This window comes from Lycium barbarum, chromosome 5 (assembly GCF_019175385.1).
Source record: "Lycium barbarum isolate Lr01 chromosome 5, ASM1917538v2, whole genome shotgun sequence".
Lineage (NCBI taxonomy): Eukaryota > Viridiplantae > Streptophyta > Magnoliopsida > Solanales > Solanaceae > Lycium > Lycium barbarum.
The window spans coordinates 143,269,875-143,327,819 of NC_083341.1; the positions used below are offsets into that span (position 1 = coordinate 143,269,875).

Genomic DNA, 57,945 nt, shown 5'->3' on the forward strand with positions numbered 1-57,945 from the left:
CAAATATCAGACTATTTAATCGGTTTGGTTTTCGGTTTGGATAGTTATATGCATGTTTTTACATGTTTTCGAGTATGTAATTGTCTTTAAATTAAAGTATTGTCTGTTTTTTGGCTGAAAAAAGTACTCCTACAATGTCGCTAAAGTAACATTATAATTGCAAAATTTTCAAACTTCAGATTATGAGTTATTAATTTTTTCTAAGGAAAGTTTGGAATTATGTGCAGTGTTTAAAAATTTTCATATGCGATGCAAACTTTGTAATATGTATTTCGGAATAAACGTGTCACACAAGTTTCTAGAGACTAGTATTTTATACAATAAACCAAAGCAATATAAAGAAAAAGTTGGTCTACCTTGTTTAACGAGAAAAAAAGAAAAAAGAAAAATTTCCAAATATTAAGAGAAAGTGACTCTTGAATTGGGTTTATCTGAATAGGAGAAATCTAAAAATATAAAGACTAAAAAGAAAAGCAAAAAGGAACAGATTTGGCACAAGAAACCAAGACTAGTATTTTAGTTTTGCATAGGGAAGAGAGATTGGAATTCTAAAGTGAGATTTCCTAATGGCATAAAGTTAAGTGTTTGGTTGTTCTTAGGAAGTGATGTTCCATTCCCCACATATACTATCTTTTCTTATCACATTTTGCTTTATGACTACTTACCCTTTTACCAGTCTTATTGTTTGGCTGCTCAGTCTCTCCCCAAAAGGATTTTCTTCCTTAATACCCAAGTAAGGTTTGATTAACAAACAATAGCCATTTTAAGCAAGTATTAAGTTTCAGAAATTTTCTGGATAATTGTGGTGTCCGGATAAAGCTCGCATGCAATTAATTCTACAAGATACGTACTACCTCTCACCAACATAGATATAAGCTAATTCTTCCAAGCGGGAATAAATCACTTAGGGTTTTTGCCTCCCTCGAAATTTAAACTTAAGATCTCATCATACTCAACTCACTTTATTGACCACTAAGTCAATACCTTGGGTGTGTATTAAGTCTCAACTGAGTGTATTTTCTGGGATTTTAAAAATGTCGAGATTAGTAGTTTTTAAAAGTGAAAAATGAAAAAAGCGATGTGATCTGTGAGATTTGAAGCGAAAAGCAAGAAGTAACGCACACAACTAACATAAAATTTGAAAATACAAAGCATATACAAATTAGTACGATAATAATCAAATTGCAATTAATAACCAATCCAAACATCCAATGTACAATGATGTCGATACTAATCTAACTCTACAAAATTGAGATCCATTTTTTGCTTGGATCACTTTGCGTCTCATTGTTTGAAGCGCACACTTCTCTGATGCGTATAGCTTCATCCATGAAGCAACAATCACTTAAAGCGACAAAGCGATGCGTTTTAATAACACTTTCTGAGAGATGATGTGGCAAGCTGACTGCAAGTCCAGGTGGCAAACATTAGTCCTTGATTAGAAGATCAATGCACAAGTAACGATACAAATAATAAGGGAAACAAGTGAAAAAAAGATGCTTAGCTTCTCAAGGATGTTGTTCCAAGAACCCTTTATTCATCCTAGTTGGCTTCTTTTTTAACAGCCTTAATTTTTACTTTACCTGCGATATTCATGATTGGGGTGAATCTAAAAACTCATCTCCAGATTCTGGGGCCCTCCAAAATCCTATTAAAAAAATAAATGAGTCAGTATATATATACACACACAAGAATGGATCACATAAACAGGACTCCAAATATTTGAACTGCTTAGTGTCTTATTTACCTAAAGACAACTGATTTTTTCCCTGTTTCTCAAAAGAAGAACAATGGTTTTCATTAGTAATAAGCCATTTGTGCTTCTCATTTGCATAGGGCTCTTAGTAGTTCATCCAGAGAAAGCTTCTTCACTTACAAGTTCAGATTTTTCTTTGAGATGGAGCACACAACAATTTGAGCTGATGACGTCGAAGAGTCGGCGTATGCTTAAGGGATTAGTTAAAAATGAATTGAATACTGGCACCAAATCAGCACCAGTAAGCAAAAGTTTTGATCCGAATGGCTCGAGCAAACGAACAGTTCGAAAAGGATCAGATCCAATCCACAATAGGTCTTGAAGGATCAGCTCATAATATTACATATGTGTTTTATGAGCTTAAGGTTTTGACAGGGATATCTGTATATAATCAAAGAGTTATGAGAGACTATCTTTCAAAATAGCATTCAAGGCCTACTAGCACTGTTGTGTTAACATGAATACAGGATGAAGTACAATACTAATGATGTCTGTTGCGTCCAAACGCATAAATACACCTAACATCAATGTCTCTTTAAAATCTCTTCAATTTCCTGTAATATTTCTTCTCTCTTTTTTTCCTTTAAAACTTTGGTATTTTCATCAGTTTGAATTCATTATTGCTTAGTTTGCACAAGATGTATGATATTTGTTGCTCCAGTTCCTTCTTAAAGATGTTATTCTTGTTTTCTCCTAATAAGGAATTAGAATAGGATTTGTACTTTCACATTGATTAAATAGCGCGACCAAAATTCAGTTTTAGCAATCTGAATGATATAGTCAGTTCAAAAAGAATGTTACTATTCTTATAGTTGATAATTAGAATGCTCAAAAGTATGGATGTTGGTTCAGCAAGTTCCTATTGCCATTGTTCGTAATTAGAAGCTGGTGGCTGACTCTCAAGTGATACACTTACATTGCCAGGTTTAATGAAAGTTTACCAACATGACTAAGCCTTAATCCCAACTAGTTGTATTACCAGCATGGATCTTTTATACTTTCATTGTTGTGTTATGTTCTTCACTAACTCTGCATAAATATCAAGACACCATATGCCTTTTCAGGCAACTTCCTTCCACGTGAATTTTTGTTTACTGCATGTCCTTCTACACCATCAAGCATCCTGGTTATCACCTATAGACCAGTACATTTGTAGGTCTGTATTTCACGATCAAACTAATATCATACGGCATGTTCTCATTTTATTCTCAATATGTTCAGTTTGTGCCTTCTGTCGATTTTTATCTTGCTAATCTTGTATGCCTGCCAACACACCATCTTTAACATCCACAACTTTTACGACACTTACTTTGTTGATATGTTAAGTGTTGGAGGTCGGATGCTCTGTCTCATTTAATGTTGCTAATCTCTATATAAAATTTGATTTTCAGTCTAGTAGGTATCTATATTCGTATAGAAGAGGACTCCTCCATTTCAACCATTTACTTGAATAATATAAGGCCAACATTCTCTCATCTCAAGGGAAGTTAAATGTACTTTTGAGAGAGAGACAGAGCAGGGGCGGAGCCACATTGGCTCCAGGAGGTTCATCCGAATCCCCTCGGCAAAAAATTACAGTGTATTTTCAAAGTTAAAATTATTTTGTTATGTATATATAGTAGATGTTGAACCCCCTGACTTCTTCGTGTATTTACCTTTTACAATTTTTGAACCCCCTGAATGAAAATCCTGGCTCCGCCACTGAGACAGAGAGGGAAGCTAAATGCTGATGCACATAGTTTACTAGCTTGTCTGATTCAGTTATTTCAGTGTAATTCACTGAAGGCTCAACTTAATCAGGTTACACATAACAATTCTGAAAGATGCACAAGACTATATGAATTCCTGATTTCTATGATTTAACACAATTCAGTTTCTGAGACAATAAGAGAGGATTACTTGGAATCCTGGACATGCCGAGGGTCTACCGGAAACAGCCTCTCTACCTCCCAAGGACGGGGTAAGGTCTGTGTACACTCTACCTTCTCTAGACCCCACTTTGTGGGATCGCACTGGGTATGTTGTTTGTGGGATCGCACTGGGTATGTTGTTGTTGTTGTTACTTGGAATCCTGGACAAATTTGTAAAGAGAATCAGATTTTGGGATTTGTGATAAAGAAAAGTAAGCTGATCAAAGATAAAACACAGGAAGTGGTATCATCAAAAGGTCTCTGTTGAGTGGGGACCAAACAAGATCAATAAATAAGTAAGATCTCTGATGAATTACCCTGCTGTCAGAAAGCTATTGAAATTGGTAATCAACACAAAGATGTCAGTTTAGTGGAATTAACTAGAAGATTTTCACAAGGAAAGTATACAATTTGACAATTTTTTTATTAGAACATTATGAAAAAGGTGATAAATCAAGAAGCTTTCAACCTACTTAATATTCAGAAAACTGATGTTCAACTTAATATTGGCCAAAGCTAGAAGATTGAGGAGGTAATTCTATTTGTAAAACTGGTATGATTTTACTTTTACATGCCCCTTAAACCTACTACTCCCATCATTTATGCTAAATTCCAATAAGATGTATCAAAACTCTAAAAACATGTGTAAAAGCTGCAAAAAAAAAAAAAAAAAAAACTTTGTTTCATTAGACCAGTCAATAAAGGTACAATAGAGTAGTTGATCCCCACCCTTTTCAGCAAAAAAGCACTGAGTTGCATCAGAAATGATGAACAGAGCAAACTAAAGCTTCTACATTGGATGCACCTATACCTTCTACCTTAGGCTTGTATTTTAAGTTTGCACTTGTACTTACAGAAAAACTGTGAAAGCTGTTGTACTTTGTGCTCGCTGACTTTAAACATAAAAGTCGTTCAACATTTCAACGCAGATAGTCTTTGTATGGTTGGTTACTACCCAGTGTAATCCCACAATAGTGGGGTCTGGGGAGGGTAAGATGTACGCAGCCTTACCCCTACCTGGGTAGGGAGACTGTTTCCGATTGACCCTCGGCAACCCTCCTCCTTTATCCGGGCTTGGGACCGGCAATGTGAGCGAGCTCACACAGGCGGAGTTGCAGATAGTCTTTGTATGTTTGGCAAATACCAGAATCAAATGCATATAGGTTATACAAGGCGAAATTGAAGGAATGCTGCGGTTATTCCCGATATATAATGATCAAATAGTACTTTTGTTAAATTGTATTAAGGTGACTAGCCTAGATAATCCTAGTCAGATTCTTTTATAACATCCTTAATTTGCTTTAGCTGCAGGTTTATGATTGGGGTGAATCCAAGCTCCTCTACAGATTCTGAGCTGATGTTGAAGAGTCAGCGTATGTGCTAAAGGGGTTTGTTACAAGGGAATTGAACACTTTTCATCCAAATCTCTCAAGCAAGCGAAGAGTTCGTAAAAAATGAGATCCTTCAACACATACATTTGACCTTCTCATCGGTTTAAACACATTATTGCTTAGTTTGTTCAATATGTATGAAGTAGTTGTTTTACTTCTTCCTCAAAGATTAACTCTTGTTTTATCCCTACAAGAATTTAGAGTCACTCGAGCATTTGTACTCTCAGATTCTAAATGGAATGAACTTTCATAAGATAATTTCAATTTTCTGCTCCTACTTCTCTTTCTCCATTGATATTGATTGAAGAAACATAACGAAGTCAAATTCTCATTACTTTCTCACTTATATTTGGCAGAGCTTTATCAAAATTTCAACTAATAAATAAGCTCTCTAGCTACTCACTACCTGTTATTGAAAACAGAGTTCAGCTTTCTATTGGCTATAGCCCAAAGCATGGTGGGATACATTTATTTATGACGTAGGTGTGTTTGTGTCTTTCTGATATGCTTCTTATCAGAAATGGATGGCACGGTGTGGACAAAAGCCATCAATTCAGACTCGGTCAAGAGATCATTACATTTAGAAGTTATTTTCTTATTTACTTGTAATTTCATTTTGTTTGTAAGCTTATGCTCGACCTGATTTCCTTCATCGCGGGATAAGACTGGCACTAAATAAAAAGTCACTTCAGGATAGATGCTTTACTGCTATATGTTCTTTGGAATTTTACAATTATAGCACATGATTATTGTTTAAGATGAACGAGAGGAAGGGTTTTCCAAGTTGAGAATATAAACTAGCAATTGGTAGGAAAAAGAAAAAGGTATACAGCAAAACCTAATCAGTAGTACTTAGGTTACTTGATTGCATCAGTGTTTTGGTTCATCTCTAAAATTAAAACTACATGAGGGCTGAGGCCAATTACACAGATAGCCGCTCAAACTTGGCACGAAATGTCAATTAGACACTCTTAAACTTTCTTAGTGATCATTCAGATACCTCTGCTAAGAAAAAGTTCAAAGTTAAAAATAGCACCCTTACATGTGATACCCAAACTCTCTCAACAGCTAGCACGTAAGGCGCATGCTACGAACCATGCATCCCCACCAGACAACGACTGATCGACGCGTCTGGTTAACCAAAATTAATTGTTGTGTGCAATCTAATCAGATAGAAACTTCTGTCCCAGCTTACAGCAACCAGCTCCTCCACCTTCTTTTAAAATCATCTGCAAAACCAACAATTTGTGGACGTAGTTATTACAACCAATCATCTTGCTTTGCCTTAACCAGAGAATATTACCATTGCTAGAGGCTCAAGTGTACCCTGCCCTGAGGCGTTATAAGGTGGTGATGACAGACGAAATGATGGGATATAAACTGATAGAACACACTAATACATGGTGTCTACAGAAAAAACCTGATGGAGAAAAGAAAAATGGCATATTTGGAATAGCATCTGAAGGTGATATTAAACGAGTTTACTTTTCCTTGCCATTCAAAACAAACTTTGCAAAAGGGCTCAATAGTGTGACATGATCTCCTTGTTTAACCTGTCAACAAGAGTGGTTCGTCACATAATGATGTGAAAATCTAATGGGAGCTGGGTAAGTATTGATTAAAGCAACTAAATGTCAGCAACTCACTCTATGATGAAAGAATTGATTAAAGCAGTGTTTGCATTTTGAGTTGACAAATAGGAACACTTGAGAATCTGAACGAATAAATCTGATCCCTCTCCCAGGGTAGAAACGACAAAGTTCGGTCTTGAGCACCATGGCTGATGCTGTTGCAAGCCCTCCCTTACAGTACCTCAATGGATTACACAGCACATAGTATCTGTAGAACAAGAGTATACATTGACAAATAAGTATTTAAGCATAATGTATAGGGCTGCTCAGCCAAGTAATTTTCACTTTTAAAGGAAATGCTGAAAATGATCAACTCATGTGGGTCCCTCCTAGATGAAGTAACTTACGCTGGAGCTTTGGTCTCAAACTTTAAGCACCGGACTGTTCCTATAACTGTAATCCCTTCGTTAAGGCCTTCAGTTAAGAGATCCATGGTTGCTTTGTTAAATGAAGAATTCACTGCGAGAAAGCACATTACCTCAACTAATAGATAAATAGGTTAATCATATACCTCAATGTTTACAGTTAAACATCTAAGATGAATGTAAAGTCTTACAGTCAATAGTAGCAAGTGACTGAACCAGGGAAGACAGCAAGCTTGTTTCTTAATCTTTCCCTTACTCTTCTCATCATTACTCTTACCCTGGAAAGCAGGATCTCATAATTCAAATGCATCTTTCACAATCGAATTCTAATGTCTTAACAGCTTCAAAAGAAGTATTGCAGGTGGGGGTGTGACTTCAAACAGGATCACACAAGAAGTCGATGGAAACTGTGAAAAGTAAATTTAGAAAAACCACAGAGTTGCAAACTGATATCCCTTCCTTACTGCACGGTGCAGCGTACAACTTGATACATAGTCTCTTGTCTATGCTTTTTAGTTATTCCAACTCTGATTCTTTAATAACATAATCATAAAAATATGAAGCACTAATTAGCAACAACTGAGAAGCTTGTGTTTTGAAAGATCCTATATGATAGAGCAGTTCATAAGTGAATCAGTTTTTTAAAGAAACTTACAATGGCACTGTTGTATTATAGGTGGGGGTGTGACTTCATTGCATCAATATTCTCCTGAAATTGGGTAGAAAATCATAAGGCACTTTCAAATATCTAAAAGACGAGTCTTACAAGGCTCGTGGGGAGCTAATACTGTACGTCTAAATATCGTCTAAATATCACATTAAAATAACTATACAGGGACATGATCGTAAGAACTACTTACTGTTTTCACGTATGCTTCTAATGACAGTAGAACATTATCGAGATTCCATCCTCTAGTCAGCAGAAAGGAAGTGAGATATCCACTTCCTAAGGCATCTACCAACCAGATGAAAAAGCTCAAAATTAAGACATACAATAATAGTACAGATAACATATCAAATATATGTCATTGTTTAAACTCTTATTGTCAGAAATCTGAAATCCAGTTATAATTATTACTATCAAACAGTTAAAATCAACCTATAGCACATGAATTTCACTGGTAATCCCACACTTTTAGACTGGTCATTGCAACTTATTACAAGACGTCATTTAATTGCTGAAGACTCAAATTCAAATTCTAGATGCTTAAAGTTACGTTTCATAATAAGACAAGACACATATCTTTTGATGTCTGGACCGCAGGTCTAATAAGCTTTACTCTTACCAAGATGCATCATTTCACTTGGTAGTCATTTCTATGTCGACATGCTTTAACAAACGTAGAATTCAGTCCTCACAATCTTTTACAATATTGTGCGCTATATTATATCGAAGATATCGTCGATGATATATTATTTGTCGACGCTTAATAAGTGTCTAACAATGTTTAACTCAGACTTATACCTTAACTGGAATGCACTCATGGCATGATCACACTTCAGTTAGGTTCATGAGAAAATAGCAGCAGCTTTCTTGAGCTCAAGAGATAAACAACTACTACAATTTTGCTCCAAAATCAGGATAAGGTAAAAAATTACCACGCTACTACCAATTATCAGTTTCATATAAACACAGAACTAATACAAGTGTACTTGCACAACATATACAACAATTTACCAGTAATAAGCAAATGCACAAATTTTACCGTATTTCTCCAACATCCTGATAAACAAATTACGGTGCTACTATCAATTATCAGTTTCATATACACACACAACTAATACAAGTGTACTTGCACAACCAGTAATAAGCAAAATGCACAAATTTTACCGTATTTCTTCAACATCCTGATAAACAAATTGCCATGCTACTACCAGTTATCAGTTTCACGTACAAACACAACTACTCCCTCCGTCCCAATTTATGTGACACTTTTCGCTTTTCGAGAGTCAATTTGACTAAACTTTGAAGCTAAACTGAATTAGATTAACTTAATAATTTAAAATTAAAATTTATATATTTGAAAACTAAATGAAATATACTATAAATTGGGACTTTTCTCATATCAATTTGTTGAACAAAGTAGTATATTCACCAAAATTCACCTGTTTCCTGTTTAAGCTCTAGCTCTGAGAGTTGTTTGATTTGTAATTGAAGTTGAAAAGCAAACAAACTAAACGCTACAACACAGAACAGAGCAGGAAACACCGAACAAACGCTAATGCTAAACTAATAACAAAAACAGTACTCTAAGCTAAATGAGAAACTAAAATACACAATTCAAAGAAAACGAAAAACGAGGTAGAGCACCAAAATGATAAAAATCAAAGCAAAAATTAAACGAACTACAAATCTAATGAGCGATTCGTCAACACGATGTATGCTAATGCGAGCTACTCCCCTTCGTCTTCTATCCTTAACGAAAGCCTTCGTTATTTTTTTTGTACACCGTGATCAATTTTTATTTTTTATTTTTTATTTTTTATTTTTGAAATGAAGTGTTATCTCTCCATATATATATATATATATAGCTAGAGGAGTTGATTGGCTACAATTTGCATGTTTATAAAATGCAGGCGGGTATGAGAGCTCGAGGCGAATTTACGTACCCCCTTCCTTCACTTTTATTTTTATTTGAAATAATAAATGAAGTGTGTATTTTACTCATATTAATGGATATATAATTGTATTAGATTTGAAAAATGATTTTGAATGAATAATTAATGTTAAGGGTAAAACAGAAAAAAAATTGTCTTATCTTTGATATGTGAAAAATGACAAGTAAAATGAAAATCTATTTTATGAATATTGGATAAGTAAAAGTGAACGGAGGGAGTATAAAACTAACCCATGGTCACTCGATATATTATGAGTATAATTTTAAAAATATATCTAATATTATTTAAAGGAACACATGATCAAACCAGGTCGAGCGGAGCATTTTTTTTTTATTTTTTTTTTGCATATTGTATCAACGCTAATACCTCAATTTCGTAAAAATTATAGCTACATTTTAGAAATATTATTTGCATGTTTACCACGTCGCGTAATTCTCCCTATTTATAATAGGGCGCTCTTTATAATAATATAAATAGTAATATAATATTAATAATAATATAAGTTTGTTCGTAGCTACAGTTGTTATATTGGGAGGGCATCAGATATTGTATCAGGCGGGTATTATAATTGTATTAGCGTATACTGTATCAGCTGAAAATCGTGTGATGGTCCTCAAAGAATGATGAAGTAATCGTTCTTGATCCTTGGGAGAAGGCCGTTAAAACCAGACTGCACTTCAGAGACCCGTGCCTGGTGAACCTTTTGATGGCAATTTGTTTCTTGAACCAAAATAATACAAGTAATATCTTCGAGTTTTGCCAAACCAAACGGTTTGGCATAAACTCGAAGATGCTACTTGAATTATTTTTGAATTTTCTGCATGGTGCAAGAGTGCTTGATGGGATTCTCTAAGCTTTGAGTCTTGCTTAATATATATCATTAATTTAGAGAGCTTCGCGTATAAGATTATTGACATAAACTTTAATATTTAATGTTAGATCCATTTCTATACAACGTTATATATTAATAAGCTTAGTTGTCATATATTTTATGAGGAAACAAATCAAGGCTATTAATTAGTTGGAAGACTTCGTTTGATGAATGACATTGTTTTGAATTTGGTAATTCCTCTATTACTATCTTCGAGTTAATTTTTCTTGTGATTTTTTATTTTTAATGCTATAAAATAGTAATTAGTTAAATCCATCGATTAAGGTGAATGCATGATCAGTTTTAGAAGCTATAATAGTTGTGAGTTGTGACTAAAACATGTCTCTTTTACCGGCAATTATTGCATTTTTGCCGGCAATAATAAAAGCGGTAAGTTATGTTGGATATCACATTTCGAAGGTAGTTTTATTGGCAATAGTAATTGCCACTGAATAAAGACCGCTAAAAATAATTATTTTTAGCTGCAATAATATGGGTGTTTACCAGCATAAATGTCACTAAAGGATCTGGCGATCCTGAATCCAATGGCATTTAATCAATTGTTGGTTATTGTTTTTATCGACAATAAATATTGCCGCTAAAAGAAAAATGTATTGCCACTGAAAGCTTCTTTTGATGTCGTGTGAACAAGACAATGAACATGATGAGCACGTTGAACACGGTCTCGATATCTATCATACTAGTAAATTAGTGATCAAGCGATATGAAGGTATCTATAAAACATTTAAAGACTTTGAATGTATCACTAGTTTGTGTGACAAGCACTATTTGTGACACCAAATAGCAATTCCTTCTCAATTCCTGCGAGAAGTGGCAACTGATCCCAAGCAAATTGCATCTATTTTACCGTGCATGATCTTGATACTCTCTATAAGAAATCTCTAACCTTTTATCGCCAATCAGGTATTAACTGTATGCAAGAAGGAAGGATCAAACGAGCTTTCCCTAATCCACCGTTGTGGTTTCAACCATGGCTTCCAATATATTGAACTTTAGTATTGATTCCATGTTATATATGTTATTCAAGTTTTGGATGTTCAAATTATACTCATGAACTATTAAGTTAGGTCCAAGTTAATACTCATGTTATACAATGGTTCCGTCTGCTTTGTGGTCTTACATAGCTTTGTAACCTAATGTGATGGCTGAAACTTACTTTGCCCTTACTAATATTGGTGTGTTTCCTTGAGTGTTTATAATTGACACTACTTCTTAATGAATAATTGACACTATTTCTTGCTCGATGAATATTAACAAAAAAGTGTTGTTAAGTTGTTTACAATTGACACTACTTATTACTCCATGAATAATCCAGTTTGATATTTCGATGAGTACAAATTGATGTTGAAACTAAAGATTATCGATCTTGGCCAGACTAAATATAAATATAGGGGTCCAAACAAATGTATATGAAAATATCTTGTCCGTGAAGTGGTGTTTTCAAAACGGTTTGGGAAGATTATTGTAGAAACAAACTCAAGGTAAACCTTAATCAATATGATGCTTATACTAAACTGCTTCCATTAAAACTATACAGTATCTTCATTTAGCCCACCCTTCCACTAGAGATGACTTCAGTTTCTCCCGGACATAGCGACCCTATACTAAAATGCTTTTTCTATCGAGTATTTTAAAAACAAAAAATATTGTCTTGTGTTGTATAGACGAATGCAATGACCCTTTTGCAAATCAAAGAAATCTATTTGTTTGTCATTAAGGTGAAATCCCTTTCCTCAGGCCAAATGGCTTAGCCTTTGATAACCTCCTCAAATCTCTTGCAACTAGACCTTAAGTAGAGTTATTTGCATAGATGCTACTCACAAAGGTCATATTATCAGTGCATGAATTGGTTGAATTATTCTTTTTGCCACAAATAACTAGCTTTCAATTTATGATTTTTTTATAGAGTTTGGTGACCAAAATCTTCAACAGTAAGCAGGGATCAATTCAATTTTGTCTTCATCAAGTGTTTTGTCAAAAGAACTAGGATTCTTATCTCATCATTGGAGAACTCAAAGTCTCTACTATTAAGTTTTAAATATTGCATTATTTAAATTATAGGTAAAATACTAGCTGCAAGAATTAATTATCGATAAAACAAATAGGAAATTGTACACAGAACACTACTATAACAACATGAATTAGTGAGGGACAAATGCTTTAGCTAACCAACAAAATCCGTGTCTAGTCCTATTTAACGACTTATCAAGATGTCCTGTTAGCAATGCTATAATACAAAACATTATTGGATGATATAATAAAGAAAGATACGAAACAAAAAGATTACTTGATGACTATATGTATGAGTTTCCTTTAATTTAACAGAGATGATTATTGAGTGTATTGAGAAGTAAGATGATAGTTAAAATTTATTGAAGCAATACGATCTAATACGTCCAAAAAAGCCCGATTACAATTCACTACAAAAAGAGCTCAAATTCCGGGGGTTAAATTTGCAATTAACGGCTGTTAAAACCCCTGCAATTTGTTGTTGCAGCGGTCTTTAAAACCCCCTACAATAACTTGCGCCGCAATCAAATTGCAGGGCTTCTAAAAGAATCGTTGTAACCATTTTGCGGCGGTTGAAATAGCGACGGTTTTACCCCCGCAATCTGGTTCTTACATATTTATTTTGTTTCATTTTGCGAGGGTTCTAACCTCCGTAATGTTTATTTTATTTTTATTTTTTACGTTTCTTTTTGTAGGACCTGTAACTTTCAAAATAATTAATTTTTTATCATTAAGTTATAACTAATTGTACATATATAGCATTATTTCATAATTGGACTTTGGACCTATCAAATCATCATTGAAATATAACAAACATCACTATTTATTTGAATCATAAACATGTTAAGCAATATCACAATTCAAACTTTCGGTACACCTTTATGTCCAAATAAGATAAGAAATGAAAAATTTCTACTACATCTTCTCTATGTACAAAATGTTCAATTCAAATCGCTATTTTTCTATATATGTAACCTCTCCTTCTGGCACTTTACTTGTTTCAACAAGTAGACGTTGCGCAATAACAAGGTAAATGCATTGCATCTTCAAATGATCACTGCTTCAGATAACGACGACAACATCTTTCATAGAATCCAAAAGCAAGTAGACTTTTTAGTCCGCCTCAACTAACAAAAACGAATAATCATAGTAACATAGGACATGAACTTGACCTGAGTACTAAGTCTATATGTCATCAGATTAGATGATCCATCAGGAGGTGTAAAAGATACGAGTCTATATGTCATCAGATCAAACGATCCCGAAACCCTTGTTGCAAAGAATAACCTTATCCAATCAGATTATCCACATCGAAACCCTAGAAACTCAAGATTTAGGGAAAATCGCAGAAAAGTATGACAATAAAAAACCTTGATGAGAATTATATCTCCATGGTGGCAGGACAAAGTGCAAAGAGCACGATTGGAGCCTTCTTTTGTAGTGTAGTTTCCGGGGGTTAGTGCGACCTCCAAAATTAAACCGCCGCAAAACTAACCTTTTTTGTAGGCTTTTGCTATATGCTGGTATAGCTACTTGCATTTCCCTATTTCCAATTTTCAAATTCCCATGATCAAGTACATACCAGGATATCTAACTCTGAAGCTTCCATAGACACCTGAAATGGAGTCATTCACTGCAAGCTGAACCAAAAAAGCAAGTTCATCAGGAAAAGAAATATATCCAGGACACCCTCGGTAAAAAGTTACAGTGTATATATAGGGTAGATTTTCTGGGTTTATGTACATATATTAATTTTTGAATACCCTGAACAAATCCAAAAGGTTAGCCCAAGCAATCCAGGGTGTTCAAAATGTCTCTAGCATCCTAGGCTCGGTTCCCATTGACACCATTATTTTTTATATTTAGCTTTTGTTATTTTTTCGAACCCCCTGAATGAAAATTTTGGATCCGCCACTGATGTTGTGGCTGCATCCAAGAACAAGAATCTCATATAAACAGTGAGATACAACATATCTCAAAGCTCACTAAATTATTAAGCATTCCATACAATATGAACTATTGATGCTCCTAAAACCAATCTTGCAGAAAGAACATTGAAATGAGGGCTTACCACAACAACAACAATCTCCAACATATCGAACAAGATCCTCTACAAATAGAATTTCAGTACCTTGAGAGTTGATATGGATAAATGCTCTATACAGAGTTTACTTGAGAATTGATATGGAAGAGTATCTATTTCAAATTCTTGAGAAATATGTAAAATCATACAGTAAATGAGAAACTTAAACAACATCTCTTTCTGTCTGTTCCTCTTTAAAACTCCTTCATTGACCTGAAGCTGATTTAATACAGTTCTCATACTATGATCTGGGCATTTGCCAAATCGCTTCAATTCTGCACAAGCAGCCTTGATTGGTCTTCAGAATCATGTCTCTAAAAGACTCTCCAGTGTCATATTGAAAGTTAACATGGTTGGAGTCACTCTTAATACCATGGAAATTATATGATGATATCCTATGAATTAGACAGATCATTCAGGAGAATGCCAATCCTAGCAGGACACAATTCAATCCTAAATATAACATGTTACCAAAAGATATCTTCCAACACCATAATCAGATCCGCCTCTAACTAACGCTCTATCATTTGATCTAACTAACGCTCTATCATTTGATTAATTTATGCATGATTAAGTTACAAAACTAATAGATAGAAAAATGAAATATTACTTACAACAGAGGTTTGGAAGGCATCAACGGACAGCAAGAATTTGTTAGCTTTACTTCCCAATAGAAGGTCCGGCGACAATCAATAACTGAAATGAAAGCATCCCAGACCCGAAACGAATAGTGAATACAAATCAATAACTGAAAAGGAATCTCATACTACATCTCTGAAATCTATGGCTCTCTCATAAAATCAAATCCTATCAATAAAACTGAGGAAAATCCACATCGAGCATTGAATAACAAATCAAAGAAGTACAACACAACAAAGGGATTGAATTTACAGTGAAATCAAATGAATAAAGTAGAACGAACATACCAGACAGCCAGATCGTACCATTTGTAGTTCCATTATCAAACACCACATTGACCCTCAGAACATAGAAACTAATATCATATATCTCAAATAACAAAACAACTAACAAGTTAATCTAATCAACCAAAAAATCAATTACTAGAAAAGTTCTCCATGTAAAAACTCGAGATTTAGGGAAAATACCAAAATAGTTAAAAACCTTACCGATCAGAGCCTTCTTTTGCTCCAAAATCACCGATCAAAACTTTCTAGACAAAAAATAAAAATAAAATTAAATCTCCAAACTTTATAGAAACAATTCAAAATTAAGAACAACTCAGTTGATTGACCAATTGAAAAGGTGACTCATCTTTAAATTGAGAGGGATAAGGGTTTGGAGAAAATAATGAAGAGGTTTTGTCACGGAGCGTTGGCGAAAAATAAAAGGGTCTACTATTGAAACATTAGACATTTGCTAAGCATCCCCGTTTGTCTAGGTTTAACTGCTCCTACCTAATTACTTATTTGTATCAAATTAGGATTCTGGGATTTCTTGCTTATAATAGATCATACCTAATTGGTCTTGATCGTCCAAGTACGTACGCCTAGGGTTTGAGAGTGTCGGGTTCAGCCATAAGGAGTATTAATTAGCCCGCTAACCTATTAGCTTTTACTCCTCTTAAAACCCTGGTACTAGCCTAACCGCAAGGGTTTTTACATACCAAGAGATCTATCTCTTTACGGAAGGGATTTTTTGATTGTGAAAACAAGGGAATTTATCCACTTTTATTACTACACAATTTAATGGCCCTTAGCAGCAAATGGCAAGAAGACATCCTGAAAGAAATCATGGGGATGATAGTGAAAAAAGTAAGCATCGGTGACTACGTACGCATGACTGCCGTTTGCAAGTCATGGAGATCAATGCTTGCTCATCATAAGCCATCACATGATCTCGAAGCTCCTTGGCTTTTGCAGCTCAAAGATTGTGCGTATAACGATCATACAGGATTCAACTTCTATAGCTTGTCGGATAGCCGTTTTTATTCTTTTAAACTGCCTAATCATATCTTGAATAAATACCCTAAAGTAGCTCACGGTGCTACATTCTGTTGTGCCACTTCTAATGGTTGGTTGGTTCTTGTTGCTGGACCTAGCCATAACCCTGACATGTTCCTTTTCGACCCGATTTCCGAAATCGATGTCAAACTTCCACCATTGACCACATTAACATCCTTCCCATATTTTGAGCACAATAGAATCCCAACCGTATTAATGGTCAATATGGTACACGTATTTTCAATCTTGGATGATTCGACCAGAAATCTCATAGTCGTCGCAACTTTTATGGACGTGTCGAATCATGGAGAAATCTTGGCATTCTGTAATTGTGACATTGGAGTTACAGAAGAAGAGAGATCTTGGGAAATATTTGATGCTTACATAGGAATCTGCTATGAAACCATATCATTTCACAATGGTGTGTTATACACTTTTGTTTCATGTGACGTCGATAACGTTTTTAACACTTTAAAGGACATGTGGATTACTGACGACATCAATCATTTCGTCGTTCTCAAGACTCGTTGTTGCGAGGTGAAGATTAAATTAATCAATATAGAAAAATACAAAAGCGGTCATCATTTTGCGCCTAGTGGTAGTGGTGTCTATTTGGCTAAATCAATCACGGGAGAGCTGCTTATCATTTGGGAGAAGACATATCCACTTTTTGAACATGACGATGAACATGATGACAATGAGAATGGCGATGAGCGTGATCTCAAAATCTATCATACTAGTAAATTAATGATCGAGCGATATGAAGGTTTCTACAAAACAGGTAAAGACTTTGAATCTATCAGTAGTTTGGGCAATCAAACACTATTTGTGTCACCAAATGGAAATTCCTTCTCAGTTCCTGCAAGAAGTGGCAATGGATTGCAAGCAAATTGCATCTATTTTACTGTGGATGCACTTGATACTCTCTCCGAGAAATCGCTAGCCCTTTATCGCCAATCAGGTATTTACTGTATGCAAGAAGGAAGGATCAAACGACCTTTCCCTAACCCACCATTGTGGTTTCAACCACGGCTTCCGGTTGAACTTTAGTATTGATTCCATGTTATATATGTCATTCAAGTTTTGGATGTTCAAATTAGACTCTTGAACTGTTAAGTTCGGTCCAAGTTAATACTCATGTTATATATGTGTTTTAATTTGCTCCATCTGCCTTATGGTCTTACATAGCTTTGTAACCTAATTTGATGGCTGAAACTTACTTTGCCTTATTTATATTGGTGTGTTTCCTTGAGTGTTTATAATTGACACTACTTCTTACTTAATGAATATTAACAAAAAAGTCAAGTGTTGTTAAGTTGTTTATAATTGACACTCTTCTTAATTACTCCATGAATAATCCAGTTTGATGTTGCGATGAGTACAAATTGATGTTGAAACTAAAGATTATCGTTATCGATCTTGGCAAGACTAAATACATATGCCGTGAAGTGGTGTTTTCAAAACAGTTTGGGAAGATTATTGTAGAAACAGTGTCAAGGTAAGTACTAAATAAAGCGAAAGAAAAACTATGAACATACAGTTTCACAAATTCACTGTATCTGTTTCACTAAGACATGAAAAGAGACATGTTTTGAAATAAAAGTATTAAACTGTTCATATTTTGGCAAAATATCTAATATTCATTTAATACTTTGACATAGCCAGCCAAACATTTAAGAATGGACCTTTGCTATTAAGGGATGTGGTGAGAGATCCTGTCCACCCTTGACAAGTCTCGGGTCGAGCCCTGAGAATAGGAGAACCCTTGATAGGGAGCGCATAACCCTTTAATAAGCCCTATGCGAACCCAAATTAGTTTGACCAATGAATTCTGAATACCGAATAGTTAAACCAAGTTTTGAAGTGTTAGTATCCTGAGCTGCTTTAAGATACTTGTGAAGGAGCAAAATTGAGATATTTGTTCTTGCAAAGGGAAGATAGATTTAAGCAATCATTGTCAATCTCGAAAAAGAGAAGCAAAAAAACCTTGCTTTAGACCAAATCCTCGTGTACAGTATTTGACAAGTAAAATCTCGACTTAGAGAATAAGATTCAAATTCTGCTGTCAGAGTTGCAAGACTTACACAACTTCACCTCGCGCTAAGAAAAAGAGATGACAATGGACAAAGAACAATTACAATCCTTTTAGGAGAACAAAACAGAGGGGACTATATACATCAAAATAGTTGTTCAGGTAGTTAAAACTCTTTACATTCATTGCATTTGATCATTCTGTCAAAGCAATATAAAACTAGTAGAGGTCTGCAGAGGGTAGCCTTGAATGTCATTCATAAGGAACGGGCTGATCTTCGACCTCTTGGTACCAATTGTTTTTATTACATCCAATAATAGTACACCTATAGTTACATCCTAGCAAGTGTTACTTACCAGAAATCTACCACCAGCTCATCTGTCCAGAATAAAAACTCAAGCATACAATGCTGCTGGCTCCTTGGATGATCTACTAATCCCATTATCATATCGTTTGCAAGTTGTATCCTGAGAAGAAATGCAAGTAATACCGTAAAAATCAAATTTATGGAGCACCATCACCATCACAATGTTCGTTGTTAAATCATCTGATTGCAATTTATTGAGCTACAACTTAATGAAAGTATCAAAGCAAAGCATGCATCTATCGATTAATTAATTTTAGTTGCTCGGCATTTAACCATCCCAGTGAAGGAGAAAACTGGAACGACAAGAGAAGAGTTAGATTGTTTTATCACTATGCAGGGTTTGAGAATGATGACTCATATCTACAAATAAATAATACGTAACAGTGTGATAAACTGAGTTTCCTTATGCCATATCTAGAGAAGTGCTTCTTTTTTCTTTTTTTTTGTGAGTCTGTTGTTTCCGGAAGATTAACATGCTACATATGAGAAGAATTTACCTCACAGTCCTCCCACACTGCCCCAACACATTTGGAAAAGCTAATGCTAGCACTTCTTATTAAGCAGCGCGCAGTGTTGCTTGTTGGACTTAGCTCCCTCTGGCTATGACCTACATTTTGATTACTAGCATCAGCTTTGTTGACCTCGTGTGATCTTGTGGGACTTGGAAGGCATCTATGAGCAACAGCTGTTTCAACATGCCTTTCAAATTCACCATGCTGATCTGTTTCCTCATCTATTGGAACACAGACCCTCTCTCTGTGGAAAAAAATAATGAGGGAATTTGAGAGTAAGCAAACTTTATGAGGCACTATTAGCTCTTAAATTTAAGCAATAATATCAGGGTCGACTAACCTAGGCAAAGAGGCATATCGCCTTGGATGGAGAGCATTTCTTCCACCTCCATCATAGTGCCCCTCAAGTAGGTCAAATTGTTCCTTAAAGCAATCAGCCCCACTAAACACAGATCAAAATTCATGTTAGCATAGAAATTAAAATATAGGGTTTAGCATGCAATAGAAACTGGGAGGACTTCAGAATGATCAGAGAACTATTAGAGAACCTCTCTTCAGTAAAAAGGAGAAAGCAAAGCAAAAGCTACCTATCATTCTGACTCTGAAGGCGAGTATATTGCGTCACTTAAGCTACCTTTGACTGACCTAAGTATTATCCATTGGACTAAGTAAAGGTAAGTATAATAGAAGACTCAAGGTATAATTAGCTAACCACTGTTTTTTTAAGAGTTGAAAAGGTTGGATCATGATATTGATCCAGACAGAATAAAGTTGCTTAGGGATGTCCACTTGAATAGAACAGAATCCTCTCTACATTATAAAGTAAAAGAGCATAATATTTCATTCCCATATTGATTGATTTAATGAAATTGACTGATTTTGACTAAGACCAGCCGTCCCTGAAACTCATCCAAACTAACAATTCTCTGGTCAACCTCAGAGATGCATTGGTGAAGTTCTTTGGGAAAAAAAAAAAAGGAAAATAAAACGAGATACTTGTTATCAAGTGAGCAGACACGGACAAAGTTCACAAGATCATAAGATAGAGTGAAATCGTCAGAAAGAACTAGTTCTTGGTCACAGCCAGCAACAACTATGGATGAATAAGGAGAACTGTTAGCAGTACCTTGGATACAAAAAGCTAGTATGCTCAGTGCCATGAAGATACTCCTGCAGCATCTGAGGGTGGTACTCCAAAATCTGTCCACGGTAATGTTGGAGTTAGGAGCGGCAAACGGACGGGTCAGGTCGGATATGGAGGGGGGGGGGGGGGGGGGGCAAAATGGGCTAACTGACATATAATATGGATATCCATATTATTCATGGATTTAGGATAGTCAGGACATATAATATGGATATCCATATTATTCATGGTTTTAGGATAGTCAGGTGAGAACACAAGCTAAAAGCCAAAATAAGCTTAGACTTCCAGCAAGCAAGAACTCATGAAAAATAACAAGCAGAAATCGGTATTGTTAATACGGATAACCATGGTATCCATATTATACATCTGGATATCCCATTTTTTAGTGGATAATATGAATATTAATTATTTTTAAGAGTTATCCAACCCATATCGAATGGATTGGATCAAATGGTTACTTGTGTTTTTTAACCATTTGTCAGCCCTAGTTGTAGTACAATGGAAGAGGCACAAAAGAAGGTCCAGGAAACATAAGATTGGTTGCCAACTCATACCTCCCTGTAGATGAGCTCTCTAATATCCTCTTTTGCCAGTTTTCTTCTTTCAAAATCGAACTCAAATTTTGAAATTGGCCGAGCAGATTGTTCATGCTCCTTGTTTGCTAAACCACGGAAGTATGGATGCGCTAGTGCCTTGAGAGGATTAACAAACAGCAAGTATATTAGGAAAATGACTGAAATAAAACTTGCATCACAGGCTAAAATGAGTGTCCAACAATCTACTATGTTTCTAAGTCCTACCTCTTCAGCAGAAGGGCGATCTTTGGGGTCAAATGCAATCAAACGCTCAAGTAACTTTAGAGCTAATGGGTCAATATCTGGGAATTTTTGAGAGAGAGGAATAGGGGCTTTCTTCTTCATGCTGCTTAAATATCTCCTTGCTTTGTCATTTTTAATCTGCACATATCGGGAAAATGGATCAGATTCAATTGGTATTCGTTAAACATCACTTTGGCTAAGGAATGGGAAGGACAAACCCTTGAAATGGCTTCAGTGGATGGAGAACCAAGCAGATCGGTAATCAGATCCAATTGGTGGACCACATCCTTCCCAGGAAATAATGGTTTTTTTGTAAGGATTTCTGCAAATATGCATCCTATACTCCACATATCTACTGCTGGGGTGTACTGCAATAAGTAGTTTGCTTTAGAATTCATACAAATTCTGAAAGATCACAGCATAATAAAGTAAATATAAGTGAGTTCATGCTGAGATTTACACAAGCTTTTTCCCAGCCAAGTAATAATTAATATTGTAGCACTGTAACCTAAGGCGTGAGATTATCTAATAGTGAAAAGAATGTAGAAAGCATGAAAGAACCTTTTGTATCACTCTCTCATTTAGACAGAGATTTGTTCTTATTATATAGATAGTTAAGCCACTCATTCATTTTGTACAATTGATGACGCCAAATAGTACTTGTAGTGAATACTTATCAGTTATTTAAGAAAAAAACATTGGGTAAATGTGAGATAAGCCTAGGCTCATCCCCAGGGAAGAACTACTTGCTTGCAGGACTTCAGGAATATATTAAATAATGGAAACCTTTGAAAACTCAGCCAAAATCAGAAGGTATCACTCAAATATCCGACTGGAACCCGAATAATAGCTCTGACAGAGAGATACTAAGGAATTGGCCCCACCTCCCCGCATCTTTCCATGCAACACTTATTGGACCAGATAGTATAAAGATAACTTCTTAACAAGGATAAATCCATAAGCTGTTGATGGATCTACCCTAAGAGAGCCCTTGAAGCTCTGCAAAGCAATAGCTGAATGAACCTTAGCCTACCATTACAAGCAATAGCAAAGTGTGGTCCACCAGTATAACAATCAAAACCATGACACACTTTCTTTGGTCCAAGTGAATAGAATGTTTTCCAAAGTAATTGCCCAAAAAATAATGTAAACACACACACACAAAAAAAACAAAAAAAAAAAAAAAATACAGCCAGAGGAATATTTCGCTCTAATAACCTTAAGGTTGCCTATGAGTTTAGCTTACCATGAGGTATACGTTGTAAATTATTTAGAGCTCCTTGACTTAGTAGACAATATTAAAAGGAAAAAGAGCACTTAGAAATGAAGGCTGCGAATTTAGTTAAGGAAAGAGAACAATGAAAATAAGAGCTTCTGATGGTAAAATTTGTGAAAAATGTGAACCAAGGCCCCCAATGGGCTCCTATTGGGAAGCACTTTTTCCCTCCTAATAACAAGATAAGAATGAATAAGAAAACATCAATAAGCTAAATTGTCACTGTTTCATCATATCAAAGAGTACTGGTAGGGAAAATTCCGCATGCTAAGTACAGAAGTTTCACCACATGAAGACTGGTATCTACTACTAAGTACTAACATGGAAAAAAGTTTGAGAAGTGTTAACGGATAAGAAACAATAGTATATAAGCATTAACATTACCTATAAATGTCACACTTACTTTGGAGTAAAAAGAACCACAAAGTTCTGGAGCGCGGTACCAACGAGTTGCCACATAGTCCTACACAGAGCAAATAAGTTAAGAATTTTACTTGGAATAAAATCGAAAATAGTGTTTAGATATATTTCTATAAAAAGAAGGGATAGACTATGTAACATTTGAGACAAAAAAAGAGAAGTACGAGGTTCTTGAAAGCGTAAAAAAAATCAGGGTCTTGTCATAACGGGTGTAATAACTTGACATTATGCTAAGATATGTCGAGAAAATTTAAGTAGAGAAATGCTTCATACAGTCCAGAAAATAGCAGATGGGGTATCGCCAAATGCTGCACGAGCAAGCCCAAAATCACAAATTTTCAGCTTACAATCTGCATTTGCTAGAATGTTCTTTGGCTTCAAATCTCGATGGAACACGTTTGCTGTTGAATCAATAAATAAGGGAATAAGTAATGTAAAAGAGAAATCAAAACTAAAATACCAGAAAGAAAAAATGAGGAACCTCCACCTGTGTGCATATACTTTAAACCTCGAAGAAGCTGATACAAAAAGAATTGATAATGTTCAGGTGTGAGACTGTCATTGGCCTTAATCACATGCTGAAGATCACACTCCATCAACTCGAAAATAACATATATATCCTTGAATTCTCTCGGACATGGAGGTAACAGAATATGCTTTATGTCTACAATATCTGGGTGCCGAAGCAACCGAAGGAGCTTTATTTCTCTAAGGATGCGGGTGGCTTCAGAGACATGCTCAAAGACATTGTTGATCTTCTTTATCGCTACCTTTTTTCCTGTATGAGTATCAACTGCTGCTGCAACAACACCATAGCTCCCCTTGCCAACAACCTCTAGGATTTCGTATTGATGTGCTTCACCATATTCAGTGAAGAATTCCTTGAAAGGCATTGTCTGAGATATTAAGAGACACTATCAGAACTGTTTCATTGAAACATACAGATAAGATCTTAGAAAGGAGATATCAAGATCCCAAATTTGTGTAAATGTTATATATAAAGATAAATAAGGAGTGAACATCTTTTCTTCCCCATCACCAGAACAATTGAATAAGTATCCAAATCTCCCCCAAACATTATCTTTCATTCATAGGGAAAGTAAATCAGCTTCTGCTTCAGATAGGAATTTTTTAAGGGAATATGGAGAGTTATAAGGTAGTTAGGGGGAATGGATGACTAAGGACAGGAACTTAATGGTGAAAAATGATACCATTGATAGTTTGACAGAGATGGAAAATACTAAGAAACAAACAGGGACAATCACAAATCAGCAGCTGAAACTGACCCAACTATAAACTTGATGATCAGAGCAACGGAATTGTTTCAAATCAGGGGTTGGAATACTGTGGGTTGCCTCTATGTCTTTTCTAATTACATGCACATCTTGTACCTTCAAAAATTCTAATAAAGATTGATTTTCTTACCAAAGCATAACGTGAGAAAGTAACTTCAATCTTGGAGGTGTTTTCCTATTAGTATGTGTTGTTTGAAAAACAATGGAGAAATATTTCAAGTGTAAAGGGATTCATGCTTTGCTTTTGTATAAATTTGTGTACCTTTCTTCATTTCTTAAGCATTTTTTTAGCAGTTCACTCATTAGTCATCAGTCAGTCAACAAGAGTGAGTGGAGAGAAGTTCTCTCTCAAAATTTTGCATGTAGTTCACTACCAGGAACTGCCTTTATATTATATACTGGTTTCACATATTTTTGCCAAGTACAGTGAATAAATTTGGATCTACCAACAGGGTTCAGAAGATAGATAATATGAACAGCCAGATTGAAAAACAAGCTTCCAATTAAATTCAAATATCTAAAAAAAATGAAAAGAAAAAAGTAAAGTTACCATCTTTTTAAGTAGTATTTCGAATTCTATCTAAGATGCAGCTGTTAAAAATCACATCCAAGACCTACAATGTGTCAATCAATTAGAAATGAAATACTACCACTTAGTGCAGAAAACTTCAAAATCACAACATTATAAGAAGAAGAGAAATATGTATCATCTAACTGAATAATCTTTCTAACAACCAAATTCTCTTACAGTGCAATAAAAATGGAGGTATGAAAAAAAAAAATGATGAATGAAAGTATACCTCTGAAATGGTTGTGTAAAAGGCAAGGGAAAAGAGGTCTTAGAGATAATATGGCTCCTCCTCTCCACACTTTGTGGGAGACTCTTTTATAGATATACCTCCATGAAAGGTACCCCACAAATGACCAGGTAAAAGCAACCCCAGTTGAATATTAAAATACTATGAAAAGAGCCAAAATTAGATATGTCAGCTTTTGTCCATATCACAATCTTCCACAAACAGCTTTACAGGAATAAAAATAAATAAAGTGTTTCAAGATAAGAAAATAAAGCTACGAAATAATGCATCACCAAATAATGGAGTAATAAAGTAGAACCCAATGTATTCCTGGAACTAGATTACAAAAAAGATTATATGAAGATTGCCTCTTGTGGTAGTATGTATCCAGCTGATTCGGACAGAGTTGGATCATGGATGCAATGTCTAATCAACAGGTTCAATATATCTATAGTTGCTAAAATTTCAAGAAATATTAACATCTGAATTCGCAATTGAAAATAAAAAATCATTTTTGAACCACAAACTCAAAATTAAAAGCAAGTTCCCCCATTTATCTGTTTAATTGTGTATCAGTTTGTATGTCTAGAAACAAAACAAAAAAAACAGAGAGCAGACCTGAGGTTACTAGGAAGGATTTGTTGAGTTGTGATAAGTGAAAGCAGAGAGGTTTTGTTAGTTAGTTATAATATGAAAATGATGATAGCCAACCGAATTCCAACATTTTACCGATTCTTCAGGATACCATTTTTTCTGGTGCATCCCACTATCTTCATTTTTCTTCCTCCTAATTCTAGTCTACTCTACACAGCGGAGGAGCCAGGATTTTCGTCCAGGGGGTTCAAAAATTCTAAAAGGTAAATACATAAATAAGTATTTACCTACTTATTCGTGTATATACATAACAAAATAATTTTAACTTTGAAAATACACTGTAATTTTTCGCCGAGAGCCTGGAGCTCCACCCCTGACTCTACATTTCATTTCATTTGGACATTATTAGAGTAATTTTCAACCAATTGCGTAACTTTGGAAGCACATTATGAGCATTCCACTATTTTTCAGGTGTACTACTTTCTTTATCACCATTCCAAAAGCATGTTTTATATGTGTTTAATATTTAGCTAACGTGAGCCTTAGAGGAGACGGTCAATTAACTCTTAAAACATTCATTTTACTTATGCTTAGTTTTACAAATGCTTTTGATTGAAGCTGGATTTGACTTTGATATTAGAAAAATTTGGGCTAATTATATAAAAAGTCACTAGATTTATTTATATTGTGAAATTAGATAGATATATAAATAAACATGCATCATCATGGATGCAAATTTAATTTGGAATAAGAAAACAAAAAAAATTAAAGAATAGAGAGAGAGGGGATGATTTCTATACTTATTCCTCTAAGCACGCATATCCTTCCATCATTAATCAGAAATTTTGGGATTGAGTACGTGGGAATGGATTGGAGTCATATTTGGATCGAGAGCATTATCTTTCAGCGATAATATGAATTAATCGGGTCTGAAGATAAGTTCCGGCTTCTCACGTACCAAAGCAACCCAAAAAAGAAAAAAGAAAAAAAGTCTACGCATTTGCAAGAAGTGACGAGTTGTCTGTACGGCCAAGGATCGGCATTTTAGTTGACAAATTGCTTGTTTAATTTTACAATTTTCATCACGTTGAATTTTACATTCAAATTTTATAAGCTAATTCTATAATATTATTTCTATGCCTAGATATAATCACTCCCAACAATAAAAATAATAAAAGACGTCCAAATTGCAAGCTTTTGTGGAAACACGTCATTGCAAGCTTATAAATTGTTATTCGAAAATTTTAAATATATTCTGACAACTACATATAACCAGATCATTGGATAAGTCTGTTAAATTTGAACTTTGCAAATTTTCTGATAACGTAGATGAGATATCATACAATTGAATAAAATTAATTAGTTATACTGATCTAACAACTGCTGGTTATGTGATAACCCAACCAAAAATAACGTGTTATCCATTTGATTTAGATTCACTGCTAGAAAGGGTTGACCTCAAACTCTAATGAAGAAACGGTCCGTTGGGGAATTGTATAGAAGAAAATAATTTTACAAAAATTTATTTCATGTATTTTACTTACATATATCATGTGTTATATTTTGTAAAAAGAATCAGATAACTAAAGTAACATTTGTACTGCTGTAAAATGAAACATCCCAGCTCTAATGATGATTAAAGAAATTGTCTAATAAAAAAAGTCAATAAAGTCGAGAAAACCGTACGCATGAAGCTCTACGTACGTATGGTTTTGATTCTTTTGAAGTTGATTTCTTTCGATCTAATCCAATCAAGGGAACACGTCTTTCTTTTCGCTTAATTTTATTCTGAATGTTCATAAAAGATTAATGTTCCGTTAGTTTTTCTTATATTTCTTCTTCTTGTTATCATTTGACCAGCACAGCAAACATAACATGGCATCATGAAGAGCCAGATCTGAAATATAATTTGGATCAGCTGACGTTTTCCAGGAATAGTTTCTGTTAATTAAAGAAAAAAGGGGCAATGAAATTAAGTCTAATCTATACATATTATGTACATAGTACATGAACTTCATCAATATCACTAGACTAGACTCTAAATTTTGTTGGTCTCTACCAGCTGGATTTGACTTCTGATATTTTTTTCTTTTATATTTTTCTAGCTAGAAGGTGGACTCCATGGATAACAAAACAAAAAGATTGCAACTTCAATCTCGAGCTAAGCTTGTTTTTTTAGAGGGTAAGACGTCCTAAAAGCTTAAGCAAAAGCACATTTTTGTTACATGAATTGATTAAAGTTACTTGGAATGATTATTTTCTGCGCTTGGCTTGTAGATGAAACTGATGCTTATTTCTTTCTTGACTAATGAATAAAATATTTCATCGTTAAGATGACAAAAAAAAATGACAAAATTAAACATGGAAATATATAAGAAGAATCAACTAATTTTTTAGGGTTTGGAAATGACATTCCGTTAATACTTGCATTTTTTCTGACTTTAATTTATAAATAGCATGCGAAGAAACGTGAGGATCTTGGTGGGTATTTGCTTTTGACAGCCACATTTTTTCTTGATATTGACTTGTTGATTTCGACGTTATTGGTTAACCAATGGTATACCAACTTGTCAATTTGGAAATATGTCGTTGTCAATTTATTTATATTTTAAGTTATTATATTATAAACAAAATATAACAACAAGAAGCCCGTTTGGATGACTGCTTATAAGCTGTTTTCAGTTTTTTTGAGTGTTTGGCTGACTAGCTTAAAGTCATTTTGTACTTCAAATAAACTCACAAAATTAATTGGGCCCATTTGACTTAGTTTATCTAAAGCAGCTAATAAGCTGAAAACAGCTTATAAGCCAAAAAAATAAGTTGGCCTACCAAATTTTATTTTATTTTGGCTTATAAGCTATTTCCAGCTTATAAACTGCTTTTTTTAAGGCCATACAAACAGGCTCAAGGTTAAAAATGTTTGCTAGCAGTTAAAAGATTATTATTTACGAATGCGTTAGTCAAGTTGTTTCCATATATTGAATTAACCAAAGATTATTATGGACGGGTAAAACCTGTTGACAATTTGACACTTCTCCTCATCTTATAGCCAGATTTGTCAATCTGGAATTGGCTTCTTTCAGCTCCTTGAATTGTGGAGAGTAGAGAAAAAAGCCAAAGTGATGATAGCCATGGAAATATAATAAGAGAAGGCCATGTATTTTATGGTTTGAAAATGACAATTTCTCCTTAATTATACATTCACTTGCATTTTCATTTTAGTTTTTCTGGCTATGAGATATTGAGATGTGGAGAAACCTAAGGGGCCTCCATTATTTGGATTTTTCCTGGATTCTTTTGACAGCTACCTTTGATATTATTAGTTTTGCCTAGTTACGTTGATGTGGACATTATTAGGAGGTTAATTTTTATAATGTAATAACGACCTTGAACCATAGATAAATTGATGAATCGACTCTCATCATTATATTGAAAACTAAAATAAAATAGTTATTTTATACTCCTTTTCTTGTCATGACAATTAAATAATGTTTGAAGATTACATTTTAATAACAAGGCTGGATGGAGTATTTTGTCTCTTGCTAAAATCGAATAAATTGTATTGACAAATTGCAAAGTCAAAATTGTTTAACTTGAGCCAAATAAATGGGAGATTAGGAGTTGAAATTGAATAGTTTGTCTCTTCCACTTTCCAAAGAACATTATAAACTATAGTCTTTCCTTGACGTTTATTTGATATCATTTGTTTGAATACAACGTTTAAAATATTGATGGAATTGCGCATGGTGGAAGTTGCAAAATGAAGATACTAAAAATAATAGTTAAAAGATTAGTTTAACAGAGAGAAAAATATGTATTGGGAGAAGCTAAAAAAATATGTGAAATTGTATAGCTATAGAATTAGTTTCTGAAATGCTCCAAAAGAAAAATGAATAACATAATAATAGGGAAGAGGAAATAATAAATTGCAAGGTCACGTTGTTTCATAATTCACCACAAAACAAAAAAATGATTTTGTGGGAAAAAAGTAATTATATTTTTTAAAGATAGGAAGCAATGTTGTTATTTCCTCATACACATAAAAGTCCATCACGGAAAGGTGGAAATACACATCTTAGTTGCATAAAGGGGAAATTATTTCTTGCTTCTTTTAACTATTACACGTTCTTCCTTCTTCTTCTTCTTTTTTTTTTTATTTTTTTTTTATTTTTTTTTTAGGTTTAGTGATTGCCAATTTAACTTGTTCTTAGAGTAGGGAAGTGTCAATTAAGGATGCCAATTTAAGTGTAACCTGTCCAACTTGTCTAAATTTAGATAATTGAGTGACTGATATTAGTCATGCAAATGTTAAAATGGGTGTAATCTAAATCAAACCACTTAAAAGGTTGAAACGTCTTAAAAGTTATTAGCTCAAAAAAAAAAAAGAAGCAGAATAGACTTTTATAAAGAGAAATCGACATAAATAATTGTCCACCACAATAATAGTCAGTTTGAGAAATCGAAATAAATAATTGTCAACCACAATTATAGTCAGCAAAACTTTATATATATATATAGTAATGTATATCTTTTTGTATATTTGACTAAGAAATGCATTTGTTTTTGCCAAATCTGTAATTTGGCTGTTTTATAAAAGAAAATAGTGTTGAGGTCATTATGATTTGGTTGGATGAAAGGTTTATTATGACCATGTTGCCCAACTTGTGGAACGAAGAGACATCGCATGTTGCTAAGTTTGGGGTTGGAAAGGCCCAAGTAGAGAGGCCCAGGTAGAAGAGCCTACAAAACAGACAGCATTGAGTGCTACTGCCGCCTCCTCCTCCTTTGTAAACCCTACTAGCTAGTGTAAGACCTTTCTCTCTTTCTTTTTCTTGCCTAGTTGTTGTTTGTTTTAGGGTTTAAGGAATTGTCTGTATGCAGGAAAGGAAAGGGGAAATGTCTACGGAGAAAAGAAAAGGAAGAAAAGAGGAAGTGGTTACCAGAGAGTACACCATCAACCTCCACAAACGCCTACATGGCTGGTATGCATGCTATCTTCTATCGCTTTTACTTATTCTACATCGGACTCTTCATTTAATTAAGCTCAATTCTATCCTTATCGGTTATATAAATTCGGTCCCCTTCTTTTGTGCTTATCTAAATGTTTCATACTATGGAGGCATTTGGAGTTCTAGTGTTTCAACTTTACTCTTTTGTGTGTGTGTGTGCATCAGTGACAATTTGAGTTGTAAAATAGTGGGGAAATGGAATACAACGGAAATAAATACCCTTTTCATTCAAAGGTGACATGCTTCATAACTATTCTACACCTATACCAGTTACCTCAAGCTTAATTATCTCTTATATATTTTAGGCCGAGCGGAATATTGATAGTCCAGATACATTTTGATCTTAGCAAATTGTCAAGTAATGTTCATTTCATTTGTATTGTTCTTGATAAAACCCTCAATATTCTTCTGTGAAGTAATGACTTATTGAGCACAACTATGCATTTCCGTATCCTAGATCAGGATTATTAGCTTCTTCATTTTTTTTTTTTTGAGGGTGGGGGGGGGGGGGGGGGGTTAGTCTCCCCTATGCTGAGTAGTGGTCTAACATTAGAATGTGATGTTTTGGTAACAGCACATTTAAGAAGAAGGCCCCCACAGCCATCAAGGAGATCCGGAAGTTTGCACTGAAAGCAATGGGCACAAAGGACGTCAGAGTGGACGTGAAGTTGAACAAGCACATCTGGAGCAGAGGAATCCGAAGTGTCCCGAGGAGGGTCAGAGTTCGTATTGCTCGCAAGAGGAATGATGATGAAGATGCAAAGGAGGAGCTCTACTCTTTGGTTACTGTAACAGAGATCCCACCAGAGGGATTGAAGGGACTCGGCACCAAGATTATTGAGGATGAAGATTAAGCAATCAATAGTTTTGTAATTCTTTTAAGTTGTTTGAGACTCTCATCAATTTTGTTAGGAAGCTTATTTGGATCATCCAAATTGCCACCAGTTTTAATTGAATTGCGTTTCTTGTTCTTCATTGGTTTAAGTACCATTATAGTCATAACATTTTAGCTTTTGAACATGGAGTTAAATGTGTTCTCTGATGTTTATTGATTACTTTACTTTGAGAACTATTTAAAATAACGTCATGCATTTCTTTCCTTTGCTGTTATTGGGTTTGGTTGTGCTTCATATTAGTAGTGTATATCTGTAATGTTGGGTGCTTTGCCAGCTTCAAAGCCGTTTGCTGTGATTCCTTTTTCAATTTGCTCACTACCATATCCTCGCTTTTCTAATTTGTGCCATGTCCTTGGCAAAACCATAGAGTACTTCATTGGCAATGGACAAAATAGGGATAATACAACTTACGGTTGGTGAAGGGCAATTCTTTATTTGTTAATCATCTTATGAAAATAGGTTTGTGATGCTAGACGGAGAGATGAAAGACATGAAACATATATTATTACAATTTCCAGTAACAGTTACAACATTACAGTACTGTTGTTGTATTATACTTTTAACTCCTTAACAAATATGTTTGATGGTTCTGCAAAGCAAAGGGTGCAAATACAATAATTATGCATAAGTTTGGGTGCAAATCATAGGAGAACTAACGTGCAAATTAAAAAAATTGTGCATATTGCATTATCAAAAGCGCTTACAAAAATCTTCATGTTCTAGAGTATTACATCCTAAACTCACTGATAGAAGATTTCTTGCCAAAGTTGTCATTTCTGTAATGTTCATTTCAAACCCAACACCGAGCCAGTATTCACAGGCTAATGTTGGAAAAATGGTGGAAAAATGTCCAGGTTATGGCAACTAAAGCCCAGACATCCAATAACCAGACAACTCGAGTTCAAACGGACTTGGTCATCAACAGCAAAATTAACTTCTTTGCTTAACTGGATCATTGCACAAAGGAACTTATCTTGACTGCCACACATTGGTCTTTCACTGTAAAAGTATAGTTCGGCTACTCGATGACCTCTATTTTTCAGACAAAATCAATTAACATCCAGAAGGAAGTATCTTATTACACTCAGATCACCAACCTATATTTGCAGATCATAGCAGACAAAGTTCATGTACAAGGAGCCTAGAAAAATTCTGAACCCCAATAACAAGTAACCTGTGTGAGGAATGAGGACTATATGCAAACAACATGCAAAGGATTCACCATTTTGTCGATTGGCATTTAGCCGCTTTGCTGCCATCATTGAGGTAAGACTGGAAAGTCCTAACAACTTCTTCATATGTTGGCCTCTTGTAGTCTACCGCCTGTCATTATTTAGGACCACAAAGTTCCAAGTTAGCTTATTGACATACATAAATATGTATAAAGTATAAAACTGGCTAGCCACATGCTACCATTATCAAAAACAAAACAAAAAAAACTGGCTAGCCACTTTGGAAAATACCTGCTCAATTACTTCTTCTGGTCTTGCCCACTTCCACTCTGAGAATTCTGCCTCTGCTTCACCAGTTGATAAGTTGATCTCACTTTCATCATTGGTAAATCGCATAAGAAACCTGCCAGCCACAAAAATCCTTTCTTGTGTTATAAATAAATATCTTATAGTTAACTTCAATGTTTCCGGAAAAGTTAGTATGCATTCACGAGAAACAAAAATGTGTCGTTTTGGCAGAAAACTAGACAAAGCTTAACGAGTATAATTGTGCAAATGCTATTATACTTCTTTCATGAAGTGATGGATGAATCCTAAACATAACCAAGTGAAAAACAGCAGCGGATGTGATCTTTTAGTACAAATACTTGCTATAGTGTGAAAGAAATTGATGCAGAATCTTCATTTTACAAAAGCAGAAGCAGGAAATCCATATATAAGTGTAGACTTCTGATTTACCATAACCAGTACCCACAAGCAATTACGGCATTAATTCAATAAAGGATATACTAAGATGTAACTCAATTTAAAAGATAAATTTTCCTAATATCCTCTTGGTGCATGATTAATACAGATGACACAACGGATGTCGGTGAATTCCAAAAAGACCACTTCTCCCAACTTGAGATATATTGGCATCACCTCATATTCAAAGAGAGGATATACAGTTTTTCTTTCACATCAAATGATAAAGTATTTCCATTTATTTGAACTCCTCAGGGCATTAAATCCAATTCCAGAAGAGATCCACTGACTTCTTACTTCACATGGAATTCGGAAACATGTTCATTATGAAGCTGGAAACATTCAGTAGTGACCAAGAGGAACGATGAGATAGTTTATATTAGATGGAAGAACTACTTAACATTGTTCCTTTTTGGCAAACGGCAAGAAAAGAAGAGAACTCTTATAGACTGTTAATATACACCATCTTACTCATGAATGAAACCTAACTGAGGTGTTCTTTCAGAGAATAATTCTTTGCTTTACCACAAATACATTTTCAGTAATACCTGCAGAATATCTGCTTCTAATGGCCAACGCTATCTTTTTCCAGTGGGGGAAGAGGACGAGTAAAAATATCTAGACAAATGCATGTGAATAAGGAAAATAGAGAGTAAAAAAAGTAGGATTAAACGGACCTCTTAATTTTGATATCGAATAGTTTAACTCATGTATTTTCTGATCCACTTATGTGATTCACTTGTATAAGAAGTTCCACAAAAACTTATTGATTCAAAAGAAAAATTCTTGTTGGAAACACAATTAATCAAGAAAACTATAGGAAACCTACCATTTCTGTGCCTGTCCATGCCATTCTCCTCCCCAGAGACGGTTTACTTTGGCCTTTACGGCTGGTGGGAAGTCGTAGGTTAACCATTGTGGGACCTGACAATATGAAAACAACTATTATACTTAAATGATATGATCATTTGAGCTTTTGGACACCAAGGTTTCATGCTTCAGAGGAGAATTAATATTTAACATGAGAAAATCTAGACATATATATCTAAAGATAGACAACTTTTCACATTAAACGGACCTCTGCAATTATTTCAGCCGATGTTATTCCAGTTTCCTCGCGCAATTCCCTAATGGCAGCAGATCTAGGGTCTTCTCCATCTTCAATGCCGCCCTAATCCAGCAAGAATCAAATTAAACAGCATATATAAGATATCTAAACTATACCAGCACAGTTAAGAATTATTGAGTGACAAACTTTGACAAAATCTATGAATCGGTGTGTTAAGAGTGCTAAAATACTTGGCAACTAGATGCCACAACTTAGCAGGCAATTGATTTTTACAAAAGGATGAACCATAATACGACAATCTTGAATCTCCCGCTTTCAAAATTTAATAAACCGTATCATTGTATTAGATCAAGGCTAGAATATAACTCTATTCCCAGAAAAGCTGGTAGGGTGTTAACAGTAGAGAAATTATTAATAACAATGTTACCTGTGGCATTTGCCATGCTCCGGGTACATTCAATCTGGAAGCAACAAAGACCTGCAATCACAATCACATCAAAACCAGATAAGGTATTTATATTTAGTAAAGGCAACATTTAACATTCTTCGTTGCCAAAGTACAAGTGAAAGTAATTATCTAATTTATGATTACGTTTATTGGATGTAAACGAAGACAGAAAAGGAGGAAGTTATAACATGAAATTTCTGATCAAGTGAAAACAAAATGCATCCGATACTACGTCAAAATATTGAAGACGTCATTAGTTGGGAACTGTATAAGGTGGTAAATGTAGCAATACATCCTACTATCGCAAAGTCATTCAGTTCAAGACTTAAAGTACTTTATAGGCTAAAAAATGTTGCTTGTAATGTTATTTGGAACTGATAACATTGTCTACGGAAGAGTACCACAATGACAATTAGTGGACTCGTTTTTCTCTGCTCCCCTTCATTTGAGCTCATTCCATGCTAAATACAAGATTTAACCCGCTCAAAAAATCTGCTTAACATTATTGTGCAGGTGCTGCGCGTCTCATGTTCCTTTATTTTTCTTCTTTATGTTTTGGGGCTTGTTCTCATTTTAGAACTTTGTTTTCTAACTCAACTCAAGGGTTATGAGTTTGTCGCCCAAGGCTAAAGTTGCTCCTATTTGACAAAGTAGAAGGTAAATCTACCTAGTGCTACAAGTCATATACTAAAAATCACCAATTTGATAATGATAACCCTTTTAGCATCCTTAACAAGTTTGTCTTTTCTTTTTTAGAGATTAGATTTAGATGAATGGACTCTCACTGTTTAACAAAGATCAATATCTCAACTAAGAAAAAGCAATTCATCATCACCCTGCAATTTTAACAGTTCTCCATTATCGATTTAATCCTTGCCTTGCATATTTTGAATACAAGCATGACTGATGATTCTATAACAGTTGCTCAGATCCAAGCAGAGAAACCAAAGAATTAAAACCCACAATTAATTATCAGGTTGGTGAGATGGTAGTTGTATTGTATACACCATAGGTCAACACGAAAACAAAGTAAAAGAAGAGGTATATAAAAGAAAAGTGACAAAGGCAGCAAGCAAAAGCAAGTTTAGCCTTTTATCTGTAGCGAGTAAACGAAAGAATAAATGAAGAAGGAAGAGGTTACCAAATGATCAAGGTTGATGAGACAAATTCCTACGTTGGGACGATAACCACAAGGGAGACTCTCCATTACTACTGCACTTTCTTTCTTGAATGAATACTACTCCTTCGCTATTGATAAATTTTTGTGGTGGGGTTTCAAAGAAAGTCAGGAGAGAGAGAGAGAACAGAGGATCACTATCAGAAATGAGAAAGAGCAGAGCAGCAGCAATATATGATAAAAAGTCAAAGGCTTGGTGTACTCACTACCATTTAAAAACACTTTAGTGCAATGAAAGAGGTGATCATGACGGACTATTCATCATACGCATTCCATTCAATCACATATAATCAAATATACTTATGCTACACATCTCCAATTCGAGTTTTGTGGTATACACTTATTCTGATTTATCTAATCTTAGAGTCCAATATGAAATTAGTGGGATCTAACGCGGATGCCCAACATTAGGTGAAAACAAAACAAAAAATTAATATTGGCATTTCATTTTATTTAGTATAATGTTTAAATAAAAATGGAAAAGGGTTAAAATCATTTTAAAACACAAATTAAATATATGCCGCGCATTAAGAACTAAATAAGAATGCTAAAAATTAAAGCTTTCTACTACACAAAAGAGTCAATCATTTCGGAACGAGAAAAAATAATGTCATATAAAATAAAACAACATGAATATTAAAAAAAAATAACTAATAACCCTTCATTATATGAAAGTTTTTCTATATTTTTGTTTTGTTTGTTGTTTGTTATTTGTGACTACTTTTTTTCTGTTTATCTAAGTTGTTTGCCTTCAGACTTTCAAGAAAAGCATTTCCACTCTCCCTTGTTCTTAAATCTCTTGTCCTTAAATTTCATAGACGACATTGTCTGAATATTAGACGATTAATTTACGACTCTTGATAATTATGATGTGAATACACAAATGATAATTTTACTGTTGAGTAAATTGTCTTCTTGTTTTCGTCCCTTTTTTGAGTTTGAATGGCTTATCTCATGACAATGATACGCATCACTTTTCGCTTCCCAATATTCAAACTGCATCAACATTTTAAGATGTATTTTTTCACTAAATTGATATGAGAAAAGTTGCAACTTATAGTACTTCTCATGTAGTTTTCAAATATATAAATTTTAATGTTAAAATATTAAGCTAATCTAATCTAATTTAACTTCAAAATTTAGTCAAATTGACTCTCGAAAAATGAAAAATATCACATAAATTAGAACGGGGGAGGGAGTATGTCCCACGGGGTATGGACCCAACCCCATGTTATCTCTGCTGGAATAAAGGAATTTAAAAGGCTGCATGATAGCAAATAGAGTGGAAGGGAACTAACATAATAGTAGTTCTATTTATTCAAGTGTAAGTTTTGGAAAAAACAAATATTCTAATAATTTTCTATATCAAATCAACACATACATAATATCATTAATCAGAATTCGACACCACATATGTAATCATAAAGGAAAAGTAATATTATTATGCACTTGTCAAGGAGTAATACGAGTTAAAGAATGATTATTTAAGACGAGAATAAATGTGTCAACATCCCCCTCCACCCCACCCTCTTTTCTACCCAGATTTTAATAAATTTTCCTCTCCTTTCTTTTCTTTGACCAATTTTATTTCCTTTCATTTTTTTTCCTTATCTAACGACAAAATAATAATAATAACCCAGTAAAATCTCATGAGGAAGGTAGAGTGTACGCAAACCTTACTCCTACAAAATCAATGAATTTATTTTCTTCTTTTCTAACGACGAGAAATTGAGATTATTTCCTACTTTTGTTCTCTCTAAACCTCTTTTCAATAGTAATCAATGCGTGCAATATGTCATTGACAATTCATCCTTTTTTATCGTTTCATTTTTATATGACGGACAGATAAATGTCAATGAGTTACTGGTCGCATTGATTATGATGGAAAGGGTGAAAGAAAAGAAAAAAAAAGGGGCAGTCCTCCGCGGTAAAAAGAAAGGAACAAAATGAGTAGAAAAATAATTAGTGCCTAGTGGATGGGAAGAGGGTGCGTTGACTTTTTTGGGAACTTCTCTTCTGAGTGGAAAAAAGAATCTAATAATGGGAGTAGCATCATCTTCAGGTGGATTTGTCATTATTTTATTTCATAAAGAAAAGAATATAACCTTAATATCCACGCCCAACTTTTTAGTTTTGAAATTATGTAAGGAATCATTAAAAACAACTTGTCATTATTATAATTAATACCATATGGGATGACTACTGTACTTAATTCAATGCACAATTAATGGGAGTAAAAGTCCACTTATCTAGTCACTTTTTCCTCTTAGTTCACAATCTTTTCCATTTATCCAAAAGTCAAACTTAAATTGCTCTTGCTGTCCTAACTCTATATGATAGTCTTTTTCAATCGATGCTTTTACGATGTTCAAAGTGTTGATATTTAAAAGCATGTTTGGATGGACTTATGTCTATAAGCTGCAAATAGCTTATAAGCTAAAAAAAAAAAATTGGGATCAATTTTTTTTTTTTTTACTTATAAGCTGTTTTAGATAAGCTAAGTCAAATGAGCCCAATCATTTTTTTGAGCTTATTTTAAGCGCAAAATGACTTTAAGCTGGTCAGCCAAACACCCAAAAAAGCTGAAAACAACTTATAAGCAACTTATAAGCCCATCCAAACGGGCTCTAAATAGGATCAGTTGGTTCGCACTGCATTATTTTTATATTTATAATAATAAAAAATATGGGATGGTCTGTTCTTCATATCAGAACTTGACTGTTGCAAAAGTTTTATATTTTTAGTTTTATATCTTTTTATTAGAAATTGAAAATAACATAAAAAATATTCTTTAAAATTATTTTCTTTTATTCAAATTGTAAATGGTTATATTCAACCATAACTATCATACTGGAGTGGGTGTAGGCGCCGCGGGGGGTGGGGGGTGGGGAAGGGAGTTATGGTTATTGCTTTTTAAATTTGCATACAAGGTCACATTTAAAAGTCAACTAGGGAAAGTAGAATCACAAATTACAGTTGTTAGAATCAATCTCCACTTAATCTTCTGAATCCACTTAGAAATACAATAATTAGGCAGAACTTGATTAGTGACTCAAAGCTTTTGTTCGGTCTTTTAACTCTCTTTCCACAAAAATAAAATTAGGACCACTAAGTGGGTCTTTAGTAAGAAAGCAACAGGAATAAGTCTCTCTTCTTTGAAAGAAGAAGGGTAGCTAGTGGGAAGTTTCCATTAGATTGCATACAAATTACAAAGGCACATTAATGTAAGAAAATTGATGCAAATACGAAAATTACAGCTAGAAAAAGAAGAACAATTAAGACTAAAGAAGAAGAAAAAAGTAGGGTTACGCTAATAGGTATATTTCTCATTACCTCAATTGGGAAAACAAGTACAGAATATATCCTCCTCATCTCGCTAGAGAACAACACAGCATAACTAAATTCTCAGGACTTAAGTGTTAAATCCTATTAAAAGATGGGTAAAATGTGTAAATACCAAAACTGGAAAATAAAGTACTAAGGGACTAAATTGTATAACTAAGATACTTATAGATAGCCCTTCTAATTAACGAACTTAACAGACATGTATCCTTACGCAAGCATAAAGTACAATTAGCAAAAACAGTAACAATTTCCAATTTGTATCAGTCCTTCCTCCTTAAGAGCTTCCTTGACCTCAAGGAAAAAATGAGGAAACTGGATCCTCAATGTCTTGTAATCTTCCCATGTTGCTTGTTCCCTGTTCAATTGATCCCATTGCACCAACACCTACGAGGCAGCCTCATTTCCTTTTTGCACCATCCTTCTATCCAAAATTTGTTCTGGTTTTGGACAGTAAGGACTGGATAAATCAATGACAGGAGGATGAGAAATGGTAGTAGGTAGTGTATGGCATGGTTTAAGTTGTGAGACATGGAAGTTGAATGAAGTAGCAACTGTTCTGGTAAGGATAACTTGTAAGCTACTGGTCCTATCTTTTGCAAGACCTGATAAGGACCATAGTACCTGGCAGATAATTTTGTAAAACTGCCTCCTGATAAAATTACTTGCCTGTAAGGTTGGATTTTTAGGTACACCCAATCTCCTTCCTTGAACTGTGTGTCTGTTTCGTGCTTATTGGCATGATCCACCATCCTTGTTGAGCCCTTTTCAGATGGTATTGCAGCAACTGCATCTTGAATTCCCTTGTAACCAAATTCCTATCCATTTATCAAGAGTTGAATCTCCAGCAACATAGGGCAGATGAATAGGAGGGGTTTGTCCATAAAGAGCCTCATAAGGGTAGTTTGAATAAAGTTGTGATATATGGTGTTATACCACCATTCTGCAGTAACCAAATAAGATAACCAATCCTTTTGAGAATCAGAACAAAAGCATCTCAGGTAAGTTTCTAAGCACCTATTCACTACTTCTGTAGTTCTGTTTGCCCATCTGTTTGTGGATGGTAAGCAGTAGAAGTGTTCAGTGTTACTCCCAAGATGGCAAATAATTATTGCCAAACCTTACTAGTGAACACATGGTCTCTATCATTGATAATGTCTTCTGGCATTCCATGCAACTTATAGATGTTTTCCATGAATGATTTGGCTATATTAGTGGTTGTATAGGGGTGTGACAGTCCCAAAAATGAGCATAGTTAGTTAACCTATCCACAACTACCCATATAAGAGTTTTTCCTTTAGATTTAGGCAATCCATCTATGAAGTCCATAGTAACACTTCCATAAGCTAAAGAGGGAATCTTCAAGGGTGGGATCAGTCCAGGATATGGGGAGTTGTCATATTTGTGTCTTTGGCAAGTATGACAATTTTTTACATAATCCTGTACATCCTCTCTCCTGCCCTTCCAATAAAACAGTGCATACAACTTTCTAAAAGTATAATCAATGCCACAATGTCCTCCCAAGGATGAGTCACGCCAAAGCTGAATTAAATCTTTCCTGAGCTGTTCTATTGGCCCTACTACTAATCTTCCATTTTTCCTCAGCTGATCATGAATAAATGTGTATCCCTTTCCTTCCTTGTTACCCCACTAGACACGACTTATAGACTTCCTAGGACAGACCTGCTCTGATACCAAGTTTGTCACGCCCCAAATCTGGAAAGGTGTGGTCGGCACCTGGTGCTGTAAACTGCCCAAGCGTACCACTTTATAACTGTAACTCTGGAGGGGTAACCCTCGATTGAGGCAGAGGAGGCCTACCTGCAAACAGGCAAAACCAACAAGGCCGCATTCTGAAACATCTGTAAATGCTAGCTATCATATCTAAAATGGCACACACCCACAACATATATACATAATTATGCAAGCCGACGAGACTGCCATGAACGTCTACATCCAACAATACCAAAATGGATATACACAAGGGCCGACAAGGCCACCATACTGACATACATAATATACATGATTCATCTACAAGTCTCTAGAGAGTACTGACTGTACTATGGCTAGGACAGGGCCCCAACCTACCCATCATCTATATACACAAACTCTGGACCTGGTAACTCCGAATAATACGGAGCTTACCACACTGGCTGGTACTCGGCAACTACTACTAGTGCGATCCTCCCGACAACCAATCTGAATCTGCGGGCATGAACACAACGTCCCAAAGCAAAGGGACGTCAGTACGAAATAATGTACCGAGTATGTAAGGCGACTGAAACTAATACTGTAATGAAATATAAAGTAACTGAACGTAAACTGAAGAGTCAACAATAATCCGGCTGTACTTGTTACAGTCCGCTTTTAAGCTCGCGCATAAAAGATTCTCATAACTTGGCCTCTTTGTCGAGAACAAATAGAGTCGCCGCTAATTTATTGAATGAGAATTAGGAAACCAATTTAAAGGTTAATTTTTGAAAACCTTTAAAAAAAAAATCTAGAGAACGAGTAAGGGTTTTAGTGATCCCAAAAGGAAGGTGTTAAACACCTCGGTATTAAGGATCTGCCCAATGTGGTTTACCTACGGATCTAACATTTTATGGCTAAAAATTTGTGTAACTTGATTGTAAATGTGTTTAAGGAGTCGTATGTACAAAGTTTGAAAGAAGCTTACTCATGGCTAATTATTTTTATTTTTAAAAAAAATATGTTTTATTCAAAAAATGAGCTTTGGGGAGCGTTTTACTTTTGAAAATCATTTTTAGCTGTCAATTATATTTTCAATTCAATTAATGAATTAATTATATAATTACGCTAATTAGGAAGGAGTGAATCTGTTCAAAATATACACGGCTTATTGAGATTTTAAATTATATAGATAATCCAACTTCTTAATCTGTTAATGGGTTCACTTGTATAACTCGAAAGACACGAGAGATCTTTAAGTTATTTTAACAAGTTCTAAATTTGAAATACGTTTGGTACTTAACAAATCAAATTAGAAAATCCACAAAAATGTATCTAAGCCTTTAAAATCTGTTTTGGCTTCTTTGAACAAAAATATATTTGAACCTTAAAAAATGATTTGAAGTAAACCCATGTTTCCTTTTTAGCAATGAAAACAAACTGATTTTTTGTTTGAAACATTTAAGGCGCTAAACGCACTTGCTCTTGCCTTTATTTTTTAGACAAAAACGTGACTGCAGGGAAGATGTTGAATTCTGAACTTAACCAAACATTTGAACCATTTTTTAGAAACACATTTTGTACTTTCCTTGATATGCCTAGAAAACAAACTTAGCCTTTTGAGATTCTGGAAACTCCTTTTTGGTTTTCTAAAAATCGCGTTATTCTTCGAATTCACATAAAAAAGAATTTACACTATGCGACTACAAATAATCCACGCCCTGCCCTAGAGATTCAACTAGACTAAGAAAGTAAAACAAAGTAAAGTGTTAGTCATGTAATACAACACAAATATATAACAACAACAACCCAGTGAAATCCCACAACGTGGGGTCTGGGGAGAGTAGAGTGTACGCAGACTTTACTCCTACCAAGGTAGGACGGTTGTTTCCGAAAGACCCTCGACTCAATAAAAAACATAAAAAGAGGTCAGATAAGGCTAAGAGATTCACAGCGATTTGGAAATGAAGTAACGCAAGCGACACAGATAACATAGAATAATCAAAGCACAGGAAATAACAGATAATAGCATAAATCAGAGCACAAGAAATTATACTACGATAATGCGACTACTAATAAGACAGGATAATGAGACTATCTACTAACCTTCTACCCTAATGTGGGTCCTCCAAACCCTCCTATCTAAGGTCATGTCCTCGGTAAGTTGTAACTGCGCCATGTCGTGTCTAATTACCTCTCCCCAATACTTCTTTGGCCTACCCCTACCTCGTCTGAAACCATCCACGGCCAACCTCTCACACCTCCGCACTGGGGCATCCGTGTCTCTCCTCTTCACATGCCCAAACCATCTCAATCTCGCTTCTCGCATCTTGTCTTCCACCGAGGCCACTCCCACCTTGTCCCGAATATCCTCATTCCTAATCCTGTCACTCCTGGTGTGGCCACACATCCATCTCAACATTCTCATCTCAGCAACTTTCATCTTTTGAACGTGAGAAATCTTAACTGGCCAACACTCCGCCCCATACAACATAGTCGGTCTAACCACCACTTTGTAAAACTTTCCCTTAAGTTGTGGTGGCACCTTCTTGTCACATAGCACTCCGGAAGCAAGCCTCCATTTCATCCACCCTGCCCCAATACGATGTGTGACATCATCGTCAATCTCCCCGCTGCCTTGCACAATAGACCCAAGATACTTGAAACTACTTTTCTTCTGGATGACTTGGGTACCAAGCCTCACTTCCAAGCCAGCCTCCTGAGGTGCTTCACTAAACTTACACTCTAAGTACTCTGTCTTGGTCCTACTCAGCTTAAACCCTTTAGACTCCAGAGTTTGTCTCCAATCCTCCAGCTTAGCGTTAACTCCGCTACGAGTCTCATCGATCAGGACTATGTCATCCGCGAAAAGCATACACCATGGCACCTCACCTTGAATTTGTCGCGTCAATCCATCCATCACCAAGGCAAATAAGAACGGACTAAGAGCTGATCCTTGATACAACCCCATCACAACTGGAAAGTGCTCTGAGTCTCCTCCTACTGTCCTTACCCTAGTTTTGGCTCCCTCATACATGTCCTTGATCACCCTAATGTACGCCACAGGTACACCTTTAGCCTCCAAGCATCTCCATAGGATCTCCCTATACTGCTCCACCAGTCTCCTCACAAGATGGATGGCTTCTGTAGTTGAGCGTCCCGGCATGAATCCGAACTGATTCTCTGAAATAGACACGTCTTTCCTCACCCTCATCTCCACTACCCTTTCCCACACTTTCATAGTATGGCTTAGCAGCTTGATACCTCTATAGTTGTTGTAACTCTGGATATCTCCCTTGTTCTTGTATAGAGGGACCATTACACTCGACCTCCATTCTTCAGGCATCATTGCCGTCTTAAAGATGACATTAAACAACCTAGTCACCCACTCCAAACCTGCTGGGCCCGCACTCTTCCAAAATTCTCCAGGAATCTCGTCAGGTCCGGTCGCTCTTCCCCTGCGCATCCTACGAATAGCACCCTTAACCTCCTCGACCTTAATACTCCTGCAATACCCAAAATCGTGACGCCTTCCTGTATGTTCTAAATCTCCCAACACAATGTCTCTGTCCCCTTCTTCATTTAAGAGTTTGGAGAAGTATGACTGCCATCTCCGTCTAATGAGAGTCTCCTCTACCAATACTTTGTCATGCTCGTCCTTGATGCACTTCACTTGAACCACATCACGTGCCTTTCTCTCCCTCGCCTTGGCTAGCCTGAACAATTTCTGATCCCCTCTTTTCTCTTCTAGTTCAGCATAAAGGCGTTCAAAAGCTGCCGTTTTTGCCGTCGAAACCGCCAACTTCGCCTCCTTCCTCGCCATCTTATAAAGTTCCCTATTCGTCCACTGCTCCACCTCATCCTTGCTTTCTATCAACTTCGCATACGCCACCTTCTTTGCTTCCACCTTCCCTTGAACTTCTCCATTCCACCACCAGTCCCTTCGATGCTGACAACACAAATATATAAAAGAAATAAAGTAAAGACATAGTTAACTAATTGGGCTTAACCCATTTCTGCGGTTCCGTCATTTTGTTGCTGCTGCTACTGTCGATCACTATGGGGCTGTAGGCCGACTCGGAGAGAATATATAAGGTAAAAGGGCTAAAAATACCCTTCCCGTTATGAAACTTTTCAAACATACCCCTCTATTAACAAAAATATCCATTCCCCCAAAAAAGCCATTTTTGACCCGATCCAAACTTAACCCGACATAAATAAAATAATAACACCTTAGTCCACCAAACAAGACTTAAGCGTTCAAATCCTCTTCACCAAGATAAAGAACAATATCAGCGATTACTTTTTCTATTTCTCACCAAAATTAAGTTTTGATTTTCGGTTGCTTCCCGTGATCTTTAGATTATGGAGAAACTTGCCAAGATGTTTTTGATATTCAAAAGAAAAAAAAATGTTCTCTTTGCAAAACTGTCTTCTTATTTCCCGCTGTAGTTGATGCAAATGTTTGGCAGAAACTCATCCATAAAAAACCGAACTACCTTCTCCAAAAAGGAAAAAAGATAGAACGAAAACAATGAAAATTTTCCCCCAAAAAAAGGGCAGAATTCCAGATAGGATTTCCAAGGTGAATTAGTTAGCACCCCCTGTTTTTAAAAATATTTAATAGCAGTGTTCTTTTATTTGCAGGAGGTGCACCAAAAGTCATAGCTCATGGCAGATTTTCTGGGTTACTTCCTGATTCAAGCTACAATGCCTATATTTTGGCATCAACAATTAGCTCGGCCGATTGGATTGCTTGGTGTGATGTTCAACTCACAAAAGATGGAGTCAGCATTTGTTTTCCTGATATAAAGCTTAACAACCCTTCTGACATCAATACTCTCTTCAAAAACCGAAAATCAAAACTTAATTTTGGTGAGAAATAGAAAAAGTAATTGCTGATACTGTTCTTTATCTTGGTGAAGAGGATTTGAACGTTTAAGTGTTGTTTGGTGGACTAAGGTGTTATTATTTTATTTGGGTCGGGTTAAGTTTGGATCGGGTCAAAAAATGATTTTTTTTTTGGGGAATGGATATTTCTGTTAATAGAGGGGTATGCTTGAAAAGTTTCATAACGGGAAGGGTATTTTTAACCCAAAATAAGTTCGGAGAATATTTTTAGCTCTTTTCTCAAAGTAGAGGGATATTTTGACCCTTTTCCCTATTTATAATGTTAGGCTAGAAGCCCAACACAGAATGCAGAGGGAGAGTCGAGCGAACTCGTTCGACATTTTCCATGTACCAAAGGAAAAATAAGAATTTGGTAAGGATCAAGGAAATGTTGCTATGGCTACTAGTGCATACAAATAACGGAAGAAGTCACAAATTCTTCATTATACACTAAGAGCTTATGATATATTAAACGAAAATATGTTGCCATCAAACCAAGTCGACGTAAACCTCAAAGAACACCACATTAATACTTAGTTCAGGACAAAAAAACTCTTTAAAGTTTGAACAAGTTACAAGTTCAACCAAACATTCAACACCCATGAATGGACAGAACTAAGACTTCAAGTTTAGAGAAAAATGCCCGGATCATATAAATTGTATCCAACATAGACTTGTACGCTTAAAACACAAACAAGTTTTAAGGAGTTCAATAAGTCAAAATTAAAAGAAATTGCTGCTTAAACTTATGGCACAATAGAATGGAACAAACTAGAGCTCACTAAATGAACATTTTTACCAGGCAAGACCAAAGTCGACTTAACCTTAGTGAGTTAAACTCAGTGGCAAGCAACATACAACTCAAATTACATTTTTACTAAGTTTCCAAGGACAAAAGACAATACTGATATCGAAATCAAAATCCAACATCGTAGGATCCTGGTTCTATTGTATCCCTTAAAACTCATAACACAACAGCTAATCCCAAACCAATGCAAAATCCTAATATGGACAGAAATAAGATTAAGAAAAAAATAAAATGAGCCAACGATTTGAACGCATCACTTTGAGCCGGTGAAAATTAAAAGTGAGGGAAGAGAGTTAGAATTTATTTGGAATGAGAATTGGCAAAAGGCTGGGTTTGGACAGCGGGACTGGTGAATTCCGGATTTGAACCTAAGTTGAAATTCAAATATTGTACTGGAAGTCAACAAAAATCGGAAAGTAAAAGAGAAAGGGGTTTTACCGTTTGAATTGGCTGGACAAAGGAGAAGAAAGCTTTTTCCCAAAATGGGATAAAACTCGTTTGGAATTTACTGAAAGTGGCTTTTGCCAACTGTGATTTTGCCGGATGAAAGGGGTTTTGGGATTTAATTTTGGTCTTTGGGAAATAAATTTTGGGTCTGAAAATGAAGTGGCAATGAGCTGGTTTAGGAATTAAAATCTAGCGAGAAATTGGCGCGAATGCCCTTCAAATGCGCTGGTCTTTAATTTTTGCCCATGTAATGCGTGGTCTTTAATATTTGCCCTTTTGAGCTAAAAGATAATAAGAAAAAGACGTTACTATCCCTACCCATAACATATAAAAACCTGAAAGTCTGTAACGAACCCCAAACATCCAATTAAACCTATCCATCATTTCAACAACAAACCTTTCAATCGTTCCATCGTTTCAACATTTCACCGGAGAAATCTCCATTGATTTTGCTGCTACAACGTCGGAAAAGGTAAATATATAATATATAGCGTTTCAATTGAACGTAATTCAACTCAATTTGATGCTTTATTAAGTTTAGATTTGTTAATATTTGAAAATAACAATAAATCATCTTCTATGAACTAAACAACTGATATTCAGTTGAGATTCAACATTGCGAATCATAATTTTACTCAACAACATAGAATTGATCAAATTTATTGCTTTGTTCTGATTTTGATTAGTTCATACGTTCCATTTGATTAATATACAATGCTCAATGACTTAGACTTGAAATTACAGTAACTTCAGTTGACAAAAAATAACCAGGCAAAGTTCTGAACAAGTATGCCGGAGGAGGCAGAAGTTCGCCTTGCAAAAGAACAAAGTATGCTGTTAGAGGCAAACTTTCATTTTCATAAGCAAAACATCAAGTATACAAGTGTTAAGAACTAAAAAAGTATGCCGGAAGAGGCAGTAGTTCACTTTACAAAAGAAAAAAGTATGTTGTTAAAGGCAACTCTCATTTTCATAAGCAAAATAAAAAAGTACACAAGTGTTAAGAATTAGACAAGTCTGCCGGAGGAGGCAGAAGTTCACTTTACAAAAGAACAAAGTATGCTGTTAGATGCAAACTTTCATTTTCATGAGCAAAACAAAAATTTACGCAAGTGTTAAGAACTAGAAAAGTCTGTCGGAGGAGGCAGAAGTTAACTTTACAAAAGAACAAAGTATGCTGTTAGAGGCAACTTTCATTTTCATAAGCAAAACAAAACATTATTAACAAAACAACACCAAAAACACATAAGATTGCATAAAAACCAAAATTATTAACAAGACAACACTAAAAAACCAAGACACACATAAATTAACTTAATTCATGAAGTTATGCCGGAACAGGCATAACTTTATGCTGAAATCGGCATAACTTCAGTTTCAAAAACCAAGAACTCTGCCGGACCCGGCATATGTTGCCTCAGACAAACACAGTCTTCATGAAAACACAGGTTACTAAACAAAAAAAACACCAAAAATCTTAAACTAAAGTTTATAATCATGAAAACATATAAACTTTCATAAAAACCAACATTATTAACAAAAAAAAAAAAACCAAAAAATCAAAACACTTATAAACTAACTTAAATCACGAAATTATGCCGGAATAGACATAAATTCAGTTTCAAAAAACAAAAATTCTGCCGGAACAGGCATATGCCGCCTCACACAAACACATTCTTCACAAAAACCAGATTATTAAACAAAAACAACAGCAACAACATAAAACAGTTGTTCACAGGCAAAACTTCAAAGATTCAACAAAGAGAAAACCAAAACGCATATCAAAATCAACTAAAACATATTACGACATTCATAATACGACATTCAAAAAACCAAAATATATACATGGGGAACGAAACTAAAGTTCAAAAAATCATACAGACACTTTAACAAAACACTATAATTTTAAATAAAAAAGGATCAATTAAATATAAAAAACGACGAAGACAAAAATATCAATTCAACAAACAACAATTTAACATAAAAACAAATATTGAAAAGAGCAAAAGATCCAAATTCGTACCTAAATTTTAAGACAGATAAGACAGACACAAAACAGAGGAGGAACGAAGAAGTAAAAAAAGAAAAGAAAAGGGCAAATGACGAAATAGAAAGGGTTTTAATGGGGTAAGGGTAATTTTGTCAAAAAACTTTCATTAAACAAGCGGCAGGGGCAAAAATTAAAGAAGGCATAAATGAGGGGCAAAATATAAAGACCAGCCCAAAAGAAGGGCACTCCGCGCACAAAAAGAAAGAAAACTGGCCGCAATAGTGTTTCAAAATTAATTAATTAATTAAGCTTCTTAAATTTAACAAGGTAAAATATTTAGTTGCAAAAAATAGACTAATTAATTCATGAATGGCTTTAATTGACAATTTTGATATAAGTACTAAACTAAACACTAATTTCAAACGTGATTGATACTTAAAAAATATATGTAAAATAGTATATGATACATATTAGGATATTTTGACAAATGAAATGACAAAATAGCACCAAAACTTACTAAGAAAATATTTTTGACTTTTATGAATACGTATTTCACTTTGTTTGAAATTCAAGAAACTTGACTAGTTAATTTAAAATGTGGAGGGCCAAAATTGAGTGTCACCAGTACTTACCTGCCTCTAACATCTAATGACTAGTAACATGACGTCAAAATTGAAATTCATTATATTGTTGTTTGAGAACTCAAAAGTACTTAATTTCCGTATGATGTTTGAAACGAAACATCTCACATATGAATAGTGGCTTAGACGCTTCATCAGGTTAGGGGTCACATAGGCATTCATTAACATTATTGTTTTTTATTTTACTTGTTAACTTTTACTACTAGATATATTCCTTTTCGTGTCTAGATGTTGAATAATTTGCATATATTTTAATTTAGAATTTCTAATTTGTAACTATTTTGACATTTATATTTGCACTCCCGTTTATCTAATAAAAAATTGCTTCTGTCTTTTTTTTCTTTTTTTTTCTTTTTTTGAGTTTTGTCAAAAACAAAGATTAACCGTATGAGAAAATGGAATAATTCGTCTCTTTTGCTTTACTCTATGAGAAAAAAAGGAAATTATTGAGAAGGGTAATTAAACAGCAAAATACGGTGAAATGCTAAATCGTCTTGTACACCAAAACTCAGAAATGAACACGCATACATACATAGATAGAAGACTTGAATGAATGTTTGATTGTATTCTACTACTACTTTAATAAGCAAAGCCACAAGAAGTAATCAAAGATCCTTTTTCCTGAATCGATTTTGTTATCAGGGTTTGCCGGAAAAGAGTTATGGATGATGACGTGGTGCAGCGAGTATTTGAAGAAGGAGGGCGGCAACAACAGCAGCCTTCAACTTCCTCTTCTTCTTCTTCTCCTTCCATTCTTCAATCTCTTCCTCTTCACCTCGTATGTATCTATCTATGCTCTTCAATGATCATGCTCATATAGTCGTCAATTTGTTGATTCTTCCATTACAATTTGCTTTGAAAATCATGAATATAAAGGACAAACTATTTTCCTTCCACTTGGATACTCAATGACATAGAAATGATTATCTTTTTGAAATGTTACAGTCCTTTGATCATGGCTATTACTTGTTGGTTAAATCTATTCAAGAACTTCGTTCTAAGAAGGACGGTCTTGTAACTGTTGGCATTGGTGGCCCAAGTGGCTCAGGTAAAACCAGGTATACATACTCCTCTCTTTTGCATCCATCCATTACTACTAATTACCTACCTACTTAATCATGTCAAATTCAATCATTTCTGAAGCTTAGCGGACAAAGTTGCATCTGTCATTGGTTGTATTGTTGTCTCAATGGACAACTATCGCACTGGAGTCGACGATGGCAATGATATGGATTTAATTGACTTTGATCTTCTTGTCAACAATCTTGAGGTATAGTGTTTTTTTCCGTCTATACCTATTAAACATGAATTTTAACTGATATTGGGTAAATTCATGTATCGGAAACATGCATTATGTTAGGTCTGCGTACCCTTTACCCTCCCCAAACCCCACATTGTGGGATTTCACTGGGTATCTTGTTGTTATTGCGTAAATGTATGTATCTGTTCTTCATTATGGTATTTCCTCTTCAAACTTGTGTTTAAACTGCTTTATTTGAGCCAAGGGTTTTTTCGGAAACGACCTCTCTACCTCCACAAGGTAGGGGTAAGGCTGCGTACGCACCACCCTCCCCAGACCTCACTTGTGGGAATACACTGGGTGTGTTCTTGTTCTTGTTCTTGTTGTTGTTATTGGGTTAAATGTTTATCACCTCTTTGCTCTGAGGCCCAAACATAGTTTTTACTTTTTCTTTTTTGGTTTAGGATAATAGGATTTTTTGTAAAGTTCAGTTGTCTGTAGATTTCAGTGCCAGCAGCCTTGGAATACATCGGTCAATTGGCCTAATAATTTTAGAACAGTTTAATCTCTCTGTGTTGTGGTCCTTTATCTGATCACTTTAAAATTTGTTTCCTGTTTGAGTAGGACCTGATAAATGGTCGTGATACATTTATCCCAGTGTTTGATTTCCAAGGGAGAAGACGTATTGGTACCAAAGCAATAAAAAGTAGCTCATCAGGAGTGGTGAGAATGCTTACTATTTGTTTCCCAGTCCTTTCTAAATCTATGTTTTGATGATCATTGTTTCTATAGGTAATAGTTGATGGTGCTTATGCTTTGCACGCAAGACTACGGTCTTTGCTAGATATACGAGTTGCTGTGGTAAAATCCATATCTTTTCACGCTGCATTCTGTTTAACCATGGAGCAATTACTTCTATATGACTCATACAAATAGTTACTGTTTGCCTGTCACTTAGGTTGGCGGTGTTCACTTCAGTCTTCTTTCTAAAGTTCAGTACGATATAGGAGAATCTTGCCCGCTGGATTCCCTAATCGACAGTATTTTCCCTCTGTTCAGGAAGCATATTGAACCAGACCTTCATCACGCTCAGGTAAAATTTGAAGTCTCCTATGCTAATTTGTCTTCTTGCAAAATTTTATTAATTCCCTATGTATTTATGCAGATTAGAATTAACAACAGTTTTGTCTCATCATTTAGAGAGCCAATTTACAAGCTCAAATGCAAAAGTGAGGTGTGTAAGGCTCACTTCTAATTTCTAAATGTTACTCTATGGAATTTAATGGTATGCGTTCCTACTTTTACACGAGAGATTGTCCATTCCTTTCTACCTTAATATGAAATGTCATGTTGACATGATTGTTGACATCTGTGTATTCAGTGTTGCTGGCCCTGATACAATTGCAAATCTTGTTAAGTATTTATTGATGCAATTTTTAACATGAAGCAGGTGTTGGGTGGTAGTTTACCCTCTGTCCAATGATAATAACACTTTTTCTATAGCTGATTTGTTCCTTTTACCTTGGATGTGCACATGGTTTTATGTGCAGATTATACATTTGATCATTCACGGATGTGTGTTCAGTTAATAGGCTTCTTTCTGAATCACTCATGTTATGATCTTCTACTTCCTGGTCTTAGCGTTCTGTCATCTAACTTATGTTCTTCATGTAGCACAGACTGACTCTATGAATAACTTGTTTGCTACATATGGCCTTTTAGAACTTTTATTTACACCAAGTTAATCACTCATTAAATGTATAACCTATCCAGCTTAGGGGATTAATCTGATAATTCAGGAGGCAGTGTTTTTGTTTGTATAAAAGACCTCCAGTTTGGGAGACTACTATCCCCAAAATAAAGGAGCATGCTGCTTAGAGATAATTCATTTTTCAACCTGTATTTTTATTATGAAGAAGCGTATCCCCTTGTTTGATGGTGTAATCCAAGAAAGATTCCTGTTTAAGTTTTTTGAACTTTTCATGGTTCCTTAGAGCACTGTACCTTTATATACTGGCTGCCTTTTTGTATAAGAAACATAAATCTGGCTCTGAGTTAAATTCCCTTGTGCAGCAAATCGAAGGTGAGCATGCATCTCATGTATTTCATGGAAAGGAAGCACATGTGGACAAGTGAGTTCTAGACTCTAGGTTCTACCTAGCAGTGCGACATTATTGCCATAACAAATTCTATGAACTATTTCCTCCATTGTGCTTGCACTTCTCGTTGTAAATGGTAGTCACAACTGACTTTCTGGAGGTTTTTTCATAGTTTTATTGAGATGTACCTAAGACCTCCATCTGCAAGTGAAGAAGCACGCATTAATGATTGGATTAAGGTACGGCAATCGGGTATCAGATACTATCTCTCTCTGGGTGATCAACGGATTGTTGACAAAAATTTCATCATTCGGCCCAAAGCTGAATTTGAGGTAAGTAGTTTATTTTGATATTCAATTAATGATCTATGCCTCAATTTTAATCTAGTTAAGATTAGTTACACAAATCATCTATATGGGGTATATTCTATCTAGATCCATTTTATCCCAATACTAAACAATTTGTCTTTTAAGAGAAAAGGAGGTTTCTCTAAGTAAGAGGTTCTCTGAATCTCACACTTATACTTTATATATATACAAGTTTATTTTCATAAAAAGGTCCCTATTTTGAATAAAGGGACTTCTAGCAAACACCAACCCTAGTGTAACTGTGTAAGTGTAAAAAGAACTAAGCCTTAATCACAATTCATTAGCTTTCTTGTCTCAATTGATCATTTTTTAACTCAAAAACCATAGTAAAAGGTAGTAATAAGTTGGCAAATATTACCACTTACCATATACAAGAAGAGGTATGGTAAAAATGGTTGGGTGGTAAAGTGGAAGAGGATAAAGAAGGGGGGAAGGCAAAAAAAAATTGTTGATGGTTAAGATCATTAAGGAATGGGGTGCGATCTGCTATGCTTTCATGAAACTAAATTGGGGGTGGCGATCAATGACCGATGCTTTTGTTAGAAGCATATGGGGAGGGCGTGGATGAAATATGATTTTATCCTGACAATAGGGAGTGCAGGGGACATTTATTATTATGAGATGAGACAGAGTTAGAGGTGTTGGAGGTAGAGAAAGTGGAGTGTTATGAGTGCGGCTCAGGCTCACATTAGAGATCTAGGAAGCGGAGAGGTGTAGGAATTTTGGGGGATGTACGAGCCAGTGGAGGAATGTACAAAAGGGATTTTTGGGGGCGATGCCTAATTCTTTAATGGAATGGGATACACCCCCCGCCCCTTGGTGTTAGGAAGGGACTTTGATACCATCATATTTTCAAAGGAAAGGATGGGATGTACGGCGTTATCTAGGGCCATGGAGGAGCGCTCCCAAAGTTTATTGATAATTTTTTTATTTTTTGAGAAACTGCTATGGATAATTATTCTCTTGTTGATCTTCTTTTGATAAAAACCACTTTCCCTTAGGCTAGATCTGAGGATTCCACATCAAGATCTTGACTTGATCTTAGATCATTCTCTTATCATGTTGGGTGAAAGTTGAAACTAGAGAAAGAAATATGAAAAGACTTTTCATATTAAAAAATGTGGTTGAAAGCAACAAATCTCAGAGATAGAGTAACACTGTAACAGGCGGGTGGAATAGTTACTCGGTGGGGGCTAAGCCTTAATTTTTCTAGCAAAGAAACTGAAGATGTTAAAAGAGGAAAAAAGGGTGTGAAACACTGAGGTTTTGGGAGGGTCGAGGTGAAAATGAGGGAGATCATGAATGAGTTAGGGGAGTTGGATAGGGTAGAAGCGGGAGGGAGTTAGAGGTAAGAGAGAAGGAGAAAAAGAGGCATTGATGATGGAGTTAGCTACTTTAGCTATAGCTCAAGAGATCAATTGGAGATAAAAATCAAAGGTGTTGGCTGGAGGAAGGTGTTCCTAATACAAATTTTTTTCATAGGGTAGCGGTGGCTCATAAGAGGAGAAATTTTATAGAGACGATGGAGATAGATAGGGTGGTGTTCCGAGGGTAGGAAGAAGTAAAGAGGCTATAGTTGGGTTCTTGAAGGTTTATTTAAAGAAAAGGCAAAATGGAGACCAATTTGGGTGGACTACGGTGGCGGCTTTCCAAGAGATTGGAGAATATGTGAGAATCCTCAATGCTTCATTTATTGTCATCACTCCAAAAAGGAGGAAACAACGAGTATCAAAGATTATAGACCTTTTAGTCTAGTGGGAAACATCTATAAGATCCTTTCTAAGGTGCTTGCAAATAGACTAATGAAGGTCTTGGACGAGACAGTTTCTACTTCACAGAATGCGTTTGCGACATGAAGTGGTTATGAGCAAACCCTATCAACAGAAAGTCGGGTTACCTGGAGATAGGACAGGCAATGGCGGTTGTTTCTAATTAAGTCTTATTATGTTAAGATGCTAGCTAGAGATGATGCGCTTTTCCCAAAAAAATTGTTTATTAGGACGCCAAGAGAAGTAAGTTTCTTCACGTGATTGGCGATTAGAGCAGCAATCTTGACCGTCCAAAACTGGAGGAAGAAGGATTACCTATGTTGGTGTGTTTTTTTGTTTTGTTTTTTTTGGGGGGGGGGGGGGGGGGTTGTGTGCAAAAAGTCGGGTGAGGATGTAGACTACCTTCTTCTACATTGCCAAGTTACATCACAATTATGGTGGGAAGTCTTGAGATGGGTTGGATTATCGGGGAGCATGCCCAGAACGTTGAATGACGCTTAGAAGACAAAGAAGTTACATGGCATGGGATATTACTCCTTTAGCTCTTATGTGAGTAGTTTGGAGAGAGAAGTATGAGAGCTTTTGATAGAAATGAATTAACTTTATACGTTTGAAGAATAGCCTTTTATCCTTAGTTTCTTTTTGGTGCACCCATGAGTTATCTATTTTTATCGAAGGAACCTATTTGTATTGAAGGATGGATATCTTTTGTAGAACCATTTAGTTTTGTTGGTTCTCTTTTTTTGTATACCTCTTTATATGGGAGATTTTTCCAGTATAAATGAATATATTTCTTGCTTGATTAAAAAAAAAAAAAAAGATTAGAACATGAGTTTGCTTGCAGGAGTTGATTGATTAATTTGTCGACTTCCAATTGGTTACACAAACATTTTCTTTTTATGTGCGTTTTAAATATTTGCAATAGCTTGAAGAGGAGCCTTTTCTAACTTCTAACACTTGGAATAGTGTAGTCACCACTTGCAATTAGATGCAACTAAGGACTGATCATATATTAGACTTATTCAACTGCAGCAAAGTTTTCATGATTAATAAAGGTCTGCAGAATTGTCTGTTTCGTGGATATGTTGTTGAGCGAACTGTGGTAAAGGATGCAGTCTTAATTGCTTATTACATTAGAGTGATCCTAATGAACTTCATTGAAGTCAGGATAAATCTCTTTCAAAATTAATTGTCTATCATTAATATTCTCTATCTAACGATCTAGGTTTATTAGTCACCTTAATATTTCATGTCAGTGTTTCTTAGCGTAATCCTTTCTGTGTATGGCCTAAAAGCCTCTATCATTGTTTTTCCTCTTACTATATTGATTTTTTTTTTTTTTTTTTAAGGTTGGGCGGATGACTCTGGGTGGGTTGCTGGCTTTGGGATATAATGTAGTAGTGAGCTACAAAAGGGCATCAACATCAGTTATTGAGGGCAACTTCTCACTTTCATTGGAAACAATCGATACTCTTGGCGAGACATATCTGGTTTTGAGGGGAATAAATCGGAAGGTATGTATTATTTTATCTTGCTCTCTCAAGTTCCTGCTTCTAGGATGATTAACCCGTAGTATTCTTCTTCTTTGTCTTCGTATTGTCTTACTTTGATGAAAATAATATTCTATGCCATTTTTCATTTTGCTACCTCTCAGTGTTATTTTTTTTTTTTTGATTAGCGCCGGGTGTCCGAGTCTCTTTGAGCCCCGACTAATCCCGGGGGTGTACAGGCCCTCGGCAAGGAGTTTCCCACAAAATGAACCTAGAAGTGCACAGGCCCCAACTAACACTGCTACCTCTCAGTGTTATCAAAAGCGAAAAGCGTAAAAAACCTCTTAAGGTCCTTTGGAACTTTAAGCGCAAAACGTGGGCTTTATTGGAAAAAGGCGCTAATGGAGAAAAAATACAAATGTGTGTGTAGTGGAAGTTTAATAATCATAAGTAGCACCCAAGGGTGTTGCCTAGTGATCAATGAAGTGGTTGAACACTTTGAGGTCTCAGGTTCAATTTCCAGTACAGGCAAAACACTAGGCGATTTCTTCCCATGTGTTCTAGCCTTGGTGGACAAGTTACCTGGTACCTGTTGCTGGCGGGAGGTATACCCTGGAATTAGTCGAGGTGCGCAAGAGCTGGTCCGGACATAACTGTTATAAAAAAAATTAATAATCATAAGTATGAATAACAAATATATGGAGAAAGCAAATGAAATTTTCTTACGATAAAATGAAATATCAATTGTTTAGTGTCGCATCTTCAGGATAACGCTCATTAGTGA

The 57,945-nt window shown here is 35.3% G+C and overlaps 4 protein-coding genes and 1 long non-coding RNA gene across 16 annotated transcripts in view; 2 read left to right on the forward strand and 3 right to left on the reverse strand.

Annotated features, from left to right (window-relative positions):
* Positions 1–1,139: 1,139 nt before the first annotated feature.
* LOC132642082 (uncharacterized) lies at positions 1,140–9,608 on the reverse strand. 2 transcript variants are annotated; one of them, XR_009583050.1, is made up of 10 exons: positions 7,914–9,608; positions 7,709–7,762; positions 7,245–7,331; positions 7,036–7,147; positions 6,704–6,896; positions 6,478–6,610; positions 6,100–6,286; positions 3,656–3,827; positions 1,584–1,648; positions 1,140–1,405 (listed from the first exon to the last, which is right to left on the reverse strand). It is a non-coding gene; the product is annotated as an uncharacterized LOC132642082 (long non-coding RNA). The 2 variants fall into 2 exon arrangements; XR_009583049.1 differs by having other exon boundaries at positions 1,141–1,405; positions 6,100–6,610.
* An 8,973-nt stretch (positions 9,609–18,581) lies between these two features.
* Positions 18,582–26,808, reverse strand: LOC132642083 (mitogen-activated protein kinase 17). 4 transcript variants are annotated; one of them, XM_060359355.1, is made up of 13 exons: positions 26,674–26,808; positions 25,283–25,441; positions 25,033–25,096; positions 23,675–24,083; positions 23,461–23,588; positions 23,171–23,230; positions 21,710–21,859; positions 21,474–21,629; positions 21,228–21,365; positions 20,656–20,729; positions 19,870–19,971; positions 19,515–19,773; positions 18,582–19,117 (listed from the first exon to the last, which is right to left on the reverse strand). In XM_060359355.1, exons 3-13 carry the CDS (start codon positions 25,033–25,035, stop codon positions 19,046–19,048), a joined length of 1,551 nt encoding a protein of 516 aa, XP_060215338.1. In that variant the 5' UTR covers positions 25,036–25,096; positions 25,283–25,441; positions 26,674–26,808; the 3' UTR covers positions 18,582–19,045. The 4 variants fall into 4 exon arrangements, with proteins under 4 accessions (XP_060215338.1, XP_060215337.1, XP_060215340.1 ...); XM_060359354.1 differs by lacking the exon at positions 26,674–26,808 and adding an exon at positions 25,898–26,040; XM_060359357.1 differs by lacking the exons at positions 25,033–25,096; positions 26,674–26,808 and adding an exon at positions 25,898–26,039.
* Positions 26,809–30,530: 3,722 nt separating this feature from the next.
* LOC132642085 (large ribosomal subunit protein eL31-like) lies at positions 30,531–31,981 on the forward strand. 2 transcript variants are annotated; one of them, XM_060359360.1, is made up of 3 exons: positions 30,531–30,679; positions 30,755–30,855; positions 31,457–31,981. In XM_060359360.1, exons 2-3 carry the CDS (start codon positions 30,770–30,772, stop codon positions 31,734–31,736), a joined length of 366 nt encoding a protein of 121 aa, XP_060215343.1. In that variant the 5' UTR covers positions 30,531–30,679; positions 30,755–30,769; the 3' UTR covers positions 31,737–31,981. The 2 variants fall into 2 exon arrangements, with proteins under 2 accessions (XP_060215343.1, XP_060215342.1); XM_060359359.1 differs by lacking the exon at positions 30,531–30,679 and having other exon boundaries at positions 30,686–30,855.
* Positions 31,982–32,442: 461 nt separating this feature from the next.
* LOC132642084 (nudix hydrolase 25) lies at positions 32,443–36,701 on the reverse strand. Its single transcript, XM_060359358.1, has 6 exons — positions 36,353–36,701; positions 35,191–35,241; positions 34,773–34,865; positions 34,524–34,618; positions 33,242–33,353; positions 32,443–33,101 (listed from the first exon to the last, which is right to left on the reverse strand). Exons 1-6 carry the CDS (start codon positions 36,416–36,418, stop codon positions 32,997–32,999), a joined length of 522 nt encoding a protein of 173 aa, XP_060215341.1. The 5' UTR covers positions 36,419–36,701; the 3' UTR covers positions 32,443–32,996.
* A 13,791-nt stretch (positions 36,702–50,492) lies between these two features.
* Positions 50,493–57,945, forward strand: part of LOC132642086 (inorganic pyrophosphatase TTM2) — a 29,803-nt gene continuing 22,350 nt past the window's right edge. Inside the window, exons 1-10 of one of the 7 annotated variants that reach the window (XM_060359368.1) lie at positions 50,493–50,973; positions 51,141–51,253; positions 51,339–51,465; positions 52,060–52,158; positions 52,228–52,296; positions 52,394–52,528; positions 52,601–52,669; positions 53,509–53,567; positions 53,707–53,866; positions 57,021–57,185. In XM_060359368.1, the coding sequence (XP_060215351.1) occupies positions 50,857–50,973; positions 51,141–51,253; positions 51,339–51,465; positions 52,060–52,158; positions 52,228–52,296; positions 52,394–52,528; positions 52,601–52,669; positions 53,509–53,567; positions 53,707–53,866; positions 57,021–57,185 (1,113 nt within the window). In that variant the 5' untranslated portion in view covers positions 50,493–50,856. Of the gene's footprint in view, positions 50,974–51,140; positions 51,254–51,338; positions 51,466–52,059; positions 52,159–52,227; positions 52,297–52,393; positions 52,529–52,600; positions 52,670–53,508; positions 53,568–53,706; positions 53,867–57,020; positions 57,186–57,945 lie in introns of those variants that run through there. The other 6 variants (XM_060359362.1, XM_060359361.1, XM_060359363.1 and 3 more) reach the window with 6 other exon arrangements.

Bases quoted from the DNA above. Each gene is read 5' to 3' on its own strand.
- LOC132642083 (XM_060359355.1), bottom strand. The intron at 23,589-23,674 runs GTGGAGGTTCCT...TTGATTCAACAG, and splicing joins TTTAAAGTATATGCACACAG to CAAACGTGTTCCATCGAGAT. The intron at 21,366-21,473 runs GTAGGACTTAGA...AATCCTCTCAAG, and splicing joins ATCGCCCTTCTGCTGAAGAG to GCACTAGCGCATCCATACTT.
- LOC132642085 (XM_060359359.1), top strand. From the start codon at position 30,749: ATGCAGGAAAGGAAAGGGGAAATGTCTACGGAGAAAAGAAAAGGAAGA. The intron at 30,856-31,456 runs GTATGCATGCTA...TTTTGGTAACAG, and splicing joins CACAAACGCCTACATGGCTG to CACATTTAAGAAGAAGGCCC.
- LOC132642084 (XM_060359358.1), bottom strand. From the start codon at position 36,418: ATGGAGAGTCTCCCTTGTGGTTATCGTCCCAACGTAGGAATTTGTCTC. The intron at 34,866-35,190 runs GTAACATTGTTA...TTGCTGGATTAG, and splicing joins GAGCATGGCAAATGCCACAG to GGCGGCATTGAAGATGGAGA. The intron at 33,102-33,241 runs GTATTTTCCAAA...AAATAATGACAG, and splicing joins CAGAAGAAGTAATTGAGCAG to GCGGTAGACTACAAGAGGCC.